Genomic DNA, 70532 nt, shown 5'->3' with positions numbered 1-70532 from the left:
CAGAGTTGAAAACTGTCTGGTGGGGAGATCAGGCGGCTGGGCGGGAAAAATAAACTGGGTCTGCTCTCATGGAGTTTGCCCGGTAGCAGGTTCAACGCGGGATTGGGGGCAGGTTAGGGTACTTAGATTCTCTGAGTGCCTGACTGGGTACAAAATCCCCCAAGCATGTTCTGTCCTCATGGCAGCGAGGGTGGCCGATCTACAGCAGTGGCGTAGGAGGTTAAGAGCTCGTATATCTAATCTGGAGGAACCGGGTTTGATTCCCCGCTCTGCCGCCTGAGCTGTGGAGGCTTCTCTGGGGAATTCAGATTAGCCTGGGCACTCCCACACACGCCAGCTGGGTGACCTTGGGCTAGTCACAGCTTCTCGGAGCTCTCTCAGCCCCGCCCACCTCACAGGGTGTTTGTTGTGAGGGGGGAAGGGCAAGGAGATTGTCAGCCCCTTTGAGTCTCCTGCAGGAGAGAAAGGGGGGATATAAATCCAAACTCCTCCTCCTCCTCCTCCTCCTCCCCTCCTCCTCCTCCTCCTCCTCCTCCTCCTCTTCCTCTTCTTCTTCTTCTTCTTCTTCTTCTTCTTCTTCTTCTTCTTCTTCTTCTTCTTCTTCTTCTTCTTCTTCTTCTTCTTCTTCTTCTTCTTCTTCTTCTTCTTCTACAGCAACACGGCCATGATTGCCTGGCCACTGCAGGGAGGTCCCTTTTCCTTTTTCCTTTGGTGTGTTGCACACACGCAGCTATGCAAGTGCAGCCGATTGGATTGCGGGACGATCGGCATGGCTGTGGGGGTTCGTTTCTGTATGCCTGAGCAATTATGCGTTTGTTGCAGATTTCTTTTTAAAAAAGAGGCGCCTCCGAGCAAAGGCGCAGAAGCAACCCAAATTGTTTCCATGAGCCCCAATTGCTGCCTGAACAGGTGAAGGGCACACATGCGGACAGGAAAAAGGAAAACAGTTTTGCAACCCATAATGCTTAGGCTGTGCAGAATACACCATTGATAGTCTTGCTCCAGTCTTACAAACTGACAATCGTGGCTTCCTTCATTGAGTCAATCCTTCTCATATTGGAGAAGAGGAGGAGGAGGAGTTTGGATTTATACCCCCCCTTTCTCTCCTGCAGGAGACTCAAAGGGGCTGACAATCTCCTTGCCCTTCCCCCCTCACAACAAACACCCTGTGAGGTAGGTGGGGCTGAGAGCTAGTGGCTAGCTTCCTTCTGCAGCAGTGAATTCCACAAGACAATTACATTGTGAGTGAAAAAGTCCTTCCTTCCTTCCTTCCTTCCTTCCTTCCTTCCTTCCTTCCTTCCTTCCTTCCTTCCTTCCTTCCTTCCTTCCTTCCTTCCTTCCTTCCTTCCTTCCTTCCTTCCTTCCTTCCTTCCTTCCTTCCCCCATGTGAGCCAATGCCAATTAAGCCTTTGACTTTTTCAGAAATACAGTAATGCCTTCCAACCACGTCTAATGGCTTTGCCTGCTCCTCCACATGCAGCCTGCTGGGTGACCTTGGGCCAGTCACAGTTCTCTGTGAACTTGGTCACACCAGCCTCACCAGGCGTCTGTTGTGGGGGGAGGAAGCAGAGGAGTTTGTTCATTACTTTGAGGCTCCTTACGTTTGAAAAAAGCAGGGTATAAACACCAACTCTTCTGCTGCTGCTGCTGTGCCTGTTTTTGGCTTTCTTGTGTCATAATTCTCTCTGTTCATATTGTTCAACATTATTTGTGTGTTAATTGTACATAATCGCACACAGCCCCAAAAATAGCATGTGGTTGTCCTAAAAATGTTGCAAAAGAAACCAAGAAACCAGAAACTCCAGTATAAAAACTAGGCCATGCTGAAAGGTTCCCAAACATGAGCCTTGAAAACTTCCGGAAGGTTCATCTCTGGCCGTTGCCTGTTTGAGCCACACAGCTCTCTCAGCCAGATGCCCGCGTGGTCCAGTGGTGAACAGCAGGTGGGCTCTAAATCTGGAGAAGAAGGTTTGAGTCCCCGCTCCTCCACATGAAGCCTGCTGGGTGACCTCGGGCTAGTCACAGTTCTCTCTGAACTCTCTCAGTCCCACCTACATCACAAGGTGTCTGTTATGGTGAGAGGAAGGGAAAGAAGTTTGTAAGCTGCCTTGAGACTCCTTATAGGAGAGAAAGACAGGGTATAAAGCCAGACTTCTCCTCCTCCTCCTCCTCCTCCTCCTCTTCTTCTTCTCCTTCTTCTTCTGCCTCCTCCTCCTCCTCCTCCTCTTCTCCTCCTCCTCCTCCTCCTCCTCCTCCTCCTCCTCCTCCTCCTCCTCCTCCTCCTCCTCCTCCTCTTCTTCTTCTTCTTCTTCTTCTTCTTCTTCTTCTTCTTCTTCTTCTTCTTCTTCTTCTTCTTCTTCTTCTTCTTCTTCTTCTTCTTCTTCTTCTTCTTCTTCTTCTTCTTCTTCTTCTTCTTCTTCTTCTTCTTCTTCTTCTCAGTAATGTGTGGCATTCAAGCCCATCCTGAATTCTGCTGGTGTAGCAAAAGCACGCCTTGGCTGGGGCTGGAAAGAAAGTCCATCTAGTCTGGTATTGGTATTTCTCGCAGCAGTCAACCAGATGTGCTCAGAAATACCATTTAGCTCAGTATCCTGTTTGCAACAGTGGGCAGCCAGATGTTTTCAGGAAGGCTTTCAAGGTGGACATACTATTCCCACACAGCAATTATGATTCACTGATAGACTGCCTCTGAACTTGCAGGTTCTATTTAGCTAAGAATCCCCTGTAAGGATCCCCTGGCAGTCAAGGGGTAAACAGGCATGTGGACAGGGGTGAACCGGTGGACATTGTCTACTTGGATTTCCAAAAGGCTTTTGACAAAGTTCCTCACCAGAGACTGTTGAGAAAACTCAGCAATGAAGGAATAAGAGGGGAAGTCCTCCTATGGATTAAAAACTGGTTGAGAAACAGGAAACAAAGAGTGGGTGTAAATGGGAAGTTCTCACAATGGAGAGATGTAGGGAGTGGTGTCCCCCAAGGATCCGTTTTGGGACCAGTGCTCTTTAACCTATTCATAAATGACCTGGAAGTAGGGGTGGGTAGCGTGGTGGCCAAGTTTGCAGATGATACCAAATTATGTAGGGTGGTGAGAACCACAAAGGATTGCGAAGAGCTCCAAGCGGACCTTGATAAATTAGGTGAGTGGGCTCAGAAATGGCAAATGCAGTTCAATGTAGCAAAATGTAAAGTAATGCACATAGGGGCAAAAAATCCAAACTTCACATACACGCTACAGGGGTCAGTGCTATCAGTCACAGACCAGGAAAGGGATTTAGGCGTCTTAGTTGATAGTTCCATGGGAATGTCAACTCAATGCCTGGCAGCTGTGAAAAAGGCAGACTCTATGCTGGGGATAATTAGGAAAGGAATTGAGAATAAAACTGCAAAGATTGTCATTGCCCTTATATAAAGCAGTTAAAGGTGCTAGACCGCACTTGCCAGATTACTATGTCCAGTTCTGGTCGCCCCGCATCTCTAAAAGGATATTGAGGGAGATAGAAAAGTGCAGAGAAAGGAGCAGCAACAAAAGGATGATTGAGGGACTGGAGCACCTTCCCTATGAGGAGGCTGCAGAAGCGTTTGGGACTCTTTAGTTTGGAGAGGAGGTGGCTGAGGGGGATATGATTGAAGTCTACAAAATTATGCATGGGGTAGAAAATGTTGACAGAGAAAAATTTTTCTCTCTTTCTCACAATACTAGAACCAGGGGGCATTCATTGAAAATGCTGGGGGGAAGAATTAGGACTAATAAAAGGAAACACTTCTTCACGCAACGTGTGATTGGTGTTTGGAAGATGCTGCCACAGGAGGTGGTGATGGCCACTCACCTGGATAGCTTTAAAAGGGGCTTGGACAGATTTATGGAGGAGAAGTCGATTTATGGCTACCAATCTTGATCCTCCTTGATCTGAGATTGCAAATGCCTTAACAGACCAGGTGCTCGGGAGCAACAGCCGCAGAAGGCCATTGCGTTCACATCCTACATGTGAGCTCCCCAAGGCACCTGGTGGGCCACTGCGAGTAGCAGAGAGCTGGACTAGATGGACTTTGGTCTGATCCAGCTGGCTTGTTCTTATGTTCTTATGTTCTTATGTTCTTAAGGGGCCTTTCCCCACTTACCTTAAGCCCCGTGCTACTTGAGGAGAGTAGCGCGGGGTCCCCCGGCACTCCCACAGCGGAAGTGCAGCTGTAAAAGTCTCTGCCAAGCCTTATGCTTGGCGAGGCATCCCTGGCGCTCTTGCAAAGGCCCAGCACGATGACCCTACCATCGCAGAGCAGCGGGATTGGAGTAGAGATCTCCGAGGGCATGCACATCCAGGATGCAGCAGCTGGGAATTGCTTGGCAGTGGTGGCGTGACGAGGGAAAAAAGGTAGGGGGGGGAAAGGCTCAAGGTTCTGCATACGACCTGGATTTATATCTCCCCTTTATCTCCTGCAGGAAACTCAAAGGGGCTGACAATCTCCTTGCTCTTCCCCCCTCACAACAAACACCCTATGAGGTGGGTGGGGCTGAGAGAGCTCCGAGAAGCTGTGACTAGCCCAAGGTCACCCAGCTGGTGCGTGTGGGAGCGCACAGGCTAATCTGAATACCCCAGATAAGCCTCCACAGCTCAGGCGGCAGAGCTGGGAATCAAACCCGGTTCCTCCAGATTAGATACGCGAGCTCTTAACCTCCTATGCCACTGCTGCTCCAAAGTGTTGGTTTTTCTGGTGATTTTGTTGGTAGGGTCCTGTTTCAGTTTTTGTATGTTGTGGGATTCAAAAGTTGTCTGATTTTTTTCTTTGTATTGTTCTGTTTTGTAAGGACAAAATGGAGGAAGGGACAATCACCCTCAGCTCCTGGGCAGAATGGCCAAATGTCGAAATGTAATGGAAATTCAATATACAGAACGAGGAAGAAACCAACATTGCCCCTTATCCGCTCTTGCTCGATACCAATTGGGCACTACCCCCTCATCATTGTGTGTGTGTGTGTGGTGTGTGTGTGTGTGCTCTGCTTTTTGAACACTAATCCCCCAAAGATGTCAGGCGAGCTGTAATTTCCAGCACATGTGAAATTTCGTGGTTCGCCCGTCATTAGCGAGTTTCCCTTTGGTGTCATTTCCATCTTGTTTGGAATGTCAGCAATCTGCTCCCACGGCCGAGGTTCCCCCAAGTCTGACCCAGTCTAGGATTCGGTTGGGTTTTTTTTGACAACTGCCAGTCCTTTCGGTCCAGGCTGTGTTCCCCAATGGTTTCTCCAGAGGAACAGAGGGCATTTGGGGCAATTGTGAAATTCAGTTTGCCAAAGAAAGCAAGACGAGGAAAAAATAAAAGCCAGGGGTTTTCTTCTGATGCGGGCTGGAGACGGGGATTGGTGAACAATTTGGCCTGCAAATGTTTTTGTGGAGATTCTTGCAGGGAAAACAGAACCATCTGGAAGCAGGGAGGACTCCTCTGGTTTTGCTTATAGCTTTGGTGGAGGTGCATCGGATGGGAGATGCAGCGGGAGCTGTTAATAACAATGAGAATTCACTGTACCCTTTGGATCTCACCAGAGCCTCTGTCCCTGTTGGGGTCCTGTCGTCATTGTAACATAAGGGAGTGGTTTCCAACCTTTTCAAGTATGAGGAGGCCTTTTTAACATGGGGGGGGGGAATCACAGAAGCCCCCCCCCCCCGTGACAGCAGTTCTACTAGTAATACACTACTAGAAAATACAGTGACAAAAAGCTTATATGAATTCAGTAACACTTTGCAATGGATTTGCATTTTTTTCCATTTTAAAAATTGCACAGATAGCGTGTGTGTGTGTGTGTGTGTGTGTGTGTGTGTGTGTGTAAAGTGCAATCAAGACACAGCTGATATGTGGCAACCTTCGCAAGGGACTTTCCAGGCAAGGGGAAAGCTGAGGTGGTTTGGCATTGGCTCGCTCTCCGTGGTGGTCTTCACCGATCCAGTTTAGCTTCCGAGATCTGATGCGATTGGGCTGTACCAGGGGTCTGCAACCTGCGGCTCTCCAGATGTTTATGGAGTACAATTCCCATGGCCAATTGGCCATGCTGTCAGGGGCTGATGGGATTTGTAGTCCATGAAGATCTGGAGAGCCGCAGGTTGCAGACCCCTGGGCTATACCATGTTGCCTCCCCTTCCCAGCAATACCTTACCAATATAGAAAATTAAGTGTTGCTGCACAAATATGGATTTGTATTTTATTAATCACAACAGCAGTTGTGTTCATTTGAAAAGATCATTAATATGAATTTGTGTAAGACATTTACTCAAGTTTACCGAATACGTATTTCCTTATTTATTACACTGATCTCATTAAATGGCCTTTGACCCTTCCCCACTTTTTTTTTTAATATGAGCGGCTCCTACAAAAGCTGAGGAACTGGAACACATTTTGTTGATATCTGTATGAAGATAGGACATGAGAGGGTAATATTCATTCACCACACATACACTGTTTTATTTCACTTTTATGGGGAAATGGTTAAATCAGACTGTTGGGGGGGGTTTCAGGTTTAAACTGGGCAGGGGGAAAGGCGACTGGAACGGGGAAAACTTTGCATGACTCTGGTAGATTCTGCACAGCAAAACTATAACATCTTTAGGATGTTTTAAGATGACCGGTTTTGGCATTTTGTGGCCCTTTCCCCACTCACTGTTTGCTGCGCAGAACGAGGAAGAAACCTTGCCGAGTAGGGCGGGGTCCAACTGCACTCCCCACTACAGGGGCGGCTACAACGCAGCCGCCCCGACTCTGCTGCTCTTGCGCCCCCTCAGCGCGGGTCATTCTGACGCTGCTCAAAAGCGCGGCGCCTTTTGATGACCCCGCGCAGGGCGCAGGGCAGTGGGGAAGCCTGGGAAACACGACCCTCGGGCTAAAAAGGTCCTGGACCAGACGAAATGGACGTCATTTTAAAAGTGGGGAAACGGCCTATGTTGTCCATTTCTTGTGCTGCTGCAGATTCTCCATGAAGATTCCTCACAGAGGTTTCCTCTGCTTGCAGCTTGTTCGTGTGCGATTTTGCTGGGAAAAGTAGACGAATCAAGTTTGTTTTGCCTAGGAATCCTGCACATGTGTCGTTTTTTTTTGTTGTTTTGAGGGGGGTGTCTGCAAAGCCACAGCAACACAGCAGCTTCTGTAATGGTTTCATCACAGTGTAGCGGACATCTGCGTCGAAACAAAACAAAAAGGAGGAACATGGAGGAAGTAGGTCCATAGGATCGGAGCACACAAAATGGCAGGTGTGAGCAGTGGTGTGAGCAGTGGAAATGAAATTAAGAGGTTTGGGCAGGAGAAAAATGTCAGGTAGCACCCCTGGCAGCAAAGGGCCCCTGACATCAAACAGGGCTCTGTGCAATGATCACATCCTTCCCGGACTTGCGGCTTCCTGCCGCCTTTGTGCTGTGTAACCTGTAGTGTGCAGATTCCGCCCAAGCGCCAGTTGGGCTGGGAACCCTCTCTGTTGGCTTGAGACCGAACGATTGTCACCTTCTTGCTTTGTAATGCTTTGCTTTGATGTTCCTGGGGACAGAAGGAAGGGGGGCACCTTTGGGGCATTAAAAGGGTGTTAGAAGAGCCAGTGTTTAGAACTGTCTTCTTGTGGGCTATGCTGCTGTCTGCCAATAAAGATTTCTGATTACAATAATTGAATCCGATATTGGTCCAGATCCAGGGATGGACAAAAATCAAGCATTTCCTGCCTGTTTTGTGTTCTCTAAGCAGGCAACAAGCATCTTCAACCCGAATTGAGGGGTAAAGATTGCTAGTTAAGCAATTTTTTAAAAACCTGGGTTGAGGGAAATAAAATGGGCTGAAGTTGTTTTGAGGAAGAGAGCTGTGAGAAGTCCTTTCCCCAAACGTCTCCTATAATGTCCTGAAGACATTATATTTATGTGATGCAGAATCCACCTATATAGTCGATAGTTTTTTACAACAATATTTATAATTGGGGAGAAATCACTTCACTGTATCTCCTAGATCAGTGGTGGCGAACCTTTGGCACTCTAGATGTTATGGACTACAATTCCCATCAGCCTCTGCCAGCATGACCAATTGGCCAATTGGCCATGCTGGCAGGGGCTGATGGGAATTGTAGTCCATAACATCTGGAGTGCCAAAGGAATTCTATCCTGATCCGGTCCTAGATAAACAGGCACAATCTTATTTGACAGAATTTCTAAAGTTTGTGGAGATAGGAACAGACACATTGGCCGTTTACACACAGGGCTTCTCTACGTGGCAAACCTACCTACTCTTTGGGGCAGATTTTCAGTTGGGCAACATACCCTGTTTCCCCGAATATAAGACATCCCCTAAAAATAAGACATAGTAGAGGTTTTGCTGAAGTGCGAAATATAAGGCATCCCCCGAAAATAAGACATAGCAAAGTTTTTGTTTGGAAGCATGCCCGACGAACAGAACACAGAAAAATAAGACATCCCCTGAAAATAAGACATAGCACATCTTTGGGAGCAAAAATTAATATAAGACACTGTCTTATATTCGGGGAAACACGGTATAAGCTACATTATCTGGGTATGATTTTCGTTTATGCAATGGTTCCAATGCCGTTGCACTTTTGATGGGCGAAAGAACAGAACAGAAAGCTACAATTTGCTGTGAATCTGAAACTGCACAAGTGCACTGTGCATGCCTTGAGTTCTTTCTACTCCTCCCTCCCCACTTCCCCCCTCCCATGCTCCTCCCTTCCCTCTGCCCACTCTCTGCAGGCAAGCACAATTTGCCGGCTATTATTCACCACCACCCAGAAAGGAGGGGGCATTACTCAGCTCTTGTTGCACCAATGTGAGAGGGTAGCTTCAGAGCCACACAGATACGTCCGTTCAACTGCATGCAAATTAAAAACAAAACAGGGACTAGGTAGAAACCTGGACCATCAAAAGCCAAATTCTCTGCAGAAGAGTAATTGCTGCCCCACAGCAGGTGTTGGGAAAAAGGCAAGGGGAAAGCAAGGAAACTGGGTAATTGATCTCTTGGTGCGCCGGAGGAAAAAACTTCAAAACAAAATAATACAAACCTGCAGCAATAGACTGGCAGCATTTATATATATATAAGCATATATATACTGGCCCTTTATGCACAGCACAAATAACATTTCATTGCCCTGCTGAAAGTTATGTACAAAGGGAGAAGCTTCAATATATATTATATTATATTATATTATATTATATTATATTATATTATATTATATTATATTATATTATATTATATTATATTATATTATATTATATTATATTATATTATATTATATTATTATATTATTATCTTTATTATATTATTATCTTTATTATATTAGCTTATATATATATATATATTTATCTATATATTATATTAGCTTATATATATATATATATAAGCTAATATAATATATAGATAAATATATATATATAAGCTAATATAATAAAGATAATAATATAATATAATATAATATAATATAATATAATATAATATAATATAATATAATATAATATAATATAATATAATATAATATAATATAATATAATATAATATAATATATATTGAAGCTTCTCCCTTTGTACATAACTTTCAGAACAAGTGTCAAGCTACTATTATATAGAAGCAAAATACCTCAAGCTGGTGCAACTGGGATCTTGAGGCTTTACAAGACATTCCCTCCTTTCGAGAGCATTTGGAAAACCATAGAAGCCTAATGATTTTTTTTTTAATTGTCTCTTCCTTCTACTTGGCCTTTTTCTCTGTGGCAAAAAATAGTGGCAAGAAGGAATCACTTCCAAGTGGCGCAGTCGGGAGGCATTACAGAAGTCTGGCCTTTGTTTTCTTTTACACGACATAGATCTGTGTGGGAAAAATAAAAGTAAGCCGTGAATCTTGAGGGCTAGTTACTGGCCCTTTATGCACAGCACAAATAAAACGTCTTGCAGATGTTTTCAAAAGAACTGTTTTGACTTTTTTTTTTGTCTGCATAGTGTGGACAAAAATAAAGTGTTGCCGGGGAAAACGGTTCCCGCCCCCCTCCCCCCGCCCTTCACTAGCTCTTACTTTCATTTTCAACACAGCTCACACCCGCCATTTTCTCCTGCTGCCTGCTATTTGGTGAAGGTTTCCCTCAGAGATTTCCTCAGTTTGCAGCTCTTCTGTCTGCCATTTCCATGTAAAAAGTACATGAATAAAGTTAGTTTTAACTGCTGACTTGGCACATGTCTCATTTGGGCCGCTTCCACACGGGCATTTTATGGCGCCCTGCAAAAATGCCGTCCCCACAGCCGATTACGCACAGAGGCGCGCCAGCTGCTGTGCAGCTTCTTGCCCGCCCTCGCGTCGCCCACGACCGGCCTTGAAGCCCGGCATTTCCCAGCCTGGCTTCGGGGAGGCCGAGGTTGTTGGGAAAATGTCCGCCCTTGGAAGCTTTCGCTGCACTTTGCAATGCGAATGGCTTGGCGGCTCCAAAGCGGCCTCCCACCTCCCACCTTCACTTACCTGGTCCCGGTGACCACTCCAGCAGCGTCGCCCGAGGCCTGGGGACACGCCTTCGCTGCTGAAGCGCTCCAGGCAGAGCGCGCGGGGCGGAAGAGGCATGTCTCATCATCTTCGCGGGCGGTCCCAGTGGCGTCGGGTCGGCGTGGAGTACGGCGTGGAGTGCGGAAGCGGCCTTGGTGTCTTTAAAGCTACGACTACCTGATATGACGGGGTGGTGAACCTATGGCACGGGTGCCAGAGGTGGCACTCAGAGCCCTTTCTGTGGGCACATGTCCACAGAGTTCATCATGTGGGGGGAGCGGAAAATCACACACACACACACCCCACACACATCTAGGCTGGCCTGGGCACAATCCTTTACCTGGTTGCTGGCAATGGGGCTTGCTTCTAAGTAAACCCTCCTAGGGTCGTTATTCACCCATTTGAAGCATTGCACGGTTGCTTCACCAAGCTTACTTCCGAGTAACGCGTGCCTCGGAGCCAACTGTTTTTTCTAAACTAAAACCTCAGTATTCAAGTTAAATTGCTGTGTTGGCACTTTGCGATAAATAAGTGGGTTTTGGGTTGCAATTTGGGCACTCAGTCTCGAAAAGGTTCACCATCACTGTGATATGAGAATCTGCAACATGCACATACTTTGAGAGTCATCGTAGCTTTGAAGATGCCTCCCTCAAAACAAACAGAAAAGGAAAAATTAGACGTGCGTTGAATTGGCAGTTAAAACTAACATTTTACATGGAAATGGCAGGTGTATGAGCTGTAAACAGAGGAAACCTCCAAGGGAAACCTTCACCAAATGGCAGGTGGCCTGGAGACTCACAAGCGGGAGAAAATGGCAGGGGCGAGTTGCAGCAAAAATGAAAGTAAGAGCTATAAGAAGTCAGGTGGAAAATAAAACATTTCCTTGTTCTGCACAGGCAAGGGAAAATGTCTTGACTTCTTGGTGGGGAAAAGCTTTTCCAGTTCCAATGGGTGTTTTCCCGTTCCAGTGTTTTCCAGTTCCAACGGGTTGAGCAGAAATAAAACGTTCTGAAGATGTCTTGTGGAAAAAGCTGTGTGGAGTTCCTCCTCAAAACAGTTCTTTTAATGTCCTCAATATATTTTATTTGTGCTGTGCAGAAAGCGTCACTGTTTACTTCCAAGCTGGGTTTTGTTTTGTTTTGTTTTTGATAGTGTGAAGGGCTTCAGGGGAAGTTAAAAAGGACTCTAATGTAGCTCACCCACTTGTGGAATGTTTCTATAAACCAACAGAGGCTGGATGACCATATGTTGGGAGTGCTTTGATTGTGTGTTCCTGCATTGCAGGGGATTGGACTGGATGACCCTTGTTGGTCTCTTCCAACTCTATGGCTCATTCCGCACATGCAGAATAATGCACTTTCAAACTGCTTTCAGTGCTCTTTGAAGCTGTGCGGAATAGCAAAATCCACTTGCAAACAGTTGTGAAAGTGGTTTGAAAACGCATTATTTTGCGTGTGCGGAAGGGGCCTATGATTCTATGTAAGCCAAAGAGCAAAGTCCTGGTAGATGCTTTGGGGGAATTTCTGGTCTTCGTGCTCGTAGGAGAAGGGAAGGGTTATATTATGGAAAAGGGAATAGGAAAGGATTGCAGCAGTGGCATAGGAGGTTAAGAGCTCGTGTATCTAATCTGGAGGAACCGGGTTTGATTCCCAGCTCTGCCGCCTGAGCTGTGGAGGCTTATCTGGGGAATTCAGATTAGCCTGTGCACTCCCACACACGCCAGCTGGGTGACCTTGGGCTAGTCACAGCTTCTCGGAGCTCTCTCAGCCCCACCCACCTCACAGGGTGTTTGTTGGGAGGGGGGAAGGGCAAGGAGATTGTCAGCCCCTTTGAGTCTCCTGCAGTAGAGAAAGGGGGGATATAAATCCAAACTCTTCTTCTTCTTCTTCTTCTTTCCAGCTGGGGCTGATGGAGAAATAAGGACGTCAGGTTTAAATTTCGTTAATTCTCATCCCCCCTCCCCAACTATGGCTGGAGGAGTCAGAACAGTCTCTGATGGGTTTATCTGGAGCCAGGAAAGTACCTGTTGTGTCATTGGCTGAGGTTGGAGTAATCTGGACTATCAATGGTGGAGTTTGATGGAATCTGGAAGGTCATGGGTGGGGTTCATTAGAAGCCATCAAGACAAGCATTTAATCCTAACAGAATCCAGGAGATCATGGGCAGAGACTATTGGATGCTTAGAGGTTATGGGTGGGGTCTGATGAAATCAGGGGTGGGACCTAATGAGAACCAATGGGTGGATATTACCAGAAAGGGGAAAAAATGGTCATTTTCAGTCCTAGGTATCCTTGTCAAGGCCCCTAGTCCTTGGCCTTTTTCACACAAGTTGTTTACCACAAAATTTGCACTAAATGCCACTTCCTCCCCTTTGAATTCTGTACATTTCGCCACCTCTGTTTGGTTCTGGAAATGGTTTTCCATTTTTCCTCCATAGTCCTTTGTCATATAGATCTAGCAATGTAATGTTGAGGTCGAGATAAAAAGCAGGGGTGATTAGGTCACCTTTGCCAATTTTACATAGTGCTTACAATATTAATGTTCAGACATAGATACAAAGGGAATTTGGATCAACTTTGCTAATTGCACATAGAGTTTACCATGGTGATGTTCATCCATAGATACAAAGAAGCAGGGGGGATTGGATCAGCTTTGTCAATTTCACATAGAGCTTACCATGTTAACATTCAGGCACAGATACAAAGAAGCAGGAAGGAATGGATCAACTTTGCCAATTTCACATAAAGCTTCAGGCACTGATAGAAAGAAGTCGGGGGGACTGAATCAGCTTTGTCAATTTCATAGTGATGTAACATTAAAGCAAAGGTACACCAGGTCTGCAACAGTAACAATTGTGCATTGCTGCAGCTCTAAGTTAGCTGAAAAATGTGGAGGGTTTTGGTGAAGGCGCTACATGTTTTTGTTCCTTCAGGTAACGGCACCTGCTCCAGTAGTGTTTTTTTTTGGCTTCCATTTTGTGTGGGTAGTTCTCAGTGGTAGAAATGTGCTCGGGAGCAGCAGCAGCAGCAGCAGGCCATTGCTTTCACATCCTGCACGTGAGCTCCCAAAGGCACCTGGTGGGCCACTGCGAGTAGCAGAGTGCTGGACTAGATGGACTCTGGTCTGATCCAGCAGGCTCGTTCTTATGTTCTTATGTTCTTAAATGGAAGCTGAGAAATTTTTGAATTGCTGCTTCAATGTAACAGTGTTGTAATGCTACAGCACCTGTACAAAAGGGAGAGGTTGTTCTTCTGTGTCACAGATGACATCCCGCTACCATTAGGAGCAATATGGGATCAATGCACCTGAAGAGACAAGTGGGAAAACGAAGGGGGGGCGGGAATGGAGGTGTGCTGAACGATTTCACAGAAAATGTTTCCGAGACACAAGGGCCTATTATGCACGGAACACTTACCTCGGGTCTTTTAGCTGCGTGGTGGGGCTGAAGTGTGGTCTCCTCACATATTTCTGTTTACATGTGAGGGGGCAGCCTCGTCCTCCCCATAGCCAGTTCAACAGGTGTCTGTTCCTGATTCTCTTAGAACTTCCCCTCTTAAAGGCACAGATTTCATAACACTCAGTAGTCCCAATACTATAGAGCTGATATTCTCTCCCCCCTTCCCCTCCAGACAGTCTCTCCCCACCCTCCAGCCTCTCTCTCGCTGCTGCCACAGGAGAGAGGCTTGTTTTTAAAAAGAGGCTTGTCTGAAAAAAAGTTTTTAAAAGCCCTCCCAACCATCAGAGAGGGCAGAAGCAGAATAGGGAAGGTGTTCTAGAGCCAGAAACAAATCCTGCTTGTTCTGTTGTATTGAGACACTGATCTATTGATATGAGTGTTTAGAGAAGAAGGAAGGAGCCAGCAACATGGGGGCGGGGGCGAGGGGGAAGGCACGGATGATAGTGCAAAGAGTGGGAAGGACAGAGCTAGGCAGGCTGGCCGTAGGCAGAGGGAAGAGGTCCAGAGGAAAGCTGCGCTCACTGGCAAATCTTCCCACTCTGGTGGCGAAGCAAAATTAAATTTGTGCTAGAAGTGCTTGCAGTGGGGAGACTGAAAAGTGAAAGTGGAGCTGGAGGAAACACGTCAGTACAAGAAAGCTTGCTGCGACAAACATTTGCCCCATTGTGCAGCAGATGCCTTGTGCATAATTGAAGAAGAAGAGGAAGAGTTTGGATTTATATCCCCTCTTTCTCTCCTGCAGGAGACTCAAAGGGGCTTACAATCTCCTTGCCCTTCCCCCCTCCCAACAAACACCCTGTGAGGTGGGTGGGGCTGAGAGAGCTCCAAGAAGCTGTGACTAGCCCAAGGTCACCCAGCTGGCGTGTGTGGGAGTGCACAGGCTAATCTGAATTCCCCAGATAAGCCTCCACAGCTCAGGCGGCAGAGCTGGGAATCAAACCCGGTTCCTCCAGATTAGATACATGAGCTCTTAACCTCCTACACCACTTGGCCAAGTTTTCATCCCTGGGAAAATCTGTGGCAAGCAGTACATGCGGAAAAGGCCTCTGGGGGATCCACCCTCCATGCAGTGGTCTAATCCTGGTTGACTGCACTGCATTGGGCCAATAGGTGCTCTGGTTTTCCCTTGAGGCACTTCTCCCTCGCAACTTTGATAATCTGGAAAGGGGAGCATAAGGATTAGCAGAGGCTCTCCGCAGCTGCTCACGGATTGCCAAGAAAACGTCCCCAGTGATCGGCCAACCAATTGAAGACGAATCTCTGCTTCCTGGTGGCTTTAATCCCCCCTGCTCTGCCAAGACAAAGATGGATGTGAAGATTTTGCTGCTTTCCCAACCGGTTTGCCTTCTGCTCGGGGTTTGCCCCCTTTACTGGGATGGACAGCTCCAAACCCTCAGACACATCTGAAACAACCAGGGCTTTCTTTCACCCCGACACGACTGGAAATGTGACTTATTTTAAAGACCTGGAAGCGATTCAGAACCGTGCCGGAAATAAATGCATCTCTGTATCGGGGGGAAAGGTATTTTGGAACCTTGTCAAAGGCGCGAGTGTCTTCCTCGGCTGTGTGCGTGCATGGACGGCGGGTCCGAGACTTTTTGGTGCCTGGGACAGAATGGGAGTTTGGCACACTCTAGCTGCTAAGAGCGGGTCTGCTGAGCAAGATGGGCCCCACTGGATCCAGCATCCTGTCTCCAACAGTGACCACACAAGGGACAGGACTGCACAAGTCTGCTCCTGTCCTTTGTCTTCCAGATCTGGTCTTCAATAGCTGCCTGCCTATGAACATAGAGGTTCAATTTTAGCAGCCTAATAGCTGTTCATGAACTGCTTCACCATGAGGATGCAAGATCTGAACCTTCCACCCTAATTGCTGCCTCCAGCAAGTGGCGTTCAGAAATAGACTGCCCCAGAACATAGAGATTCCATGTAACAGTTGTGGCTAGCAGGCACTGATAAACCAAAGTTGTTTACAATGCAATCCTATGTACAATATTCCAGTCTAAGCCCATTGCATTAAATGGGCTTAGAAGAAGAAGAAGAGTTTGGATTTATATCCCCCCTTTCTCTCCTGCAGGAGACTCAAAGGGGCTTACAATCTCCTTGCCCTTCCCCCCTCACAACAAACACCCTGTTAGGCGGGTGGGGCTGAGAGAGCTCAGAAGAGCTGTGACAAGCCCAAGGTCACCCAGCTGGCGTGTGTGGGAGTGCCCAGACTAATCTGAATTCCCCAGATAAGCCTCCACAGCTCAGGCGGCAAAGCTGGGAATCAAACCCGGTTCCTCCAGATTAGATACATGAGCTCTTAACCTCATACGCCACTGCTCCACAACTCTCTTTAAGACTGCATTGTTTATATATCTCTATCTCTATCTCTATCATCTATCTCTATCTACATACCAGGCATCTGCTGCACAATGGAGGCAAATGTGCATTGTGGCAAGATTTCTTGTATGGATGTATTTCCTCCAGCCCCGCTTTCAATTTCTATTCTCCATGCAGCAAGCAAGACCACTTCTAGCTCAACTTTAATTTTTTGCTTCGCAGTCACAGCAGACACATTTGCTAATGAGCACAGCTTTGTCTTAGACCTCTTCCCTCTGCCTGCAGCCCACCCACCTAATTTCACACACTCCAACTGCCTCACCCTGCTTTGACTTGTCTAACTGCCAAAGGCCAGGGGGAGGGGAGGAGGGGAATTGGAAGCAGGCACTCCACCCACAGACCCGCACATGCACACAGAACCAGACCAGAGCACCTGTTGTTTGTAGCAACGGCAGGCAGGTGAGAAAAAGTGCCAACTTAATGGGGGAGGAAGAACCTGGCTGCTGGGACTGTCTGGGAGTGGGAAGGAATACACTTGGAAGCAGCAGCCAAATACATCTTATATAATCGATTTTTGCAAAGGAACAGCACAAGCAAGGAAAGAAAGAAAGGAAACAAGCAGGGTCTGTTTCTGGCTCCACCCCACTTCCCCCACTCTGCTTCTGCCCTCCCTGATGAAAAACAAGCTTCTTTGTCTTGCAGCAGCAGCAGCAGCAGTGAGTGAAAGAGAGAGAGAGAGAGAGAGAGGAGGGGAAGGGAGGGGGATGAATATCAGCTCTTGTGATGAGATCTGCACCTTTAAAGCTGTTGATGGGTGGAGTTAAGAGATCCAGAAGAACCAAAGCCCCTTTGAGGGTAGGCACTGGGCTGCCTCCTTGCACTTAAACAGAGAAACATGAGGAGAGCCCTCTGCAAGCTTAGTGTCCAGAGAACAGCCTCGAGGTCAGTGTTCCATAAGTAATGGGCCAGAGTTAAAACTGCATCTGCCTTATAGCAACCCCTGGTGAGGTTTTCATGGTTAGAGGTGTTCAAGGGTAGTTTGCCATGGCCTGCCTTTGTGTTATGACCCTGATATTCCTGGGAGGTCTCCCATCCAAATACTAGCCAGGATCAGGGCTGAGAGGGCCAAAGTACTCACCAACCTTCCACGGCATGAAAGGAGATTGGAATCTGGGTCCCCCAGATCTTAATCTGACATCTTATTACCTGTACCTCACTGACTTCTTTTTTTAACCTTTAATGGCATACAACTGACTTCTCTTAATCTTCTTCTAAGGCCATCTGAACGAATGGTCTTGTGCCTTGGCATTTCATGTTTTCACCTGGTGGCCAGCATTCGGTCCTTAGGTCTGAACAGGTGGTAGCTATGCTGCTTCAGGTTGTCTTGAAAGATCTGAGAAATTTGGACCCATTTAAATCTGGGTCTGGGCCTGGGCCTGGGTTGGGATGGGAATAGCTGTGGTTGCTCAAATGGATGATCTTTGCTGGGATGGTGACATGGGGGTGGGGAGTCCACCAGCAGTTTTTAAAACCTTTGAGCGCCATGGTGTGATTCTGGAGAGGGTGACTGGGCTGGAAGTAGGGAGCACTGGGCTTTGGTGGATCTGTTGTTACCCGGTTGACTGATTCCAGAAAGGTGCTGGAATATCATTGCTCAGCCTGTGGCACTTACATTACGGGGGCCCTTGGGGATCAAGACCTCCCCCGCCACTCCTTGTGGCGAGAAAAAATGCAGAACTTGTACATAATGGATAGAATATCTTTTCAGATCAGGGGAAGACCTTCAGAAGAATATAAGCAAATATGGCTACCGTGGACAAATTATCAAGCAAAAGAGAAACAATATTTTACTAGCTCCAGTAGAATTTTAGTTGAGTATTCTCAAGACTTATTAAGCAAAAACTTTGTTTCTGTGATTATTATGTTTTATGTAAGAGAAATATAGATATAGGATATAAGATAATAGAAGGGATCTATAGAGATGAGGAATATGGGAAACGAAGACATAATCGTTGTTAAAGAGGTTAATAAGGATAAGATTAGAGGGGAAGTTCTAAGGGGTGGGTGGGGGAGAAGTAGTTATAGACATAGAAATAAGAGGATGTTTGGAAAATTTGATGTTTGCAAAAAGTTTATAATATGTCTGATTTATTATTTTAATTAATGAATAATTTGGATGTAAGAGTGAAGATAACTGTGTATAGATTATGTTTTATGAAACTTTAATAAAGTCTAACTTAAAAAAAAAAGACCTCCCCCGCCACTCCTTGCAGGGATCTTCAGCTGGCGCTTCCCTAAAAATACCAAAGCAATGAAAGAAACCTGCAGAATCGATTTAAGAAATATTGATATCATGCTGAAAGATCTTTAAAAGACACACAAAAATAATATCAACTTTGGCTTTTGACGGGGGAGCAACCCAGAAGGAGCGGAAACCCTGGAGCAAGAGGGAAACATTGGGGGTTCCCTCGCTCTCACTAACTGCAGGGCTTCCGGAATCTTCACTGTGGAACATGGATGACATCAGCACAGAAATCTCTGTCCCGGAGGAACCGTACCCTAGTGAAGGGAGGAGAAACTGCACCCAGGACATAAGAACATAAGAACAAGCCAGCTGGATCAGACCAGAGTCCATCTAGTCCAGTTCTCTGCGACTCACAGTGGCCCACCAGGTGTCTTTGGGAGCTCACATGTAGGATGTGAACGCAATGGACTTCTGCGGCTGTTGCTCCCGATCACCTGGTCTGTTAAGGCATTTGCAATCTCAGATCAAAGAGGATCAAGATTGGTAGCCATAGATCGACTTCTCCTCCATAAATCTGTCCAAGCCCCTTTTAAAGCTATCCAGGTGAGTGGCCATCACCACCTCCTGTGGCAGCATATTCCAAACACCCAGGACATGAACTGCCCCTGCATCCCCTCCTTCCCCCACCCCTGCTCCACCCCGACACACCTGCCCCGCCCCCGACATGCCCCTGCCCTCGACATGTGACTACAATGGCAGCGCCTGGGGTGAGCCGCCCAGATGTCCCCATTGTAGCTCCATCTCTGCTGTACCCTCACCACAGGGTGGAACGCCTGTGGGTAATCAGCCATTGTTTTTAAATGACATTTATGATAAATGTCATTTATGATAAATTTTAAAATGACATAAAAATGGCATTTTAAATGACATTTATGATAATTATGTTTTAATGATTTTATGTATACTGTTTTGTGTTGTTCACCGCCCAGAGCCCTCTGAGGATGGGGCGGTATATCAAATAAAAATAGATAGATAGATAGATAGATAGATAGATAGATAGATAGATAGATAGATAGATAGATAGATAGATAGATAGATAGATAGATAGATAGATAGATAGATAGATAGATAGATAGTCTGAGGATCTGGAGTGAGCTGCCACCAGCTCAGCCACAGCGTCTGGAGAAAGTAATGGGACGATCCACTGTGGATCTCCATTGGGGAGCAAGGTGGAATATAAAAAAAACACATGAATGAATTAAAAATGCAAACAAATGGAAGGACCTGAAACTGATTGCGCTTGGACTGGTTAAGGGATCAATTGTGGGAATTCTCCCAGTTTAACTGGAATTAAGTAATTGAGAAAGGCAACATTGAAGGAAATCTTGGATCAGGGATGGAATGAAACAGGGGAAATTTGATCATTGCTGATTATGAAGCCAGACCACCCTTGGAGAGGACAAATTGTACAATAAGGCCCCATTTCTAGCCCCCCCCCCATCATAAAGTAGAATTCCAGGTTTCAATAAGATGGGGGAGGGAGCAGGGGGGAAATTCCGAGAAGGTCTCCATTGCCTGCTTTTGCAAATATCCAAGATTAAGTTGCTGAGGGGCGGGGGCGGGGGGGAGGCATGTATTTTTAGAACAAATCTTAGGAGGAAGGCAGGTTTATATATGTTTGAAATAAAATAAACATTCAATGTGGCCCTTTTTATTAGCTCGTTATAACCAGTGGTTTAAGTGCTCTTGGGAAATATTTGCATGAGATTGAAACAAAGCGTTGGATGGGGGTGAGAATGGATCTCTTCTGAACTGCCAATGCGGCCCCAAGGATTCAGAGCAGGGTTACGGCTTGAGACCAAGATTTAGGTCCCAGACCAGGGCCAATTTCGATTGTCTTTTCTTTGCTGTTTTGACTTGGCTTCTCCTTTCTGCCAACTGAACCTGCTATTCTTAATTTTCATTGCGTTTTCTGTTTTCTTGCGCCAGATATCTTCTTGGGTAACGCACTCTTTCATCAGTGGTATTCGGGCTTCAGTGAATCAGGTGTAAGGAATTACAACACTTATCAATTGTGTCCCAAAGATGTACCTGCCTATTGGACTAGGATTTGAGAAACCCAGGTTCCAATCCAATTCTTTCTCGTTCCATCGAAGCTTGTCAGGTGACCTTGGGCCAATCGAAGGCCCCTTCCGCACATGCAGAATAATCCACTTTGAATCCACTTTCACAATTGTTTGCAAGTGGATTTAGCTATTCCGCACAGTAAAATCCAGCTGCTAAGTGCATTGAAACTGGATTGAAAGTGTGTTATTCTGCATGTGCGGAAGGGGTCATACACTTTCAACCTAACCTGCCCAATAGGTTTGTTATGGTAGGGATGAAATGGAAGAAGGCAGGGAAATCATGTCACCCACTTTGAGTCCAAATGCATACATGCATAACATTTCATCCCATAGTTCCTCTAAAGCAGGCGTCTGCAAACTGCGGCTCTCCAGATGTTCAAGAACCCAGAGCAGCACCTGTTGTTCTCCCTCCCAGTTTTATCCTCACAGCAATCTTGCGAGGCAGGCTGGATTGAGAAAGTGTTGGTTGTCCCTCCCCCCCCTCCCCGGGCTAGCAGACTTGAAAATTTGAACCCAGGACTCTGAGATGCGTACAGCATACGTATGGGTTGCAATGACTCTACGAAATGGGGAGCACAAGGCAGAGGAAAAGGGAGCTATTGTCGAAAAAGGAAAAGCATATTCACTGGCCACCACATCTCTTTCCAGAGCCAGACCAGATCCCTGTCACAGTAATCCATAATACAAATTTCTCATTTCCCCTGAGCATGTGCAAAGAGTTTTCCCACTGGTTGTGGTGGGTTTTCTGGGCTGTGTGGCTGTGGTCTGGTGGATCTTGTTCCTGACATTTCGCCTGCATCTGTGGCTGGCATCTTCAGAGGTGTATCACAGAGAAAAGTCTGTTACACACTGTTTCGTTAGGAACAAGACCTACCAGACCACGGCCACAACCAGTTGGATCCGGCCGTGAAAGCCTTTGACAATGCAGTTTTCCCACTCAGGACAGATAACAGCCCTGCCCCACTCCTCTTCAATAAAGGCCCGGTTTAGAGATGCTGCTGGCTCAAGCCAAATGCACTTTGCACCCACCGCACATCTTCTGGGAACAGGATTTTTACGCATGCGCAGAATGGGACTCTTTAGTTTGGGACTCTTTAGTTTGGAGAGGAGGCGGCTGAGGGGGGATATGATTGAAGTCTATAAAATTATGCATGGGGTAGAAAATGTTGACAGAGAGAAATTTTTCTCTCTTTCTCACAATACTAGAACCAGGGGGCATTCATTGAAAATGCTGGGGGGAAGAATTAGGACTAATAAAAGGAAACACTTCTTCACGCAACGTGTGATTGGTGTTTGGAATATGCTGCCACAGGAGGTGGTGATGGCCACTCACCTGGATAGCTTTAAAAGGGGCTTGGGCAGATTAATGGAGGAGAAGTCGATCTATGGCTACCAATCTTGATCCTCCTTGATCTGAGATTGCAAATGCCTCAGCAGACCAGGTGCTCAGGAGCAGCAGCAGCAGAAGGCCATTGCTTTCACCTCCTGCCTGTGAGCTCCCAAAGGCACCTGGTGGGCCACTGCAAGTAGCAGAGAGCTGGACTAGATGGACTCTGGTCTGATCCAGCTGGCTTGTTCTCATGTTCTTATGTTCTAATGTGTGGGACCCTTGGCCCCCTCCTGTGGGCATCAACCCAGTTTCTACCAGACATCATGCAAGTGACAAGCTGACGTTCGCTCTGTTCTCCAGGCGAGACCTTGAGAACTCCCAGAATTACAGCAGATCTCCAGGCAAGAGTTCAGGGCGGACTGTCTGGCATTATATCCGGCTGATGTCTCTCCTCTCTCCAAACTTTGCTCTCTTTGGCCCAAAGGGGTAAATTGAAAAGAAAAGTAGCAGGTATGTCCCTCTGCCCCCCACCTCCCCCAAAAATCTCCAGGAATTTCCCAACTCTGAGTTGGCATCCTAGACAAGCCCCCGCCAGGAGAGTGATGTCCTCACCAGCGTTGCATTTAAATCCCACCCCAAAAGCAGAGATCATTGCTCCAAAGGCGTTACTTCCAAGTAGTCATGCATTTCCAAGTGGAACTGGCTGGGTTTTGACAAATATAAAGCGTGTGTCTGCAAAAGGATAGTGTAGGAGCAACGCACACACACACACACACACACACACACACATCACCATGCCTGTCCCAGAGAATCTTCACAGGGCTTCTGTTGCTCCTAACAACTGGTTTCATTTACAGGCAGCCAAAAATATTAAAACAATGAGCCTGTTTTGCTTTTATTTTATTTTTTTTGCAAACCTTCCCCCCCCCCCTTTAAACCCTCTAATCCAGACCTTCCCTAAATATCTTGACAATGTCTCTTGAGCAGACAGAACACAGCGGCCGGAGGGATAAATGGGAAAAACAGATCCGTCTCTCTGCCCCCTTCTCTCTGCTGGCTTCCACAGTCAAGGTCGGGCTGCTGTTTGGCTGAAGTAGCACTCCTAAACATTTATGATCTTTAAAGAAAAGGGAGTAGGGGAGTGAATGGGGTCCTTCCTGGCCCACTTTGTCCTCCCCTGGTGGGGGGAGTGTGTGTTCTCGGCCCCTGCAATGGTATCTGGTCAACTGCACTGCTGGTTTGACGTGTGAAGCCGTGCGGAGCAAAGAATCTGGTTGGAATCAGCTAACGCGAGTCTTCCGTTCACAAAGCGGAGCCTCCACAAGGGCCAGTTCCAGGTCCTTTGTGTGTGTGTGTGTGGGGGGGGGGGGGAAGGCAAAGCATATCTGGTGCCGCCTTCTCTCCTTAGCCTGTCACTGTGCCCTGTGCCCCTCACCTGTGCCCCCTTCCAGCCCACCGCTCTACATGCCCCCTATGCATCCTTTTCCCTGCCTACCCACCCAGCACTGGTGTGCCCTTTCCAGCCAGGACTTTGAGTGGCAGGAGGAATCACAAGCAAGCAGGTAGGCAGTGAGAGAGCGCAGGTGGGGTGAGGGCGGCTGCCCTGGGCCCCACTAGAAGCCTGAACATCAGCGCTGACGCCATGCTGGGCTTCAATTCGGGATTCTTCCAAAATTCTCCCTATTTGATTTTCCCCCTGGATTTTGGAGCTCCAAATCAGTCAGTCTTGTTTCCAAAGGGAAAACATTGTACTAAGAAACCTTGTTTGTTTCTGTACTGAGCATGGCACATGTGCAACCGGGTATCTCTCTTAGCTCCTTCTGTTCTGTTATGGGGTTTCCCCCCACATGTGCATTATCAATGGCCTTATATAAAGCCGTGGTGCGACCGCACTTGGAGTACTGTGTCCAGTTCTGGTTGCCACATCTCAAAAAGGATATTGAAGAAATAGAAAAAGTGCAGAGAAGGGCAACGAGGATGATTGAGGGATTGGAGCACCTTACCTATGAGGAGAGGCTGCAGCGTTTGGGACTCTTTAGTTTGGAGAGGAGACGTCTGAGGGGGGATATGATCGAAGTCTATAAAATTATGCATGGGATAGAAAATGCTGACAGAGAGAAATTTTTCTCTCTTTCTCACAATACTAGAACCAGGGGGCATCCATTGAAAATGCTGGAGGGAAGAATTAGGACTAATAAAAGGAAACACTTCTTCACGCAACGTGTGATTGGTGTTTGGAATATGCTGCCCCAGGAGGTGGTGATGGCCACTCACCTGGATAGCTTTAAAAGGGGCTTGGACAGATTTATGGAGGAGAAGTCGATCTATGGCTACCAATCTTGATCCTCTTTGATCTGAGATTGCAAATGCCTTAGCAGACCAGGTGCTCGGGAGCAGCAGCAGCAGCAGAAGGCCCTTGCTTTCACATCCTGCAGGTGAGCTCCCAAAGGCACCTGGTGGGCCACTGCGAGTAGCAGAGAGCTGGACTAGATGGACTCTGGTCTGATCCAGCTGGCTTGTTCTTATGTTCTTATGTTCTTAATGGCTCTCGCACACTGATAAAACACTGCATCCAGAAGCCTTTATTGCCATAAAAACACATGGCGTGATGCATTGTGAAAATTTAAGATTTAATGTTTTAAAAAGTAAGAATGGACCATTTTTTTTCACAGAAATAAATTTAACAGTACCACAATTTATGTCCCATTCTTATCATGATACAACTTTACAGCTTCTTGCAGGAAGTTGGCTACCCTCTCGCTAAATTCAAAATTGATGTTATTCAAAAGAAATACTAATTGATCAGAATCAGGAAGGCCTGTTTGATGTACTAGAATAGGGCTTACATACGTCACTCAGAGTTAAAAAGGATAGTTTCAATGCAGGCTGCCCTACATGGGCAATGCCTCTCTGAGTACGATACTTTTTGGGATCTTCCATAAAGACATTGTCAGAATCCCAAAAACTGAGACAAACTCATGTGTAAAACAGCAGTTTATTCAGTGATGTGGATCTTCTCTGGACAAAGCTAGAACTGATTTTCCCCGTGCAAAATCCAGTAATTAAAACGGCTTGTACCCTCCATCCTGGGAAAGCGCGCCTAAAAGTAACTGTAAGAAAGATAACAGTGAAGATGCCCAGCCATTGACTTTGGGCAGCACCTGGCATGTAAAATCACACGCAAGAAACAGTTGAAAGGCAGACAGTAGTGTATTAACCCATTCCACCACCCCTCAATATACAGAAAGCAGCATAAGCAATCCCCAATACTAACAGGCCTCCTGACAGACATGCAGTTAGCACAACACTGAATCTGATAACACCCTGAAAAAGAGCAGTCTTGGTGCTGGTGTACATGGAATTGCATCAAGCTTCTTTTGTGCCTTGTGTTGGGCATGCCCACAACACCAATGCCTGGAAATTAAACTCGTTTTTCTAAAGCTATACGATCTCCAAAATTTATTCCAAATTTCACAGGCTCTTCTTATTACAGTCCTTAAACTATAGGCATCAGGATCGATCTATCTATCTATCTATCTATCTATCTATCTATCTATCTATCATCATCCTTGTTGTCCTTCTCTGAACTTTTTCTATCTCCTCAATATCCTTTTTGAGTTGCGGCGACCAGAACTGGACACAGTACTCCAAGTGCGGTCGCACCACGGCTTTATAGAAGGGCATGACAATCTTTGCAGTTTTATTCTCAATTCCTTTCCTAATTATCCCCAGCATAGAGTTTGCCTTTTTTACAGCTGCCAGGCATTGAGTTGACCTTTCCATGGAACTATCAACTAAGACGCCCAAATCCCTTTCCTGGTCTGTGACTGATAGCACTGACCCCTGTAGCGTGTATGTGAAGTTTAAATTTTTTGCCCCTATGTGCATCACTTTGCATTTTGCTACATTGAACTGCATTTGCCATTTCTGAGCCCACTCACCTAATTCAGTGATGTGGATCTTCTCTGGACAAAGCCAGAACTGATTTTGCCCGTGCAAAATCCAGTAATTAAAACGGCTTGCACCCCCCATCCTGGGAAAGCGCGCCTAAAAGTAACTGTAAGGAAGATAACAGTGAAGATGCCCAGCCATTGACTTTGGGCAGCACCTGGCATGTAAAATCACACACAAGAAACAGTTGAAAGGCAGACAGTAGTGTATTAACCCATTCCATCACCCCTCAATATACAGAAAGCAGCATAAGCAATACCCAATACTAACAGGCCTCCTGACAGACATGCAGTTAGCACAACACTGAATCTGATAACACCCTGAAAAAGAGCAGTCTTGGTGCTGGTGTACATGGAATTGCATCAAGCTTCTTTTGTGCCTTGTGTTGGGCATGCCCACAACACCAATGCCTGGAAATTAAACTCGTTTTTCTAAAGCTATACAATCTCCAAAATTTATTCCAAATTTCACAGGCTCTTCTTATTACAGTCCTTAAACTATAGGCATCAGGATCTATCTATCTATCTATCTATCTATCTATCTATCTATCTATCTATCTATCTATCTATCTATCTATCTATCTATCTATCTATCTATCTATCTATCTATCTATCTATCTATCTATCTATCTATCTATCTATCTATCTATCTATCTATCTATCTATCTATCTATCTATCTATCTATCTACCTACCTACCTACCTACCTACCTACCTACCTACCTACCTACCTACCTACCTACCTACCTACCTACCTACCTACCTACCTACCTACCCATCATCTACCTATCTACCTATCTACCTATCGGTTAAGATATTACTTACTTTGTGAGTTTAAATACACCTTAGTGTACCTTTTTTGGTCTGTACCTGTTGTACAGCTGCCTTGATTATTATGTTGGACTGCCTGAAGATTGGCAACCCTTACATGATTGCATATATTATGTGTTTTTTTTTAAAAAAATATGCATTGAGGAAATCCAAATTTCATGATTTACAAGAAATATCAATTGATGTGAGTTGTACCAGAAATAATCAATAATTGTCCAGTGTGCCATTTATTTTCATATTTGTGCCATTTCTACCCCACCAGAGGACCCAAACCAGTTCACATAGTCCTCCTCTCATCCATTTTCTCCTTGCAGCTACCTTTTGAGGTAGGATAGGCAGAGGGTGTGGCTGGTCCAAAGCCACTCAGCAAACTTCCATCATAGAGAGCAGATAGTGGGATCTGGGTTTACCAGATGCTAGTTTAGTGCTCTAACCACTGCACCACACTGGCTGGTGCAAGCATTTAAATCATACTTTTCGAATGCTTGATTGCAGCGCTGCTAGTGATGGAGCGAGGCAGGAATTGCTTTTCAGGGCCCTGAAGCTTCGGCAAGTTTTGGATGTTGCTGTCAAAATTGCTAGGAACTTGCTTCTTTTTTTAAAGCATACGCAGTAACTTTCAGCTGTCTGGATTATCTGTCCTCCTCCTTGCCCCAGCATCATTTCAGGCAAACTATTTTAAAGAGGCATAAAACCACCCAGTGCTTCTGACGAGGCTCGCATGGGCCTACTTGGCAGGCTGTTTTCGAGTCACTTCCGAACAGGAGGGCCTGGTCTGTCCAGAATCTCTGACTTGTGCTTTCCCAGATGCCACCTTGGTATGTTTACATTTTCTCCGCTTCAGGATCAGAGCGGCCTTTCATCCTGCCTTTACATCCAGTTGCTCTGGAAAAGGATCTGCCAGACTCCTCAGGCCTAGTCCTATACTGGAGACCTTAAACACACCTCACTGAGTCAAAAGACGGACCGATTTGCATTTTGCCACACCTGCGTGAATGCAGCTGAAGATCCTTTGAATTTCCCTGCAGGATTGCCTCCGTCCTGCTAAACCAGACATGCAAAACGGCTGAGGGGGGATAGGATTGAAGTCTACAAAATTATGCATGGGGTAGAAAATGTTGACAGAGAGAAATGTTTCTCTCTTTCTCACAATACTAGAACCAGGGGGCATCCATTGAAAATGCTGGGGGGAAGAATTAGGACTAATAAAAGGAAACACTTCTTCACGCAACGTGTGATTGGGGTTTGGAATATGCTGCCACAGGAGGTGGTGATGGCCACTCACCTGGATAGCTTTAAAAGGGGCTTGGACAGATTTATGGAGGAGAAGTCGATTTATGGCTACCAATCTTGATCCTCCTTGATCTGAGATTGCAAATGCCTTAACAGACCAGGTGATCGGGAGCAACAGCCGCAGAAGGCCATTGCGTTCACATCCTGCAGGTGAGCTCCCAAAGGCACCTGGTGGGCCACTGCGAGTAGCAGAGAGCTGGACTAGATGGACTTTGGTCTGATCCAGCTGGCTTGTTCTTATGTTCTTATGTTCTTAACTTCTCTGCTCGATGGTACACTGGCGCTCTGCCCTGCAGTTCCCGTGGCGCAGAGATTACTGTTCTGATGCCATTCAAGTTTCTGCACCAAAGATCCTGGATGCCCCGCACTTAGCAAAAGCAGGGAAACCCTGATATTTCCTCCTCGCTTTGGGGTTTCGCTGCTTCTGCCCCCCCGACCCCCTCCCCCCCCCCCCCCCCCCCTTCCCCACTCCCCCCCCCCCCCAACCAACCGCCCACCCCCCACCCCCTCCTACCACCCTACAAAACCCCCCCCCCCCCCACCCCCCCCTCCCCCCCCCCCCCCCCCCCCCCACCCCCCCCCCCCCCCACCCCCCCCCCCCCCCCCCCCCCCCACCCCCCCACCCCCCCCCCCCCCCACCCCCCCCCCCCCCCACCCCCCCCCCCCCCCACCCCCCCCCCCCCCCACCCCCCCCCCCCCCCACCCCCCCCCCCCCCCACCCCCCCCCCCCCCCACCCCCCCCCCCCCCCACCCCCCCCCCCCCCCACCCCCCCCCCCCCCCACCCCCCCCCCCCCCCACCCCCCCCCCCCCCCACCCCCCCCCCCCCCCACCCCCCCCCCCCCCCACCCCCCCCCCCCCCCACCCCCCCCCCCCCCCACCCCCCCCCCCCCCCACCCCCCCCCCCCCCCACCCCCCCCCCCCCCCACCCCCCCCCCCCCCCACCCCCCCCCCCCCCCACCCCCCCCCCCCCCCACCCCCCCCCCCCCCCACCCCCCCCCCCCCCCACCCCCCCCCCCCCCCACCCCCCCCCCCCCCCACCCCCCCCCCCCCCCACCCCCCCCCCCCCCCACCCCCCCCCCCCCCCACCCCCCCCCCCCCCCACCCCCCCCCCCCCCCACCCCCCCCCCCCCCCACCCCCCCCCCCCCCCACCCCCCCCCCCCCCCACCCCCCCCCCCCCCCACCCCCCCCCCCCCCCACCCCCCCCCCCCCCCACCCCCCCCCCCCCCCACCCCCCCCCCCCCCCACCCCCCCCCCCCCCCACCCCCCCCCCCCCCCACCCCCCCCCCCCCCCACCCCCCCCCCCCCCCACCCCCCCCCCCCCCCACCCCCCCCCCCCCCCACCCCCCCCCCCCCCCACCCCCCCCCCCCCCCACCCCCCCCCCCCCCCACCCCCCCCCCCCCCCACCCCCCCCCCCCCCCACCCCCCCCCCCCCCCACCCCCCCCCCCCCCCACCCCCCCCCCCCCCCACCCCCCCCCCCCCCCACCCCCCCCCCCCCCCACCCCCCCCCCCCCCCACCCCCCCCCCCCCCCACCCCCCCCCCCCCCCACCCCCCCCCCCCCCCACCCCCCCCCCCCCCCACCCCCCCCCCCCCCCACCCCCCCCCCCCCCCACCCCCCCCCCCCCCCACCCCCCCCCCCCCCCACCCCCCCCCCCCCCCACCCCCCCCCCCCCCCACCCCCCCCCCCCCCCACCCCCCCCCCCCCCCACCCCCCCCCCCCCCCACCCCCCCCCCCCCCCACCCCCCCCCCCCCCCACCCCCCCCCCCCCCCACCCCCCCCCCCCCCCACCCCCCCCCCCCCCCACCCCCCCCCCCCCCCACCCCCCCCCCCCCCCACCCCCCCCCCCCCCCACCCCCCCCCCCCCCCACCCCCCCCCCCCCCCACCCCCCCCCCCCCCCACCCCCCCCCCCCCCCACCCCCCCCCCCCCCCACCCCCCCCCCCCCCCACCCCCCCCCCCCCCCACCCCCCCCCCCCCCCACCCCCCCCCCCCCCCACCCCCCCCCCCCCCCACCCCCCCCCCCCCCCACCCCCCCCCCCCCCCACCCCCCCCCCCCCCCACCCCCCCCCCCCCCCACCCCCCCCCCCCCCCACCCCCCCCCCCCCCCACCCCCCCCCCCCCCCACCCCCCCCCCCCCCCACCCCCCCCCCCCCCCACCCCCCCCCCCCCCCACCCCCCCCCCCCCCCACCCCCCCCCCCCCCCACCCCCCCCCCCCCCCACCCCCCCCCCCCCCCACCCCCCCCCCCCCCCACCCCCCCCCCCCCCCACCCCCCCCCCCCCCCACCCCCCCCCCCCCCCACCCCCCCCCCCCCCCACCCCCCCCCCCCCCCACCCCCCCCCCCCCCCACCCCCCCCCCCCCCCACCCCCCCCCCCCCCCACCCCCCCCCCCCCCCACCCCCCCCCCCCCCCACCCCCCCCCCCCCCCACCCCCCCCCCCCCCCACCCCCCCCCCCCCCCACCCCCCCCCCCCCCCACCCCCCCCCCCCCCCACCCCCCCCCCCCCCCACCCCCCCCCCCCCCCACCCCCCCCCCCCCCCACCCCCCCCCCCCCCCACCCCCCCCCCCCCCCACCCCCCCCCCCCCCCACCCCCCCCCCCCCCCACCCCCCCCCCCCCCCACCCCCCCCCCCCCCCACCCCCCCCCCCCCCCACCCCCCCCCCCCCCCACCCCCCCCCCCCCCCACCCCCCCCCCCCCCCACCCCCCCCCCCCCCCACCCCCCCCCCCCCCCACCCCCCCCCCCCCCCACCCCCCCCCCCCCCCACCCCCCCCCCCCCCCACCCCCCCCCCCCCCCACCCCCCCCCCCCCCCACCCCCCCCCCCCCCCACCCCCCCCCCCCCCCACCCCCCCCCCCCCCCACCCCCCCCCCCCCCCACCCCCCCCCCCCCCCACCCCCCCCCCCCCCCACCCCCCCCCCCCCCCACCCCCCCCCCCCCCCACCCCCCCCCCCCCCCACCCCCCCCCCCCCCCACCCCCCCCCCCCCCCACCCCCCCCCCCCCCCACCCCCCCCCCCCCCCACCCCCCCCCCCCCCCACCCCCCCCCCCCCCCACCCCCCCCCCCCCCCACCCCCCCCCCCCCCCACCCCCCCCCCCCCCCACCCCCCCCCCCCCCCACCCCCCCCCCCCCCCACCCCCCCCCCCCCCCACCCCCCCCCCCCCCCACCCCCCCCCCCCCCCACCCCCCCCCCCCCCCACCCCCCCCCCCCCCCACCCCCCCCCCCCCCCACCCCCCCCCCCCCCCACCCCCCCCCCCCCCCACCCCCCCCCCCCCCCACCCCCCCCCCCCCCCACCCCCCCCCCCCCCCACCCCCCCCCCCCCCCACCCCCCCCCCCCCCCACCCCCCCCCCCCCCCACCCCCCCCCCCCCCCACCCCCCCCCCCCCCCACCCCCCCCCCCCCCCACCCCCCCCCCCCCCCACCCCCCCCCCCCCCCACCCCCCCCCCCCCCCACCCCCCCCCCCCCCCACCCCCCCCCCCCCCCACCCCCCCCCCCCCCCACCCCCCCCCCCCCCCACCCCCCCCCCCCCCCACCCCCCCCCCCCCCCACCCCCCCCCCCCCCCACCCCCCCCCCCCCCCACCCCCCCCCCCCCCCACCCCCCCCCCCCCCCACCCCCCCCCCCCCCCACCCCCCCCCCCCCCCACCCCCCCCCCCCCCCACCCCCCCCCCCCCCCACCCCCCCCCCCCCCCACCCCCCCCCCCCCCCACCCCCCCCCCCCCCCACCCCCCCCCCCCCCCACCCCCCCCCCCCCCCACCCCCCCCCCCCCCCACCCCCCCCCCCCCCCACCCCCCCCCCCCCCCACCCCCCCCCCCCCCCACCCCCCCCCCCCCCCACCCCCCCCCCCCCCCACCCCCCCCCCCCCCCACCCCCCCCCCCCCCCACCCCCCCCCCCCCCCACCCCCCCCCCCCCCCACCCCCCCCCCCCCCCACCCCCCCCCCCCCCCACCCCCCCCCCCCCCCACCCCCCCCCCCCCCCACCCCCCCCCCCCCCCACCCCCCCCCCCCCCCACCCCCCCCCCCCCCCACCCCCCCCCCCCCCCACCCCCCCCCCCCCCCACCCCCCCCCCCCCCCACCCCCCCCCCCCCCCACCCCCCCCCCCCCCCACCCCCCCCCCCCCCCACCCCCCCCCCCCCCCACCCCCCCCCCCCCCCACCCCCCCCCCCCCCCACCCCCCCCCCCCCCCACCCCCCCCCCCCCCCACCCCCCCCCCCCCCCACCCCCCCCCCCCCCCACCCCCCCCCCCCCCCACCCCCCCCCCCCCCCACCCCCCCCCCCCCCCACCCCCCCCCCCCCCCACCCCCCCCCCCCCCCACCCCCCCCCCCCCCCACCCCCCCCCCCCCCCACCCCCCCCCCCCCCCACCCCCCCCCCCCCCCACCCCCCCCCCCCCCCACCCCCCCCCCCCCCCACCCCCCCCCCCCCCCACCCCCCCCCCCCCCCACCCCCCCCCCCCCCCACCCCCCCCCCCCCCCACCCCCCCCCCCCCCCACCCCCCCCCCCCCCCACCCCCCCCCCCCCCCACCCCCCCCCCCCCCCACCCCCCCCCCCCCCCACCCCCCCCCCCCCCCACCCCCCCCCCCCCCCACCCCCCCCCCCCCCCACCCCCCCCCCCCCCCACCCCCCCCCCCCCCCACCCCCCCCCCCCCCCACCCCCCCCCCCCCCCACCCCCCCCCCCCCCCACCCCCCCCCCCCCCCACCCCCCCCCCCCCCCACCCCCCCCCCCCCCCACCCCCCCCCCCCCCCACCCCCCCCCCCCCCCACCCCCCCCCCCCCCCACCCCCCCCCCCCCCCACCCCCCCCCCCCCCCACCCCCCCCCCCCCCCACCCCCCCCCCCCCCCACCCCCCCCCCCCCCCACCCCCCCCCCCCCCCACCCCCCCCCCCCCCCACCCCCCCCCCCCCCCACCCCCCCCCCCCCCCACCCCCCCCCCCCCCCACCCCCCCCCCCCCCCACCCCCCCCCCCCCCCACCCCCCCCCCCCCCCACCCCCCCCCCCCCCCACCCCCCCCCCCCCCCACCCCCCCCCCCCCCCACCCCCCCCCCCCCCCACCCCCCCCCCCCCCCACCCCCCCCCCCCCCCACCCCCCCCCCCCCCCACCCCCCCCCCCCCCCACCCCCCCCCCCCCCCACCCCCCCCCCCCCCCACCCCCCCCCCCCCCCACCCCCCCCCCCCCCCACCCCCCCCCCCCCCCACCCCCCCCCCCCCCCACCCCCCCCCCCCCCCACCCCCCCCCCCCCCCACCCCCCCCCCCCCCCACCCCCCCCCCCCCCCACCCCCCCCCCCCCCCACCCCCCCCCCCCCCCACCCCCCCCCCCCCCCACCCCCCCCCCCCCCCACCCCCCCCCCCCCCCACCCCCCCCCCCCCCCACCCCCCCCCCCCCCCACCCCCCCCCCCCCCCACCCCCCCCCCCCCCCACCCCCCCCCCCCCCCACCCCCCCCCCCCCCCACCCCCCCCCCCCCCCACCCCCCCCCCCCCCCACCCCCCCCCCCCCCCACCCCCCCCCCCCCCCACCCCCCCCCCCCCCCACCCCCCCCCCCCCCCACCCCCCCCCCCCCCCACCCCCCCCCCCCCCCACCCCCCCCCCCCCCCACCCCCCCCCCCCCCCACCCCCCCCCCCCCCCACCCCCCCCCCCCCCCACCCCCCCCCCCCCCCACCCCCCCCCCCCCCCACCCCCCCCCCCCCCCACCCCCCCCCCCCCCCACCCCCCCCCCCCCCCACCCCCCCCCCCCCCCACCCCCCCCCCCCCCCACCCCCCCCCCCCCCCACCCCCCCCCCCCCCCACCCCCCCCCCCCCCCACCCCCCCCCCCCCCCACCCCCCCCCCCCCCCACCCCCCCCCCCCCCCACCCCCCCCCCCCCCCACCCCCCCCCCCCCCCACCCCCCCCCCCCCCCACCCCCCCCCCCCCCCACCCCCCCCCCCCCCCACCCCCCCCCCCCCCCACCCCCCCCCCCCCCCACCCCCCCCCCCCCCCACCCCCCCCCCCCCCCACCCCCCCCCCCCCCCACCCCCCCCCCCCCCCACCCCCCCCCCCCCCCACCCCCCCCCCCCCCCACCCCCCCCCCCCCCCACCCCCCCCCCCCCCCACCCCCCCCCCCCCCCACCCCCCCCCCCCCCCACCCCCCCCCCCCCCCACCCCCCCCCCCCCCCACCCCCCCCCCCCCCCACCCCCCCCCCCCCCCACCCCCCCCCCCCCCCACCCCCCCCCCCCCCCACCCCCCCCCCCCCCCACCCCCCCCCCCCCCCACCCCCCCCCCCCCCCACCCCCCCCCCCCCCCACCCCCCCCCCCCCCCACCCCCCCCCCCCCCCACCCCCCCCCCCCCCCACCCCCCCCCCCCCCCACCCCCCCCCCCCCCCACCCCCCCCCCCCCCCACCCCCCCCCCCCCCCACCCCCCCCCCCCCCCACCCCCCCCCCCCCCCACCCCCCCCCCCCCCCACCCCCCCCCCCCCCCACCCCCCCCCCCCCCCACCCCCCCCCCCCCCCACCCCCCCCCCCCCCCACCCCCCCCCCCCCCCACCCCCCCCCCCCCCCACCCCCCCCCCCCCCCACCCCCCCCCCCCCCCACCCCCCCCCCCCCCCACCCCCCCCCCCCCCCACCCCCCCCCCCCCCCACCCCCCCCCCCCCCCACCCCCCCCCCCCCCCACCCCCCCCCCCCCCCACCCCCCCCCCCCCCCACCCCCCCCCCCCCCCACCCCCCCCCCCCCCCACCCCCCCCCCCCCCCACCCCCCCCCCCCCCCACCCCCCCCCCCCCCCACCCCCCCCCCCCCCCACCCCCCCCCCCCCCCACCCCCCCCCCCCCCCACCCCCCCCCCCCCCCACCCCCCCCCCCCCCCACCCCCCCCCCCCCCCACCCCCCCCCCCCCCCACCCCCCCCCCCCCCCACCCCCCCCCCCCCCCACCCCCCCCCCCCCCCACCCCCCCCCCCCCCCACCCCCCCCCCCCCCCACCCCCCCCCCCCCCCACCCCCCCCCCCCCCCACCCCCCCCCCCCCCCACCCCCCCCCCCCCCCACCCCCCCCCCCCCCCACCCCCCCCCCCCCCCACCCCCCCCCCCCCCCACCCCCCCCCCCCCCCACCCCCCCCCCCCCCCACCCCCCCCCCCCCCCACCCCCCCCCCCCCCCACCCCCCCCCCCCCCCACCCCCCCCCCCCCCCACCCCCCCCCCCCCCCACCCCCCCCCCCCCCCACCCCCCCCCCCCCCCACCCCCCCCCCCCCCCACCCCCCCCCCCCCCCACCCCCCCCCCCCCCCACCCCCCCCCCCCCCCACCCCCCCCCCCCCCCACCCCCCCCCCCCCCCACCCCCCCCCCCCCCCACCCCCCCCCCCCCCCACCCCCCCCCCCCCCCACCCCCCCCCCCCCCCACCCCCCCCCCCCCCCACCCCCCCCCCCCCCCACCCCCCCCCCCCCCCACCCCCCCCCCCCCCCACCCCCCCCCCCCCCCACCCCCCCCCCCCCCCACCCCCCCCCCCCCCCACCCCCCCCCCCCCCCACCCCCCCCCCCCCCCACCCCCCCCCCCCCCCACCCCCCCCCCCCCCCACCCCCCCCCCCCCCCACCCCCCCCCCCCCCCACCCCCCCCCCCCCCCACCCCCCCCCCCCCCCACCCCCCCCCCCCCCCACCCCCCCCCCCCCCCACCCCCCCCCCCCCCCACCCCCCCCCCCCCCCACCCCCCCCCCCCCCCACCCCCCCCCCCCCCCACCCCCCCCCCCCCCCACCCCCCCCCCCCCCCACCCCCCCCCCCCCCCACCCCCCCCCCCCCCCACCCCCCCCCCCCCCCACCCCCCCCCCCCCCCACCCCCCCCCCCCCCCACCCCCCCCCCCCCCCACCCCCCCCCCCCCCCACCCCCCCCCCCCCCCACCCCCCCCCCCCCCCACCCCCCCCCCCCCCCACCCCCCCCCCCCCCCACCCCCCCCCCCCCCCACCCCCCCCCCCCCCCACCCCCCCCCCCCCCCACCCCCCCCCCCCCCCACCCCCCCCCCCCCCCACCCCCCCCCCCCCCCACCCCCCCCCCCCCCCACCCCCCCCCCCCCCCACCCCCCCCCCCCCCCACCCCCCCCCCCCCCCACCCCCCCCCCCCCCCACCCCCCCCCCCCCCCACCCCCCCCCCCCCCCACCCCCCCCCCCCCCCACCCCCCCCCCCCCCCACCCCCCCCCCCCCCCACCCCCCCCCCCCCCCACCCCCCCCCCCCCCCACCCCCCCCCCCCCCCACCCCCCCCCCCCCCCACCCCCCCCCCCCCCCACCCCCCCCCCCCCCCACCCCCCCCCCCCCCCACCCCCCCCCCCCCCCACCCCCCCCCCCCCCCACCCCCCCCCCCCCCCACCCCCCCCCCCCCCCACCCCCCCCCCCCCCCACCCCCCCCCCCCCCCACCCCCCCCCCCCCCCACCCCCCCCCCCCCCCACCCCCCCCCCCCCCCACCCCCCCCCCCCCCCACCCCCCCCCCCCCCCACCCCCCCCCCCCCCCACCCCCCCCCCCCCCCACCCCCCCCCCCCCCCACCCCCCCCCCCCCCCACCCCCCCCCCCCCCCACCCCCCCCCCCCCCCACCCCCCCCCCCCCCCACCCCCCCCCCCCCCCACCCCCCCCCCCCCCCACCCCCCCCCCCCCCCACCCCCCCCCCCCCCCACCCCCCCCCCCCCCCACCCCCCCCCCCCCCCACCCCCCCCCCCCCCCACCCCCCCCCCCCCCCACCCCCCCCCCCCCCCACCCCCCCCCCCCCCCACCCCCCCCCCCCCCCACCCCCCCCCCCCCCCACCCCCCCCCCCCCCCACCCCCCCCCCCCCCCACCCCCCCCCCCCCCCACCCCCCCCCCCCCCCACCCCCCCCCCCCCCCACCCCCCCCCCCCCCCACCCCCCCCCCCCCCCACCCCCCCCCCCCCCCACCCCCCCCCCCCCCCACCCCCCCCCCCCCCCACCCCCCCCCCCCCCCACCCCCCCCCCCCCCCACCCCCCCCCCCCCCCACCCCCCCCCCCCCCCACCCCCCCCCCCCCCCACCCCCCCCCCCCCCCACCCCCCCCCCCCCCCACCCCCCCCCCCCCCCACCCCCCCCCCCCCCCACCCCCCCCCCCCCCCACCCCCCCCCCCCCCCACCCCCCCCCCCCCCCACCCCCCCCCCCCCCCACCCCCCCCCCCCCCCACCCCCCCCCCCCCCCACCCCCCCCCCCCCCCACCCCCCCCCCCCCCCACCCCCCCCCCCCCCCACCCCCCCCCCCCCCCACCCCCCCCCCCCCCCACCCCCCCCCCCCCCCACCCCCCCCCCCCCCCACCCCCCCCCCCCCCCACCCCCCCCCCCCCCCACCCCCCCCCCCCCCCACCCCCCCCCCCCCCCACCCCCCCCCCCCCCCACCCCCCCCCCCCCCCACCCCCCCCCCCCCCCACCCCCCCCCCCCCCCACCCCCCCCCCCCCCCACCCCCCCCCCCCCCCACCCCCCCCCCCCCCCACCCCCCCCCCCCCCCACCCCCCCCCCCCCCCACCCCCCCCCCCCCCCACCCCCCCCCCCCCCCACCCCCCCCCCCCCCCACCCCCCCCCCCCCCCACCCCCCCCCCCCCCCACCCCCCCCCCCCCCCACCCCCCCCCCCCCCCACCCCCCCCCCCCCCCACCCCCCCCCCCCCCCACCCCCCCCCCCCCCCACCCCCCCCCCCCCCCACCCCCCCCCCCCCCCACCCCCCCCCCCCCCCACCCCCCCCCCCCCCCACCCCCCCCCCCCCCCACCCCCCCCCCCCCCCACCCCCCCCCCCCCCCACCCCCCCCCCCCCCCACCCCCCCCCCCCCCCACCCCCCCCCCCCCCCACCCCCCCCCCCCCCCACCCCCCCCCCCCCCCACCCCCCCCCCCCCCCACCCCCCCCCCCCCCCACCCCCCCCCCCCCCCACCCCCCCCCCCCCCCACCCCCCCCCCCCCCCACCCCCCCCCCCCCCCACCCCCCCCCCCCCCCACCCCCCCCCCCCCCCACCCCCCCCCCCCCCCACCCCCCCCCCCCCCCACCCCCCCCCCCCCCCACCCCCCCCCCCCCCCACCCCCCCCCCCCCCCACCCCCCCCCCCCCCCACCCCCCCCCCCCCCCACCCCCCCCCCCCCCCACCCCCCCCCCCCCCCACCCCCCCCCCCCCCCACCCCCCCCCCCCCCCACCCCCCCCCCCCCCCACCCCCCCCCCCCCCCACCCCCCCCCCCCCCCACCCCCCCCCCCCCCCACCCCCCCCCCCCCCCACCCCCCCCCCCCCCCACCCCCCCCCCCCCCCACCCCCCCCCCCCCCCACCCCCCCCCCCCCCCACCCCCCCCCCCCCCCACCCCCCCCCCCCCCCACCCCCCCCCCCCCCCACCCCCCCCCCCCCCCACCCCCCCCCCCCCCCACCCCCCCCCCCCCCCACCCCCCCCCCCCCCCACCCCCCCCCCCCCCCACCCCCCCCCCCCCCCACCCCCCCCCCCCCCCACCCCCCCCCCCCCCCACCCCCCCCCCCCCCCACCCCCCCCCCCCCCCACCCCCCCCCCCCCCCACCCCCCCCCCCCCCCACCCCCCCCCCCCCCCACCCCCCCCCCCCCCCACCCCCCCCCCCCCCCACCCCCCCCCCCCCCCACCCCCCCCCCCCCCCACCCCCCCCCCCCCCCACCCCCCCCCCCCCCCACCCCCCCCCCCCCCCACCCCCCCCCCCCCCCACCCCCCCCCCCCCCCACCCCCCCCCCCCCCCACCCCCCCCCCCCCCCACCCCCCCCCCCCCCCACCCCCCCCCCCCCCCACCCCCCCCCCCCCCCACCCCCCCCCCCCCCCACCCCCCCCCCCCCCCACCCCCCCCCCCCCCCACCCCCCCCCCCCCCCACCCCCCCCCCCCCCCACCCCCCCCCCCCCCCACCCCCCCCCCCCCCCACCCCCCCCCCCCCCCACCCCCCCCCCCCCCCACCCCCCCCCCCCCCCACCCCCCCCCCCCCCCACCCCCCCCCCCCCCCACCCCCCCCCCCCCCCACCCCCCCCCCCCCCCACCCCCCCCCCCCCCCACCCCCCCCCCCCCCCACCCCCCCCCCCCCCCACCCCCCCCCCCCCCCACCCCCCCCCCCCCCCACCCCCCCCCCCCCCCACCCCCCCCCCCCCCCACCCCCCCCCCCCCCCACCCCCCCCCCCCCCCACCCCCCCCCCCCCCCACCCCCCCCCCCCCCCACCCCCCCCCCCCCCCACCCCCCCCCCCCCCCACCCCCCCCCCCCCCCACCCCCCCCCCCCCCCACCCCCCCCCCCCCCCACCCCCCCCCCCCCCCACCCCCCCCCCCCCCCACCCCCCCCCCCCCCCACCCCCCCCCCCCCCCACCCCCCCCCCCCCCCACCCCCCCCCCCCCCCACCCCCCCCCCCCCCCACCCCCCCCCCCCCCCACCCCCCCCCCCCCCCACCCCCCCCCCCCCCCACCCCCCCCCCCCCCCACCCCCCCCCCCCCCCACCCCCCCCCCCCCCCACCCCCCCCCCCCCCCACCCCCCCCCCCCCCCACCCCCCCCCCCCCCCACCCCCCCCCCCCCCCACCCCCCCCCCCCCCCACCCCCCCCCCCCCCCACCCCCCCCCCCCCCCACCCCCCCCCCCCCCCACCCCCCCCCCCCCCCACCCCCCCCCCCCCCCACCCCCCCCCCCCCCCACCCCCCCCCCCCCCCACCCCCCCCCCCCCCCACCCCCCCCCCCCCCCACCCCCCCCCCCCCCCACCCCCCCCCCCCCCCACCCCCCCCCCCCCCCACCCCCCCCCCCCCCCACCCCCCCCCCCCCCCACCCCCCCCCCCCCCCACCCCCCCCCCCCCCCACCCCCCCCCCCCCCCACCCCCCCCCCCCCCCACCCCCCCCCCCCCCCACCCCCCCCCCCCCCCACCCCCCCCCCCCCCCACCCCCCCCCCCCCCCACCCCCCCCCCCCCCCACCCCCCCCCCCCCCCACCCCCCCCCCCCCCCACCCCCCCCCCCCCCCACCCCCCCCCCCCCCCACCCCCCCCCCCCCCCACCCCCCCCCCCCCCCACCCCCCCCCCCCCCCACCCCCCCCCCCCCCCACCCCCCCCCCCCCCCACCCCCCCCCCCCCCCACCCCCCCCCCCCCCCACCCCCCCCCCCCCCCACCCCCCCCCCCCCCCACCCCCCCCCCCCCCCACCCCCCCCCCCCCCCACCCCCCCCCCCCCCCACCCCCCCCCCCCCCCACCCCCCCCCCCCCCCACCCCCCCCCCCCCCCACCCCCCCCCCCCCCCACCCCCCCCCCCCCCCACCCCCCCCCCCCCCCACCCCCCCCCCCCCCCACCCCCCCCCCCCCCCACCCCCCCCCCCCCCCACCCCCCCCCCCCCCCACCCCCCCCCCCCCCCACCCCCCCCCCCCCCCACCCCCCCCCCCCCCCACCCCCCCCCCCCCCCACCCCCCCCCCCCCCCACCCCCCCCCCCCCCCACCCCCCCCCCCCCCCACCCCCCCCCCCCCCCACCCCCCCCCCCCCCCACCCCCCCCCCCCCCCACCCCCCCCCCCCCCCACCCCCCCCCCCCCCCACCCCCCCCCCCCCCCACCCCCCCCCCCCCCCACCCCCCCCCCCCCCCACCCCCCCCCCCCCCCACCCCCCCCCCCCCCCACCCCCCCCCCCCCCCACCCCCCCCCCCCCCCACCCCCCCCCCCCCCCACCCCCCCCCCCCCCCACCCCCCCCCCCCCCCACCCCCCCCCCCCCCCACCCCCCCCCCCCCCCACCCCCCCCCCCCCCCACCCCCCCCCCCCCCCACCCCCCCCCCCCCCCACCCCCCCCCCCCCCCACCCCCCCCCCCCCCCACCCCCCCCCCCCCCCACCCCCCCCCCCCCCCACCCCCCCCCCCCCCCACCCCCCCCCCCCCCCACCCCCCCCCCCCCCCACCCCCCCCCCCCCCCACCCCCCCCCCCCCCCACCCCCCCCCCCCCCCACCCCCCCCCCCCCCCACCCCCCCCCCCCCCCACCCCCCCCCCCCCCCACCCCCCCCCCCCCCCACCCCCCCCCCCCCCCACCCCCCCCCCCCCCCACCCCCCCCCCCCCCCACCCCCCCCCCCCCCCACCCCCCCCCCCCCCCACCCCCCCCCCCCCCCACCCCCCCCCCCCCCCACCCCCCCCCCCCCCCACCCCCCCCCCCCCCCACCCCCCCCCCCCCCCACCCCCCCCCCCCCCCACCCCCCCCCCCCCCCACCCCCCCCCCCCCCCACCCCCCCCCCCCCCCACCCCCCCCCCCCCCCACCCCCCCCCCCCCCCACCCCCCCCCCCCCCCACCCCCCCCCCCCCCCACCCCCCCCCCCCCCCACCCCCCCCCCCCCCCACCCCCCCCCCCCCCCACCCCCCCCCCCCCCCACCCCCCCCCCCCCCCACCCCCCCCCCCCCCCACCCCCCCCCCCCCCCACCCCCCCCCCCCCCCACCCCCCCCCCCCCCCACCCCCCCCCCCCCCCACCCCCCCCCCCCCCCACCCCCCCCCCCCCCCACCCCCCCCCCCCCCCACCCCCCCCCCCCCCCACCCCCCCCCCCCCCCACCCCCCCCCCCCCCCACCCCCCCCCCCCCCCACCCCCCCCCCCCCCCACCCCCCCCCCCCCCCACCCCCCCCCCCCCCCACCCCCCCCCCCCCCCACCCCCCCCCCCCCCCACCCCCCCCCCCCCCCACCCCCCCCCCCCCCCACCCCCCCCCCCCCCCACCCCCCCCCCCCCCCACCCCCCCCCCCCCCCACCCCCCCCCCCCCCCACCCCCCCCCCCCCCCACCCCCCCCCCCCCCCACCCCCCCCCCCCCCCACCCCCCCCCCCCCCCACCCCCCCCCCCCCCCACCCCCCCCCCCCCCCACCCCCCCCCCCCCCCACCCCCCCCCCCCCCCACCCCCCCCCCCCCCCACCCCCCCCCCCCCCCACCCCCCCCCCCCCCCACCCCCCCCCCCCCCCACCCCCCCCCCCCCCCACCCCCCCCCCCCCCCACCCCCCCCCCCCCCCACCCCCCCCCCCCCCCACCCCCCCCCCCCCCCACCCCCCCCCCCCCCCACCCCCCCCCCCCCCCACCCCCCCCCCCCCCCACCCCCCCCCCCCCCCACCCCCCCCCCCCCCCACCCCCCCCCCCCCCCACCCCCCCCCCCCCCCACCCCCCCCCCCCCCCACCCCCCCCCCCCCCCACCCCCCCCCCCCCCCACCCCCCCCCCCCCCCACCCCCCCCCCCCCCCACCCCCCCCCCCCCCCACCCCCCCCCCCCCCCACCCCCCCCCCCCCCCACCCCCCCCCCCCCCCACCCCCCCCCCCCCCCACCCCCCCCCCCCCCCACCCCCCCCCCCCCCCACCCCCCCCCCCCCCCACCCCCCCCCCCCCCCACCCCCCCCCCCCCCCACCCCCCCCCCCCCCCACCCCCCCCCCCCCCCACCCCCCCCCCCCCCCACCCCCCCCCCCCCCCACCCCCCCCCCCCCCCACCCCCCCCCCCCCCCACCCCCCCCCCCCCCCACCCCCCCCCCCCCCCACCCCCCCCCCCCCCCACCCCCCCCCCCCCCCACCCCCCCCCCCCCCCACCCCCCCCCCCCCCCACCCCCCCCCCCCCCCACCCCCCCCCCCCCCCACCCCCCCCCCCCCCCACCCCCCCCCCCCCCCACCCCCCCCCCCCCCCACCCCCCCCCCCCCCCACCCCCCCCCCCCCCCACCCCCCCCCCCCCCCACCCCCCCCCCCCCCCACCCCCCCCCCCCCCCACCCCCCCCCCCCCCCACCCCCCCCCCCCCCCACCCCCCCCCCCCCCCACCCCCCCCCCCCCCCACCCCCCCCCCCCCCCACCCCCCCCCCCCCCCACCCCCCCCCCCCCCCACCCCCCCCCCCCCCCACCCCCCCCCCCCCCCACCCCCCCCCCCCCCCACCCCCCCCCCCCCCCACCCCCCCCCCCCCCCACCCCCCCCCCCCCCCACCCCCCCCCCCCCCCACCCCCCCCCCCCCCCACCCCCCCCCCCCCCCACCCCCCCCCCCCCCCACCCCCCCCCCCCCCCACCCCCCCCCCCCCCCACCCCCCCCCCCCCCCACCCCCCCCCCCCCCCACCCCCCCCCCCCCCCACCCCCCCCCCCCCCCACCCCCCCCCCCCCCCACCCCCCCCCCCCCCCACCCCCCCCCCCCCCCACCCCCCCCCCCCCCCACCCCCCCCCCCCCCCACCCCCCCCCCCCCCCACCCCCCCCCCCCCCCACCCCCCCCCCCCCCCACCCCCCCCCCCCCCCACCCCCCCCCCCCCCCACCCCCCCCCCCCCCCACCCCCCCCCCCCCCCACCCCCCCCCCCCCCCACCCCCCCCCCCCCCCACCCCCCCCCCCCCCCACCCCCCCCCCCCCCCACCCCCCCCCCCCCCCACCCCCCCCCCCCCCCACCCCCCCCCCCCCCCACCCCCCCCCCCCCCCACCCCCCCCCCCCCCCACCCCCCCCCCCCCCCACCCCCCCCCCCCCCCACCCCCCCCCCCCCCCACCCCCCCCCCCCCCCACCCCCCCCCCCCCCCACCCCCCCCCCCCCCCACCCCCCCCCCCCCCCACCCCCCCCCCCCCCCACCCCCCCCCCCCCCCACCCCCCCCCCCCCCCACCCCCCCCCCCCCCCACCCCCCCCCCCCCCCACCCCCCCCCCCCCCCACCCCCCCCCCCCCCCACCCCCCCCCCCCCCCACCCCCCCCCCCCCCCACCCCCCCCCCCCCCCACCCCCCCCCCCCCCCACCCCCCCCCCCCCCCACCCCCCCCCCCCCCCACCCCCCCCCCCCCCCACCCCCCCCCCCCCCCACCCCCCCCCCCCCCCACCCCCCCCCCCCCCCACCCCCCCCCCCCCCCACCCCCCCCCCCCCCCACCCCCCCCCCCCCCCACCCCCCCCCCCCCCCACCCCCCCCCCCCCCCACCCCCCCCCCCCCCCACCCCCCCCCCCCCCCACCCCCCCCCCCCCCCACCCCCCCCCCCCCCCACCCCCCCCCCCCCCCACCCCCCCCCCCCCCCACCCCCCCCCCCCCCCACCCCCCCCCCCCCCCACCCCCCCCCCCCCCCACCCCCCCCCCCCCCCACCCCCCCCCCCCCCCACCCCCCCCCCCCCCCACCCCCCCCCCCCCCCACCCCCCCCCCCCCCCACCCCCCCCCCCCCCCACCCCCCCCCCCCCCCACCCCCCCCCCCCCCCACCCCCCCCCCCCCCCACCCCCCCCCCCCCCCACCCCCCCCCCCCCCCACCCCCCCCCCCCCCCACCCCCCCCCCCCCCCACCCCCCCCCCCCCCCACCCCCCCCCCCCCCCACCCCCCCCCCCCCCCACCCCCCCCCCCCCCCACCCCCCCCCCCCCCCACCCCCCCCCCCCCCCACCCCCCCCCCCCCCCACCCCCCCCCCCCCCCACCCCCCCCCCCCCCCACCCCCCCCCCCCCCCACCCCCCCCCCCCCCCACCCCCCCCCCCCCCCACCCCCCCCCCCCCCCACCCCCCCCCCCCCCCACCCCCCCCCCCCCCCACCCCCCCCCCCCCCCACCCCCCCCCCCCCCCACCCCCCCCCCCCCCCACCCCCCCCCCCCCCCACCCCCCCCCCCCCCCACCCCCCCCCCCCCCCACCCCCCCCCCCCCCCACCCCCCCCCCCCCCCACCCCCCCCCCCCCCCACCCCCCCCCCCCCCCACCCCCCCCCCCCCCCACCCCCCCCCCCCCCCACCCCCCCCCCCCCCCACCCCCCCCCCCCCCCACCCCCCCCCCCCCCCACCCCCCCCCCCCCCCACCCCCCCCCCCCCCCACCCCCCCCCCCCCCCACCCCCCCCCCCCCCCACCCCCCCCCCCCCCCACCCCCCCCCCCCCCCACCCCCCCCCCCCCCCACCCCCCCCCCCCCCCACCCCCCCCCCCCCCCACCCCCCCCCCCCCCCACCCCCCCCCCCCCCCACCCCCCCCCCCCCCCACCCCCCCCCCCCCCCACCCCCCCCCCCCCCCACCCCCCCCCCCCCCCACCCCCCCCCCCCCCCACCCCCCCCCCCCCCCACCCCCCCCCCCCCCCACCCCCCCCCCCCCCCACCCCCCCCCCCCCCCACCCCCCCCCCCCCCCACCCCCCCCCCCCCCCACCCCCCCCCCCCCCCACCCCCCCCCCCCCCCACCCCCCCCCCCCCCCACCCCCCCCCCCCCCCACCCCCCCCCCCCCCCACCCCCCCCCCCCCCCACCCCCCCCCCCCCCCACCCCCCCCCCCCCCCACCCCCCCCCCCCCCCACCCCCCCCCCCCCCCACCCCCCCCCCCCCCCACCCCCCCCCCCCCCCACCCCCCCCCCCCCCCACCCCCCCCCCCCCCCACCCCCCCCCCCCCCCACCCCCCCCCCCCCCCACCCCCCCCCCCCCCCACCCCCCCCCCCCCCCACCCCCCCCCCCCCCCACCCCCCCCCCCCCCCACCCCCCCCCCCCCCCACCCCCCCCCCCCCCCACCCCCCCCCCCCCCCACCCCCCCCCCCCCCCACCCCCCCCCCCCCCCACCCCCCCCCCCCCCCACCCCCCCCCCCCCCCACCCCCCCCCCCCCCCACCCCCCCCCCCCCCCACCCCCCCCCCCCCCCACCCCCCCCCCCCCCCACCCCCCCCCCCCCCCACCCCCCCCCCCCCCCACCCCCCCCCCCCCCCACCCCCCCCCCCCCCCACCCCCCCCCCCCCCCACCCCCCCCCCCCCCCACCCCCCCCCCCCCCCACCCCCCCCCCCCCCCACCCCCCCCCCCCCCCACCCCCCCCCCCCCCCACCCCCCCCCCCCCCCACCCCCCCCCCCCCCCACCCCCCCCCCCCCCCACCCCCCCCCCCCCCCACCCCCCCCCCCCCCCACCCCCCCCCCCCCCCACCCCCCCCCCCCCCCACCCCCCCCCCCCCCCACCCCCCCCCCCCCCCACCCCCCCCCCCCCCCACCCCCCCCCCCCCCCACCCCCCCCCCCCCCCACCCCCCCCCCCCCCCACCCCCCCCCCCCCCCACCCCCCCCCCCCCCCACCCCCCCCCCCCCCCACCCCCCCCCCCCCCCACCCCCCCCCCCCCCCACCCCCCCCCCCCCCCACCCCCCCCCCCCCCCACCCCCCCCCCCCCCCACCCCCCCCCCCCCCCACCCCCCCCCCCCCCCACCCCCCCCCCCCCCCACCCCCCCCCCCCCCCACCCCCCCCCCCCCCCACCCCCCCCCCCCCCCACCCCCCCCCCCCCCCACCCCCCCCCCCCCCCACCCCCCCCCCCCCCCACCCCCCCCCCCCCCCACCCCCCCCCCCCCCCACCCCCCCCCCCCCCCACCCCCCCCCCCCCCCACCCCCCCCCCCCCCCACCCCCCCCCCCCCCCACCCCCCCCCCCCCCCACCCCCCCCCCCCCCCACCCCCCCCCCCCCCCACCCCCCCCCCCCCCCACCCCCCCCCCCCCCCACCCCCCCCCCCCCCCACCCCCCCCCCCCCCCACCCCCCCCCCCCCCCACCCCCCCCCCCCCCCACCCCCCCCCCCCCCCACCCCCCCCCCCCCCCACCCCCCCCCCCCCCCACCCCCCCCCCCCCCCACCCCCCCCCCCCCCCACCCCCCCCCCCCCCCACCCCCCCCCCCCCCCACCCCCCCCCCCCCCCACCCCCCCCCCCCCCCACCCCCCCCCCCCCCCACCCCCCCCCCCCCCCACCCCCCCCCCCCCCCACCCCCCCCCCCCCCCACCCCCCCCCCCCCCCACCCCCCCCCCCCCCCACCCCCCCCCCCCCCCACCCCCCCCCCCCCCCACCCCCCCCCCCCCCCACCCCCCCCCCCCCCCACCCCCCCCCCCCCCCACCCCCCCCCCCCCCCACCCCCCCCCCCCCCCACCCCCCCCCCCCCCCACCCCCCCCCCCCCCCACCCCCCCCCCCCCCCACCCCCCCCCCCCCCCACCCCCCCCCCCCCCCACCCCCCCCCCCCCCCACCCCCCCCCCCCCCCACCCCCCCCCCCCCCCACCCCCCCCCCCCCCCACCCCCCCCCCCCCCCACCCCCCCCCCCCCCCACCCCCCCCCCCCCCCACCCCCCCCCCCCCCCACCCCCCCCCCCCCCCACCCCCCCCCCCCCCCACCCCCCCCCCCCCCCACCCCCCCCCCCCCCCACCCCCCCCCCCCCCCACCCCCCCCCCCCCCCACCCCCCCCCCCCCCCACCCCCCCCCCCCCCCACCCCCCCCCCCCCCCACCCCCCCCCCCCCCCACCCCCCCCCCCCCCCACCCCCCCCCCCCCCCACCCCCCCCCCCCCCCACCCCCCCCCCCCCCCACCCCCCCCCCCCCCCACCCCCCCCCCCCCCCACCCCCCCCCCCCCCCACCCCCCCCCCCCCCCACCCCCCCCCCCCCCCACCCCCCCCCCCCCCCACCCCCCCCCCCCCCCACCCCCCCCCCCCCCCACCCCCCCCCCCCCCCACCCCCCCCCCCCCCCACCCCCCCCCCCCCCCACCCCCCCCCCCCCCCACCCCCCCCCCCCCCCACCCCCCCCCCCCCCCACCCCCCCCCCCCCCCACCCCCCCCCCCCCCCACCCCCCCCCCCCCCCACCCCCCCCCCCCCCCACCCCCCCCCCCCCCCACCCCCCCCCCCCCCCACCCCCCCCCCCCCCCACCCCCCCCCCCCCCCACCCCCCCCCCCCCCCACCCCCCCCCCCCCCCACCCCCCCCCCCCCCCACCCCCCCCCCCCCCCACCCCCCCCCCCCCCCACCCCCCCCCCCCCCCACCCCCCCCCCCCCCCACCCCCCCCCCCCCCCACCCCCCCCCCCCCCCACCCCCCCCCCCCCCCACCCCCCCCCCCCCCCACCCCCCCCCCCCCCCACCCCCCCCCCCCCCCACCCCCCCCCCCCCCCACCCCCCCCCCCCCCCACCCCCCCCCCCCCCCACCCCCCCCCCCCCCCACCCCCCCCCCCCCCCACCCCCCCCCCCCCCCACCCCCCCCCCCCCCCACCCCCCCCCCCCCCCACCCCCCCCCCCCCCCACCCCCCCCCCCCCCCACCCCCCCCCCCCCCCACCCCCCCCCCCCCCCACCCCCCCCCCCCCCCACCCCCCCCCCCCCCCACCCCCCCCCCCCCCCACCCCCCCCCCCCCCCACCCCCCCCCCCCCCCACCCCCCCCCCCCCCCACCCCCCCCCCCCCCCACCCCCCCCCCCCCCCACCCCCCCCCCCCCCCACCCCCCCCCCCCCCCACCCCCCCCCCCCCCCACCCCCCCCCCCCCCCACCCCCCCCCCCCCCCACCCCCCCCCCCCCCCACCCCCCCCCCCCCCCACCCCCCCCCCCCCCCACCCCCCCCCCCCCCCACCCCCCCCCCCCCCCACCCCCCCCCCCCCCCACCCCCCCCCCCCCCCACCCCCCCCCCCCCCCACCCCCCCCCCCCCCCACCCCCCCCCCCCCCCACCCCCCCCCCCCCCCACCCCCCCCCCCCCCCACCCCCCCCCCCCCCCACCCCCCCCCCCCCCCACCCCCCCCCCCCCCCACCCCCCCCCCCCCCCACCCCCCCCCCCCCCCACCCCCCCCCCCCCCCACCCCCCCCCCCCCCCACCCCCCCCCCCCCCCACCCCCCCCCCCCCCCACCCCCCCCCCCCCCCACCCCCCCCCCCCCCCACCCCCCCCCCCCCCCACCCCCCCCCCCCCCCACCCCCCCCCCCCCCCACCCCCCCCCCCCCCCACCCCCCCCCCCCCCCACCCCCCCCCCCCCCCACCCCCCCCCCCCCCCACCCCCCCCCCCCCCCACCCCCCCCCCCCCCCACCCCCCCCCCCCCCCACCCCCCCCCCCCCCCACCCCCCCCCCCCCCCACCCCCCCCCCCCCCCACCCCCCCCCCCCCCCACCCCCCCCCCCCCCCACCCCCCCCCCCCCCCACCCCCCCCCCCCCCCACCCCCCCCCCCCCCCACCCCCCCCCCCCCCCACCCCCCCCCCCCCCCACCCCCCCCCCCCCCCACCCCCCCCCCCCCCCACCCCCCCCCCCCCCCACCCCCCCCCCCCCCCACCCCCCCCCCCCCCCACCCCCCCCCCCCCCCACCCCCCCCCCCCCCCACCCCCCCCCCCCCCCACCCCCCCCCCCCCCCACCCCCCCCCCCCCCCACCCCCCCCCCCCCCCACCCCCCCCCCCCCCCACCCCCCCCCCCCCCCACCCCCCCCCCCCCCCACCCCCCCCCCCCCCCACCCCCCCCCCCCCCCACCCCCCCCCCCCCCCACCCCCCCCCCCCCCCACCCCCCCCCCCCCCCACCCCCCCCCCCCCCCACCCCCCCCCCCCCCCACCCCCCCCCCCCCCCACCCCCCCCCCCCCCCACCCCCCCCCCCCCCCACCCCCCCCCCCCCCCACCCCCCCCCCCCCCCACCCCCCCCCCCCCCCACCCCCCCCCCCCCCCACCCCCCCCCCCCCCCACCCCCCCCCCCCCCCACCCCCCCCCCCCCCCACCCCCCCCCCCCCCCACCCCCCCCCCCCCCCACCCCCCCCCCCCCCCACCCCCCCCCCCCCCCACCCCCCCCCCCCCCCACCCCCCCCCCCCCCCACCCCCCCCCCCCCCCACCCCCCCCCCCCCCCACCCCCCCCCCCCCCCACCCCCCCCCCCCCCCACCCCCCCCCCCCCCCACCCCCCCCCCCCCCCACCCCCCCCCCCCCCCACCCCCCCCCCCCCCCACCCCCCCCCCCCCCCACCCCCCCCCCCCCCCACCCCCCCCCCCCCCCACCCCCCCCCCCCCCCACCCCCCCCCCCCCCCACCCCCCCCCCCCCCCACCCCCCCCCCCCCCCACCCCCCCCCCCCCCCACCCCCCCCCCCCCCCACCCCCCCCCCCCCCCACCCCCCCCCCCCCCCACCCCCCCCCCCCCCCACCCCCCCCCCCCCCCACCCCCCCCCCCCCCCACCCCCCCCCCCCCCCACCCCCCCCCCCCCCCACCCCCCCCCCCCCCCACCCCCCCCCCCCCCCACCCCCCCCCCCCCCCACCCCCCCCCCCCCCCACCCCCCCCCCCCCCCACCCCCCCCCCCCCCCACCCCCCCCCCCCCCCACCCCCCCCCCCCCCCACCCCCCCCCCCCCCCACCCCCCCCCCCCCCCACCCCCCCCCCCCCCCACCCCCCCCCCCCCCCACCCCCCCCCCCCCCCACCCCCCCCCCCCCCCACCCCCCCCCCCCCCCACCCCCCCCCCCCCCCACCCCCCCCCCCCCCCACCCCCCCCCCCCCCCACCCCCCCCCCCCCCCACCCCCCCCCCCCCCCACCCCCCCCCCCCCCCACCCCCCCCCCCCCCCACCCCCCCCCCCCCCCACCCCCCCCCCCCCCCACCCCCCCCCCCCCCCACCCCCCCCCCCCCCCACCCCCCCCCCCCCCCACCCCCCCCCCCCCCCACCCCCCCCCCCCCCCACCCCCCCCCCCCCCCACCCCCCCCCCCCCCCACCCCCCCCCCCCCCCACCCCCCCCCCCCCCCACCCCCCCCCCCCCCCACCCCCCCCCCCCCCCACCCCCCCCCCCCCCCACCCCCCCCCCCCCCCACCCCCCCCCCCCCCCACCCCCCCCCCCCCCCACCCCCCCCCCCCCCCACCCCCCCCCCCCCCCACCCCCCCCCCCCCCCACCCCCCCCCCCCCCCACCCCCCCCCCCCCCCACCCCCCCCCCCCCCCACCCCCCCCCCCCCCCACCCCCCCCCCCCCCCACCCCCCCCCCCCCCCACCCCCCCCCCCCCCCACCCCCCCCCCCCCCCACCCCCCCCCCCCCCCACCCCCCCCCCCCCCCACCCCCCCCCCCCCCCACCCCCCCCCCCCCCCACCCCCCCCCCCCCCCACCCCCCCCCCCCCCCACCCCCCCCCCCCCCCACCCCCCCCCCCCCCCACCCCCCCCCCCCCCCACCCCCCCCCCCCCCCACCCCCCCCCCCCCCCACCCCCCCCCCCCCCCACCCCCCCCCCCCCCCACCCCCCCCCCCCCCCACCCCCCCCCCCCCCCACCCCCCCCCCCCCCCACCCCCCCCCCCCCCCACCCCCCCCCCCCCCCACCCCCCCCCCCCCCCACCCCCCCCCCCCCCCACCCCCCCCCCCCCCCACCCCCCCCCCCCCCCACCCCCCCCCCCCCCCACCCCCCCCCCCCCCCACCCCCCCCCCCCCCCACCCCCCCCCCCCCCCACCCCCCCCCCCCCCCACCCCCCCCCCCCCCCACCCCCCCCCCCCCCCACCCCCCCCCCCCCCCACCCCCCCCCCCCCCCACCCCCCCCCCCCCCCACCCCCCCCCCCCCCCACCCCCCCCCCCCCCCACCCCCCCCCCCCCCCACCCCCCCCCCCCCCCACCCCCCCCCCCCCCCACCCCCCCCCCCCCCCACCCCCCCCCCCCCCCACCCCCCCCCCCCCCCACCCCCCCCCCCCCCCACCCCCCCCCCCCCCCACCCCCCCCCCCCCCCACCCCCCCCCCCCCCCACCCCCCCCCCCCCCCACCCCCCCCCCCCCCCACCCCCCCCCCCCCCCACCCCCCCCCCCCCCCACCCCCCCCCCCCCCCACCCCCCCCCCCCCCCACCCCCCCCCCCCCCCACCCCCCCCCCCCCCCACCCCCCCCCCCCCCCACCCCCCCCCCCCCCCACCCCCCCCCCCCCCCACCCCCCCCCCCCCCCACCCCCCCCCCCCCCCACCCCCCCCCCCCCCCACCCCCCCCCCCCCCCACCCCCCCCCCCCCCCACCCCCCCCCCCCCCCACCCCCCCCCCCCCCCACCCCCCCCCCCCCCCACCCCCCCCCCCCCCCACCCCCCCCCCCCCCCACCCCCCCCCCCCCCCACCCCCCCCCCCCCCCACCCCCCCCCCCCCCCACCCCCCCCCCCCCCCACCCCCCCCCCCCCCCACCCCCCCCCCCCCCCACCCCCCCCCCCCCCCACCCCCCCCCCCCCCCACCCCCCCCCCCCCCCACCCCCCCCCCCCCCCACCCCCCCCCCCCCCCACCCCCCCCCCCCCCCACCCCCCCCCCCCCCCACCCCCCCCCCCCCCCACCCCCCCCCCCCCCCACCCCCCCCCCCCCCCACCCCCCCCCCCCCCCACCCCCCCCCCCCCCCACCCCCCCCCCCCCCCACCCCCCCCCCCCCCCACCCCCCCCCCCCCCCACCCCCCCCCCCCCCCACCCCCCCCCCCCCCCACCCCCCCCCCCCCCCACCCCCCCCCCCCCCCACCCCCCCCCCCCCCCACCCCCCCCCCCCCCCACCCCCCCCCCCCCCCACCCCCCCCCCCCCCCACCCCCCCCCCCCCCCACCCCCCCCCCCCCCCACCCCCCCCCCCCCCCACCCCCCCCCCCCCCCACCCCCCCCCCCCCCCACCCCCCCCCCCCCCCACCCCCCCCCCCCCCCACCCCCCCCCCCCCCCACCCCCCCCCCCCCCCACCCCCCCCCCCCCCCACCCCCCCCCCCCCCCACCCCCCCCCCCCCCCACCCCCCCCCCCCCCCACCCCCCCCCCCCCCCACCCCCCCCCCCCCCCACCCCCCCCCCCCCCCACCCCCCCCCCCCCCCACCCCCCCCCCCCCCCACCCCCCCCCCCCCCCACCCCCCCCCCCCCCCACCCCCCCCCCCCCCCACCCCCCCCCCCCCCCACCCCCCCCCCCCCCCACCCCCCCCCCCCCCCACCCCCCCCCCCCCCCACCCCCCCCCCCCCCCACCCCCCCCCCCCCCCACCCCCCCCCCCCCCCACCCCCCCCCCCCCCCACCCCCCCCCCCCCCCACCCCCCCCCCCCCCCACCCCCCCCCCCCCCCACCCCCCCCCCCCCCCACCCCCCCCCCCCCCCACCCCCCCCCCCCCCCACCCCCCCCCCCCCCCACCCCCCCCCCCCCCCACCCCCCCCCCCCCCCACCCCCCCCCCCCCCCACCCCCCCCCCCCCCCACCCCCCCCCCCCCCCACCCCCCCCCCCCCCCACCCCCCCCCCCCCCCACCCCCCCCCCCCCCCACCCCCCCCCCCCCCCACCCCCCCCCCCCCCCACCCCCCCCCCCCCCCACCCCCCCCCCCCCCCACCCCCCCCCCCCCCCACCCCCCCCCCCCCCCACCCCCCCCCCCCCCCACCCCCCCCCCCCCCCACCCCCCCCCCCCCCCACCCCCCCCCCCCCCCACCCCCCCCCCCCCCCACCCCCCCCCCCCCCCACCCCCCCCCCCCCCCACCCCCCCCCCCCCCCACCCCCCCCCCCCCCCACCCCCCCCCCCCCCCACCCCCCCCCCCCCCCACCCCCCCCCCCCCCCACCCCCCCCCCCCCCCACCCCCCCCCCCCCCCACCCCCCCCCCCCCCCACCCCCCCCCCCCCCCACCCCCCCCCCCCCCCACCCCCCCGCCCCCACACCCCCCCCCCACCCAACCCCCCCCCCCCCCCCCCCCCCCCCCCACACCCCCCCCCCCCACCCCCCCCCCCCCCCCCCACCCCCCCACCCCTCAACCCCCCCCCCCCCCCCCCCCCCCCCCCCACCAGCCCCCCCCCCCCCCAGCCCCCTCCCCCCCCACCCCCCCTCCCCCCCAACCCCCCCCCCCCCCACCCCCCCCCCCCCCCCCCCCCCCCCCCCCCATCCTGACGTTTCGCCTGCATCTGTGGCTGGCATCTTCAGAGGATCATCTGAATATGATCCTCTGAAGATGCCAGCCACAGATGCAGGCGAAACGTCAGGAGAGAATGCTGCTAGAACACGGCCATACAGCCCGGAAACCACACAGCACCCAAATTGATCATGGTCACTTTCTTATTCTTGATCACTATGATATCTGGTGAGTTATATGCCAACACTTTGTCTGTTTGGATTCAAAAGTCCCACAAGATCTTAATCTCCCCATTTTCCATTACTTCCTCTGGGTGAAGTTCCCACCAGTTTATAATTCTTGCATAAATTCCAGTGGATCATGAGATCTGCACGAATACTGCGCTGATACATGACAATGTCCTCGGCCTCTGGGTGAGGCTTGAATTGTAAGAAATCTGAACAACCAGTAAAGATCTGGCAGCTGTGATATTATTATTAAATATGATTATTATTAAATATGATTATTATTAAATATGATTATTATTATTAAAGATCTGGCAGCTGTGAATTATTATTTATTTTTGTTTAAATAATAATTCAATTTGATATCCCACTGTCCCTGCCAGGTGGCTCACAACCTAGAACATAAGAACATAAGAACAAGCCAGCTGGATCAGACCAGAGTCCATCTAGTCCAGCTCTCTGCTACTCGTAGTGGCCCACCAGGTGCCTTTGGGAGCTCACCTGCAGGATGTGAAAGCAAGGGCCTTCTGATGCGGCTGTTGCTCCCAAGCACCTGGACTGTTAAGGCATTTGCAATCTCAGATCAAGGAGGATCAAGATTGGTAGCCATAAATCGACTTCTCCTCCATCAATCTGTCCAAGCCCCTTTTAAAGCTATCCAGGTTAGTGGCCATCACCACCTCCTGTGGCAGCATATTCCAAACACCAATCACACGTTGCTTGAAGAAGTGTTTCCTTTTATTAGTCCTAATTCTTCCCCCCAGCATTTTCAATGTATGCCCCCTGGTTCTAGTATTGTGAGAAAGAGAGAGAAATGTCTCTCTGTCAACATTTTCTACCCCATGCATACTTTTATAGACTTCAATCATATCCCCCCTCAGCCGTCTCCTCTCCAAACTAAAGAGTCCCAAACGCTGCAGCCTCTCCTCATAGGTGCTCCAGTCCCTCAATCATCCTCGTTGCCCTTCTCTGTACTTTTTCTATCTCTTCAATATCCTTTTTGAGATGTGGCGACCAGAACTGAACACAGTACTCCAAGTGCGGTCGCACCACTGCTTTATAGAAGGGCATGACAATCTTTGCAGTTTTATTCTCAATTCCTTTCCTAATGATCCCCAGCATAGAGTTTGCCTTTTTCACAGCTGCCAGGCATTGAGTTGACATTCCCGTGGAACTATCAACTAAAACGCCCAAATCCCTTTCCTGGTCTGTGACTGATAGCACTGACCCCTGTAGTGTGCATGTGAAGTTTGGTTTTTTTGCCCCTATGTGCATCACTTTACATTTTGCTACATTGAACTGTATTTGCCATTTCTTAGCCCACTCACCTAATTTATCAAGGTCCGCTTGGAGCTCTTCGCAATCCTTTGTGGTTCTCACCACCCTACATAATTTGGTATCATCTGCAAACTTGGCCACCACGCTACCCACCCCTACTTCCAGGTCATTTATGAATAGGTTAAAGAGTACTGGTCCCAAAACGGATCCTTTGGAGACACCACTCCTTACATCTCTTCATTGTGAGAATTTCCCATTTACACCCACCCTTTGCTTCCTGTTTCTCAACCAGTTTTTAATCCATAGGAGGACTTCCCCTCTTATTCCTTAATTGCTGAGTTTTCTCAATAGTCTCTGGTGAGGAACTTTGTCAAAAGCCTTTTGGAAATCCAAGTAGACAATGTCCACTGGTTCCCCCTTATCCACATGCCTGTTTACACCCTCAAAGAACTCTAGTAAGTTTGTAAGACAGGATTTGCCTCTGCAAAAGCCATGCTGACTCTTTCTCAGCAGGTCTTGCTTTTCTACATGTTTAATAATTTTATCTTTAATGATAGATTCTACTAATTTACCAGGAACAGATGTCAAACTGACTGGCCTGTAATTTCCCGGATCCCCCCTAGATCCTTTCTTAAAGATTGGTTTGACATTGGCCATCTTCCAGTCTTCAGGGATGGAGCCTGATTTCAGGGATAAGTTGCATATTAAAGTAAGAACATCAGCAATTTCATGCTTGAGCTCTTTAAGAACTCTTGGGTGAATGCAATCTGGGCCAGGGGATTTGGTAGCATTTAGTTTATCAATGGCTGCCAGAACTTCTTCCTTGTCTACCACTATCTTCGCTAGTTCCTCGGATTTGCCTTCTAAGAAGCTTGATTCAGGTGCAGGAATTTTCCTCACCTCCTCTTGGGTGAAGACAGATGCAAAGAATACATAAATTTCTCTGCAATTTCCCTACATAAATTTCCCTACATAAATTTCCCTACATAAACCTACATAAATACAATTATAAAACAATAAATACAGGGTATAAAAATTTAAAGAGACTACAGTTTTAAAAGTGCCCCCTGTCCCATTGGTGCTACACCACTGCTTCCTTGATACTTTCTTGATACTTGATACTGTGGTGTACAGTTGATGGATTTCTAACACCTTGGCCTTTATGGCAAACCCCCTTCCTAGTCTTCTGAAAGGACCCCCGCCATTCAAATGGACAACCCAGTAAACAAACAAGAAAAGAAAATCCTAACTCAACATTCCAGATTCTTTTCCAAATTGGCTGCAGCAAATTACAGGCAGGGGACGGTCATTGGAATCAGATGGAGTGCCTCTGTTCTTTCGTCCTGGGCTGGGAATGAAGGAACGCCTCCGGCCAGTGGCTTACTTAGAAGGCCTTGGAGGCTTTGTGCAAGTCATTAAAATCCTCCTTGCAAATGAAGTCCAGGCTTCCTATGAAGCACGGTGGATGCTCAATGCATGCAATTTAATAAGCAGGAGCGTAGTTTTTTTTTTTAAGGGGCCAAAGTCCATACTCTTCTGATGCATCACACTGAGGCCCCTTCCGCACACGCAAAATAATGCGTTTTCAAACCACTTTCACAACTGTTTGCAAGTGGATTTTGCCATTCCGCACAGCTTCAAAGAGCACTGAAAGCAGTTTGAAAGTGCATTATTCTGCTTGTGCGGAATGAGCCTGAGCTTGGTTAAAGCAGACTGCTGTGGTCAGAAGCCCATCTCAATGAGCAGGTCAGGAACCCAAAGAAAAGTGCCTCTGAAACTTTTTGAAGACAGGTGGGGCACTGATCCAGAACTGGCCATCGTTTGTTTATTATGGATTTATTTACAAAAATTATCTCCAATCTATCAGCCCTTATAAGGGTCACCAAGATGGCTAATAATTCAAAAGAATACATGATAAAATTATATTATAAAACAATTAAAATAACCCACCTCCCAAATGCATTTGGGGCACTAATTCCCCAATGTTTGGAGGTTTTAAAAAACTTCTGTATTTAGAAATATGTAAAGATTTCTTAATTTCATTTTTTTAAAAAAAATCAGTAATTACAAAAATAGAAACAATAAAACAATGACATAGAACAACAAAAATATAAGAGATCTCTCCTAACAAACGATTCTAAACACTAGAGAGCTAACATATTTATATTAACGTTCTTTTAAAAATGAGCAAATTCTATTAATCAAATATATTTATACCAAATAAACACTGACATATCGTTACTATCAGTGGTGGGATTCAGCAGGTTCGCACCACTTTGGCAGAACCGGTTATTAAAATGGTGCATCTAAACAACCAGTTGTTAGATTATTTGAATCCCACTACTGGTTACTATCATTAATTTCTGAACATAATTATTGCACTGTATATCTTAATATCAATTTTTCATCTTTTAAAACTTATTTTGATCAAATACAAAATATATATCTCTTTGTTTGAACAATACATAACATTGATTCAATGAGACACATTGGCTATAATTTTTTTAAAAAAATGATTGATGATTAGTTGAGAAAAGAACAGCATGAATAGCATTGGCCAGCTCACTAAATTGTTATAATATAAATGATATGAATTTATTAACATTCTTATTCCTGCTTTTCAATATTATTATAAGTAAACAATGATTTATAATGACAATTATTTTATAATTCCCCAGAATATAAATACCAGCACCACACAGAGATTGCTCTGAGTAGCTCATAGAAAACATAAGGAGAAATTTCCTCCATAGCTTTATCACTCATTATCACATTATGATCATAGCCCATACTGTCCCAGATGATATCTTCTGATATAGCTCAGTGGTCCTAAAATATAATATTGTTATGTATGTTTTAATCAGTTAGCCACCTTGTTGGCTATCGTAAAGGCAGAAAAGTAGAATGTAATGTTTGTAAAACAAAATTAAAATTCATGGAAATCGAGCCACCTAGACTTGTTAGATGTGTTTCCTATTAGGCATAAGTATCCCTATAGTTACAATGGTTTAGTTCCTTGTATAGTCTTCTAAGGGAGGGAATTTTAGTCAGACCCTGTCCCTTTAAGAAATCTCACTAGAGGCAGTCTTCCTGTTATTACTCAGTAATCCCCTGTTTAGTTCAGTCAGTCAGTCTAAGGTGCCTAGGGTAGTTGGAAGGCTACAATATCTGTTACGTCCAAGGTGGATAGAGATAGCATAAAGTTAAGGTGTACAGAAAGTAGAATCCAGATAAAGGACGCTCAAGGAACCCAGAAGAAGCACAGGCAAAGTGGACTTTCTTGGAAGCAGTCAAAGAAAGAACAAAAGTCTCAAGCTTCAAACTGTTCCAGTCAAGCAAGTACTTTATCTTAGTCAGACCCTGGGAGGAGTTAGGGTCTCAATTCTTCCAGGCAATAAACCTTGTTTTTGAACTGTTACACCTTGCTTGTGGGTCTCCCACTCTGTTCCACCCAAGAACGGGACACTTTTAGATTGTTTTACTTGGGGGACAGAACGAGATGCCTTCTTATGGTGGGCAGACTCCTGGCAATTTTGGTTGGTGCATGCTGACATTCAGCTTGCCAGTGGCTGAAAAAGGACAGCCAAATTGGAGGGTGGGTGGGGGGAAGAGATCACCCCCATGTGATACGGTATCACTTCTGGTATGACCCAGAAGTGCCAGCATCACACCAGAGTGATGCTCTAGCAGTTATCCAAAACTAGAGTTTTTGGACAAGTGCTAGAGCATCACCTCATCATGGTGCCAATTTTGGGGGGGGGGGGTCATGCCAGAATTGATGTCATTATTTAGTAGTTACTATTGTTACCACAGTAATTAGCCACCTACCCTTATATCCTACCAGCAGCCAAGCCATGTCTGTCATTCCTAAATCTACTACCACCCACTCCCGAGCCTTGGTTTGTCATGTTTTATTTGGCAACTGCTAACACCCGTTCTGGTTTTCATTTCAGACAGTACGTTGTTCGAGAGCTACACAGAGGGAGAAATCCGCCAGCTGATCTCCACGTTAATCGAACGGTACAGCCAATCAATGAATTCTGGAGGCCACGAGTTGCCACTCTTCACCAAAGCCAGCAACCGGATGAAGCGGGCGAAGGCCCGCCACAAGCCCTGCTCTCTCAAGGAACTGGAGGTCACGGTCAGTGAGCTGGGCCTGGGCTACACCTCGGACGAGACGGTGCTGTTCCGCTACTGCAGCGGCACCTGCGACTCCGCGGTGCGGAACTATGACTTGTCTTTGAGAAACGTGCGGAAGATGAAGAAGATCAAGAAAGAGAAAGTGCGGGCTCGGCCGTGCTGCCGCCCCCTGGCTTATGACGACGACATCTCCTTCTTGGACACGGGGAACCGCTACTACACGGTGAACGAGGTGTCCGCCAAAGAGTGCGGTTGCATATGAAGGAAGGCGTGGGAGGAAGGAAGGAAGCCAGAGAGCCGGGTTGCCCGCAAAGCAGCTCCTGGAGGCTGCTGACACAAGCGTGGTTGTCCAAAGGCGAACGAGAATGGTTGAGGAATGGAAAGAAATACCTTCACGTGGGGACAGCTTGTGGGTGATAAGTCTACCTCAGTCCTGCAGATGGAAGCACAGGGAAACAGAGAAACTCTGCACCATCCGCTGGGCCCTGGGGCCTGTTTATCTGCTTGGATATAAAACAAGCTTACGAGCATTTACAGCAGCACGGTTTCATGCCGGCAGGAGGAAACCCTCCGGGTCTCCATCCAAATGTCTCGCAGTTCTAGCCAAATGGTTGCCCTTGTTCGGGATGTCCGTCCCCAGTATGGTTGCAAAGGCCGGCTTGTTCTAAGCTTTAAAATACCAAAAGTGCCACAGGGAGAGGCGTGTGCTCTCTTGCCGAGGTTTTATTGGCCATCGATCGACGGGCTGGGGTCTGCGATGCAAAGAGATGCTTTGGAGAATCCGGAGACCTTTATTTGAATTATTCCCTTTTGGCAATTAGAATTGAGGCTGGCGTCGTGGGGGCTGAAACTTTGGACCCAGGAGAAAAACTGCCGACCGGTCAAGGACATGTTCACTCGTGCTGTATGACAGAGGCCATGCTATTGTTTTAATGTACATGCGCAGTATAGCCGTGCTGTGTTTAAAAATATACGAGGAATATAGACAGCTTTAAGATATCAATGAGTTATGTACAAAATGCTGCCATTCCTTTCCCGGCGTTGCATCAGCTCCTTCCCAGCTTGGTTCTTTATCTTTCACAAGGTTCCCCTTTTGTCCCTTAAATCAAAACGGGGGGGGGGGGGGGAACCTTTGCTCTCAGTGCCAAAGAAATTTACTGTTGAAATGTATACATGGATAAAAATAACGCAGCCACACAGGAACATAACATGCTGAACCTAGACTTGTGTCCTAATTATGTATATAAACCCTGTCAATTTGCAACCTTATGGTGACCTTAGCAAGGGGCTTTCCAGGCAAGCAAGAAGCAGAGGTGGTTTACCATTGCTTTTCCCTGCAGGCGTAGAGCAGCAGTGGCTGTAGGAGGTTAAGAGCTCGTGTATCTAATCTGGAGGAACCGTGGTCAAGAGTGGTGGACTCTAATCATAAAAAATCATAGAAACAGAGTTGGAAGAGACCCAAGGGCCATCTAGTCCAACCCTCTGCCATAAAGGAACACACAATCAAAGCACTCCCAACATATATTCATCCAGCAGCAGTGGCGTAGGAGGTTAAGAGCTCGTGTATGTAATCTGGAGGAACCGGGTTTGATTCCCAGCTCTGCCGCCTGAGCGGTGGAGGCTTCTCTGGGGAATTCAGATTAGCCTGTGCACTCCCACACACGCCAGTTGGGTGACCTTGGGCCAGTCACAGCTTCTCAGAGCTCTCTCAGCCCCACCCACCTCACAGGGTATTTGTTGTGAGGGGGGAAGGGCAAGGAGATTGTCAGCCCCTTTGAGTCTCCTGCAGGAGAGAAAGGGGGGATATAAATCCAAACTCTTCTTCTTCAGGCCCTTCGTCGGCAGTCCTCCCTTCCAAGCACCGCCCCTGCTTAGCTTTTGAGATTTGTTGAGATCAGGCTATGCCATGTTAACTTCCTTTCCACATACTCATTTGAAGGTCAGAACGTGGGTGCTTGTGTTCTTCTGGGCAAGGCAGTCACCTGTACGACCTTCCAGCAAAAAAATGAATGCCTTTCTCCCCTCCTGTTTCTATAATTTGGGTGCTGTGTGGTTTCCGGGATGTCTGGCCGTGTTCTAGCAGCATTCTCTCCTGACGTTTCGCCTGCATCTGTGGCTGCCATCTTCAGAGGATCTGATGTTGGGAAAGCCAGTGGAGTATATATACCTGTTGGAGTGTCCAGGGTGGGTGAAGAAACATTGTCTGTGAGCAACAAAGAAGACAATCAGGTCAATAGTTGAGGGCATCTGAATAGAAGTATGAGTGACAATGAAGTCTATAGCATGGGAGTAACAATAAAGATAGCAAGGTCAATAGGTGGGAGAATCTGAATAGAAGTATCCTGGCCTTTGTTTCCTTTGTCTATAGCCATCCTATGTTTGTGTGGAGCTGGTTAGACACTGTTTTGACTCTAGTATTTTTCAACACTGGCAGCCAAGTTCTGTTCATTTTCATAGTTTCTTCCTTTCTGTTAAAATTGTCCATGTGCTTATGGATTTCAATGGCTTCTCTGTGTAGTCTGACGTTGTGGTTTTCAGAGTGGTCCAGAATTTCTGTTTTTTCAAATAATGTTCTATGTCCAGGTTGGTTTATCATGTGTTCTGCTATTGCTGATTTTTCTGGCTGAAATAGTCTGCAGTGCCTTTCGTGTTCTTTGATACGTGTCTGCGCGCTGCGTTTGGTGGTTCCTATGTAGACTTGTCCACAGCTGCATGGTATGCGGTAGACTCCTGCAGTAGCTAGAGGATCCCTCTTATCCTTTGCTGAACGTAGCATCTGTTGAATTTTCTTAGTGGGTCTGTAGAGAGAATGCTGCTAGAACACGGCCATACAGCCCGGAAACCACACAGCACCCAAGTGATTCCGGCCGTGAAAGCCTTCGACAATACTTTGTTTCTATAATGTTCTCATATTTTGCTCTGTATTACATTGCATTCCTTCTGAATTCTTGTTCTGGACAGTTTCTAAAATGAATTCCAGAACTGGAGTATGCGCAGGGCGCCCAAATGCTCCATCCCTTTTGCTCATTTGCATCTTTCCCTTCTTGCCCTTGGTGTTACTGATGGGCATCGATGAAAAACTGCAGAAAACAGGAATGTGAGCATCAAAATTTTATCTTTGATTTCTTTGACCCGTGTTTATCAGTATGTGTTTGGGAAAGGTTGCAGACCGGCACTATGGATGATCTAATTCATGTTGTAGCAAACTCCTGCTCATGTGCCGCTCTAGCAATGCTCAAGAGAGCATGGAAGCATGGAAAAAGCATTTCACCAAAAATAATCTCAACACTACCATCTGAACCTTTTAGAAGTATTTATGCTTATCCATGTACATGGCACATTGTTAATACGAGAAGGGAGTAGGCATGAAGGAAAGGAAAGCTCCATCAAATTGCACATGGAGGGTTCCAAATCCAAATCCAAAACCTTTATTAGGCATAAAACTAGTGCCAAGAATTTCAAATACAATAAAAAGATCATTATTGCTCAACTTGCAGTACACAGAGCACATGGAGGGTTCATAGCGTCTCCGTTCCACCTTGGAAACAAGACTGGGCCTAAAAGCTAGGAAGCAATTTGGTCAAGACGAAGTTTGGAAACATCCAGTGGTGGGATTCAGCCGGTTCGCACCACTTCGGCAGAACTGGTTGTTCAAATGGTGCTTGTAAACAACCAGTTGTTAAATTATTTGAATCCCACCACTAGAAACATCCCAAGTTACAATTTTTGATTTTAAGCAGGGCTGCCTTTTCCGCTCTGGGTGTGGAAAGAGGTGTCCAGGTCTGTGGCAAGAAGGGGAACTTTGGAATTAGCAAATATAGCATTTACATGAACGTCGCCGTTGTTTACTCTGGGCAGAAATAAATGATCTCTGGGACTCCGAGCCAGTGGCATTTGTCTCCTGGAAGAAGGCTGTTTTCTCTCTCTTTCTTGCTTGGCTTCGTTCCCAGGTAAAGGGAACACTAACCAGGAGTTGCTCATCCCCAGTTCCTCTGCTGCTTGTGGCCATGAATGAAAACAGTGGGATGGGAGGAAGCGCGAGGCCTGTCTTATAATCACGAAAACTATACACACGACTGGACTCGGGCCAGAAGTAAAACCCTGGCCCGTGTAAGAAAGCACAAAAGGTCCTCTTGGACTCACATACATCTGCCCTAAAGTTCTCAAACTGGAGGGATAAGTTTCAGGAGCAAATAAGGAGACTATTGACAACAAACAAGTGGCAATGGTATTTGCAGGGGAAACATGGGAGTTGGGTCGAGGGGAATTATCCTCCCCCCAGCTGCTTCTCTTCTGCAGCCCCCCCTTCCCCCCTGCACCCCTGCCTTTGTGATGCTTTCTGAGAAATCTGGGCTCATTCCACGCATGGAGAATAATGCACTTTCAAACTGCTTTCAGTGCTCTTTGAAGCTGTGCGGAATAGCAAAATCCACTTGCAAACAGTTGTGAAAGTGGTTTGAAAATGCATTATTTTGCGTGTGTGGAAGGGGCTCTGGTCTCACAATCAAATGGGGTAGTAACCCATTTGGTAGAGGGGGTGACTAATGGGTGATTTTGCCACGTGATTTTTGCCTTAGTTATGCCCCTCCTCTCAGCAGTAGCACGCAGAACTTGAAGCCGTCTAGCAGGAGGTGCACCGGCGTGCATGTCAGCCTGCGCCTGCATGCATTCGTTTCCCACCCAAGGACCGGCGTAGCGGCTTGCCACAGCCCTGCCCAGCAATGCCCTGCCCCCAAAATGCCTGGCCACGCCCCCATCATGCCCCAGCCAGCCCCATTGGCGCTACGCCACAGTTTGAATCCCACCACCATGGGAACCTGTTACTAAATTTTTTGGATCCCACCACTGGATAAAACCCACTTAAAAATAAAAGTTAAAAACATAAAACCCCAAAGTTAAAATCGCAACTCGAGGTAGTAGCCAGGGGGAAGGAAGGAACTGCGAGGGAAACCGGGGGGAGGGGGGGGGAGCTGTGGATTGCTACCCTCAGAAAGGATGTTGCAAGCCACTTTGAATCCTTATTGGGGATAAAAGTAAGTTTGCCAGCAGGAGGACTTATAGGCAGTGGTGGGCACTGCAGTGATATCACTTCCGGCATGTACCGGACGTGATGTCATCACTTTGCTGACTCTGCCGGGATGCTCTGGTATTTGGCAAAAGCTGTTTTTACCATAGAGTTTTTGCCCAAATGCTAGAGCATCTAGCACCGTGGTGGCAAACCTTTGGCACTCCAGATGTTATGGACTGCAATTCCCATCAACCCCTGCCATCATGGCCAATTGGCCATGCTGGCAGGGGCTGATGGGAATTGTAGTCCATAACATCTGAAGTGCCAAAGGTTCGCCACCACTGATCTAGCACCTGCCAATGATGCCACAGGGATGCCAGCAGTGTTGCTGCAATGCTGGCTCAGGCCTGCCCTGTCCCCCGTTGGCGAGCTGACTGGCAGTAGAGGCAGAGGATCCCCACTCTGGTTGAGGCCTGACAACATTAGGTAGAAATGAAAACATAAACAAATAAGAATCTTTGAATGCTTGGTCCTGCTTTGGGGAAAGGCCGGCCTCCCTTTGAAAGGCAGATTTAAGCCTAATTCAAACCCAAAATGGGCAGGAAAATACACAGCCTTCCTCTCCCTAAAGAGTTCAGGTGGGGCTCCCTCTATAAGAGAATCTGTGAGCATGCACAGAGGACTTTTGCCTTTAGAAGCAGGAGCAGCAGTGGCGTAGGAGGTTAAGAGCTCGTGTATCTAATCTGGAGGAACCGGGTTTGATTCCCAGCTCTGCCGCCTGAGCGGTGGAGGCTTCTCTGGGGAATTCAGATTAGCCTGTGCACTCCCACACACGCCAGCTGGGTGACCTTGGGCTAGTCACAGCTTCTCGGAGCTCTCTCAGCCCCACCCACCTCACAGGTTGTTTGTTGTGAGGGGAGAAGGGAGCAGCAGTGGCGTAGTGGCTAAGAGCAGTGGCTAAAAGCAGGTGCACTCTGATCTGGAGGAACCAGGTTTGATTCCCAGCTCTGCCGCCTGAGCTGTGGAGGCTTCTCTGGGGAATTCAGATTAGCCTGTGCACTCCCACACACGCCAGCTGGGTGACCTTGGGCTAGTCACAGCTTCTCGGAGCTCTCTCAGCCCCACCTACCTCACAGGGTGTTTGTTGTGAGGGGGGAAGGGCAAGGAGATTGTCAGCCCCTTTGAGTCTCCTGCAGGAGAGAAAGGGGGGATAGAAATCCAAACTCTTCTTCTCTTCTTCTAGAATCAGTAAACTCCACCCACCCGCTAGCAGACATGAAGGGGAAGTCCTTCCCTCTTCAAAGAGCTCCCCCCCCCCAACAATGGGATGTACCTAGCCCAGTGGCAGAGCACCTGTTCGTGGGCTGAAAATACCTGACTCAGTCCCAGTGAAAGGATCTGAGGTAGCCAGTCCTGGGAGCTGAGAGTGGTGCAGCCGGTCTAAGACGATGGAGCTGGACCAATTGTCTTACTAGACATAAGGCCAAAATTTATAGTGAGGCTTGGTGCTATTGCTCAGCGGTATGGGCACCTGGTGGACATGCAGAATTTCCCCAGTGCAGATTCATGTTAACAGAAAAGACTTTTCGCTATCGGAGGGGCTGTTACCAGTCAGAAGAGACATTACTGGGCAGGAAGGAAGTCTGATTCTGTATATTCATGAGCTAAAGCTTGTGCCTGAATTAGACAGTGCAACTTGTGATGTGCACAGCTGGGATTCCCCGCCCCCGTCTTTGATATCAACATTCAGATGTCAGGAATAGAAAAAACTAATTTCCCAAGTGTGCTGGGATCTGATTCAGATTGGGACTGCCAGATAGGGGGAGAAGGGATGTTAGCCTTCCCCTCTCGCTATTTTCTTGACCCCAAATGCCTTGTAGGGGGGCTCCAGTATCCCTTTGAAGGGCTGTAGTCCCCCAACTGGTAAGTAAAGCCCCTTGGGGCCATTTCAGATCACAAAAACACAAGGAGGGCTGCAGGCTTCCCGTGCCGCAATCTTGATCTGAATCGGCCTCCTCCAAACTTGGGGAAATTAATTCCCCTGCTCCTGACATCTGATTGCTCGCATCAAAGTCAGGATTCCGGGCCCTACAAGTTACGAATCGTAATATAGAATTTGAGCCACATTAATGAAGCGCATACTCAGCAGCCAAAGGTCCTGGGTTTAGATCTCAGGTTACCTGACTGGGAAGAGTCTATGCAAAGAAGGCAGCTAAGTGGGCCAAAACTTTGACTCAGAACCAGGCAGGTTCCTGTTTTTAGCATTTTGCTCTTAAGAAATTGGTTTCTGCTCCAGCCCCCTCAAATACTGCTTTCTCCTTTGCCCCCTTTATTCTGGAGGGGGGGCCCTTTGCTCCCCCTGGATCCATCCATCCAGCCTACCGGGACATTTCTCAATCGCTGCTGCACTGTTTTCAAGTGCCCCAGCTCTGCCCAATGGCAGCCTGCCTCTGCCTGCATTTCAGCTAATATTTTTGTCTGCAATCCATTTTCCAAAGAGTCCAGAGAGAAACAGAGAGACAGAGACAAATAGGGAGGAAAGATACATAAACAAAACTGTTTCATCTTGGACTCTTTTCTTGTTGTCCCATTAAGTGTTCTTAAGAAATTTCCCTGGAATAGAAAGACCACCAAACCCTGATCTGTCACACGCATTGAGAGGCTTTCCAGATAATTTCCAGATAAGTTCACAGGGTGAACTGCCCCAGATCTTTCCAAATGATGTCACCTTACCTTCCAGTTGTTGGGAAATATCCTTCTCTGCCAGCAAAGACCAAACCACACACCATGTGACATTGCTCTGGTGGCCATTTCTGCAGGCAAATGGGCCTTATGATAGGTGGACTTATAGTGTGGGAGGGGCAGTTCACCTTTCACCACCCTTTCCCCCAAGCAAATCCCATTAGGACGGGGAGCAAAATTCTGAATTTCTGCTGTTTCGATCAGAAAATTCGCCTTTGCTTTTCCTGTGTGCTGAGTCACTGTGCCTGAGTTCCCTGCAGTTTTCTAATCCTCACACCAACTTCTCTCTGTAAAATATTATGCCTTTTCTATCCTTACTGGTGTGGGTCAAAACAGCAAGATATGTATGGAGCACCTTCCCTATGAGGAGAGGCTGCAGCATTTGGGACTCTAGTTTAGAGAGGAGACGTCTGACGGGGAATATGATTAAAGTCTATAAAATTATGCATGCATAAAATGTTGACAGAGAGATTTTTTTCCCTCACAATACTAGAACCAGGGGGCATGCATTAAAAATGTTGGGGGGAAGAATTAGGACTAATAAGAGGAAACATTTATTCATGCAACATGTGATTGGTGTTCGGAATATGCTGCCACAGGAGGTGGTGATGGCCACTAACCTGGATAGCTTTAAAAGGGACTTGGACAGAGAAGTCAATCTATGGCTACCAATCTCCTTGATCTGAGATTGCAAATGCCTTAGCAGACCAGGTGTTCAGGAGCAGCAGCAGCAGCAGCAGCAGCAGAAGGCCATTGCTTTCACCTCCTGCACATGAGCTCCCAAAGGCACCTGGTGGGCCACTGCGAGTAGCAGAGTGCTGGACTAGATGGACTCTGGTCTGATCCAGCAGGCTCTTTCTGATGTTCTTATGTTATTCTGCTATGGGTCTAAAGGATGTACATAGAAATATGATGTAGATTGCATATCAAAACCCTATTGGATGTTGTAAAAACTGGATGTTGTTAAAAAAAACAGAATAAGGAACAGTTGGCCAGGCCTGTTCCACTTGCCTAGAACCTGTGGGGGGTGGGGGGTGGGGTGGGGGCAGAAGATGAACTGCAGGATGAAATGGTAGGCAGGAGAAAAATTAACACCCCCCATTACTTCTCCTCTGCATGTTAGCCCTTCCAGGAGATGTTGGAGAGAACTGTGTTACATGTGGCTGTCAGCAAATTTCAGTGTGAATGACACTTGCCCATAGAACCAAGAGTTGGAAGAGACCACAAGGGCCAACCACCCAACCCCCTGCCATGCAGGAACACACAATCAAAGCACTCCAAAGCACTCTGTTGAGAAACCTCCAAAGAAGGGACTCCACCACTCTCTGAGGCAGTGAATTCCACTGTCGAACAGCCCTGACAGTCAGGAAGTTCTTCCTAATGTTTAGGTGGAATCTCTTTTCCTGCACCTTGAATCCATTACTCCTGGCCCTAGTCTCTGGAGCAGCAGGAAACAAGCTTGTTCCCTTACCAACATGACATCCCTTCAAATATTTAAACATAGCTGTCATGTCCCCCCTTAACCTTTGCTTCTCTAGACTAAACATCTTCAGCTCCCTAAGCCTCTCTTCGTAGGGCATGGACTCCAGACCTTCTACCATTTTGGTTGCCCTCCTCTGGACACATTCCAGTTTGTCAATATCCTCCTTAAATTGCGGTGCCCAGAACTGACCACAGAACTCTAGGTGAGGTCTGACCAATGCAGAGTAGGGCGGTACAATTGCTTCCCTTGATCTAGACACTATACTGTTATTGATGCATCCCAAAATTTCATTGGCTTTCTTGGCTGCCATATTATACTGCTGACTCATGTTCAGTTTGTGGTCTACTAAGACTCCCAGATCCCTTTGGCACGTAGTGTTGTCAAACCAGGTGTCACCCACCCTAAATCTGTGCTTTTCATTTTTTCTGCCTACGTGTAGAATCTTACATTTATCTCTGTTGAAATTCATTTTGCTAGTTTTGGTTCAGCCCTCTAATCTAATCTGTCCAGATTATTTTGAATCCTGCCCCTGTCCTCCAGGGCATTAGCAACCCCTCCGAATTTGGTATCATCTGCACATTTGATTAACATGCCCTCTATTTTTCATTATCCAAGTCATTGATAAAAAAATATTGAATAGCACTGGGCCCAGGACAGAACTCTGTGGCACTCCACTACTCTCTTCTCTGCAGGATGAAAATGAGCCACTGATGAGAACTCTTTGTGTTCGGCCAGTCAACCAATTCCAAATCCATCTAACAGTTGCATTGTCTAGTCCACATCTTTCCAGCTTACTTGCAAGAATGTCATGGGGCAATTTGTCAAAGGCTTTACTAAAATCAAGGTATGCTACGTCCACAGCATTCCCTTCATCTACCAAGTCTGTCACTGTATCAAAAAAAGAGATAAGGTTAGTCTGGCATGACTTCTTATTGAGAAATCCATGTTGATTTTCAGTGATCACATTATTCCCTTCCAAGTGCTTATAGACTGTCTCCTTAATTATCAGCTCTAGAATCTTTCCTGGTATTGATGTCAGGCTGACTGGGCGGTAGTTGTTTGGGTCCTCTTTTTTCCCCTTTAGAATTTCACCATCTTCTCCACCATGTATCACAGGCACCTCTTGGCCCATGTTTCTTCTGTTTCCTGGTTTACAGATAATTCAAAAAGTATAAAGTGTATATTAAACTGGCTGTTGTGGGTTTTCCAGGCTGTGTGGCCATGGTCTGGTAGTTTTTACTCCTAATGTTTTGCCCGCATCTATGGCTGGCATCGTCGGAGGCGTGTCATGGTGAGAACTACCAGATCATGGCCACACAACCCAGAAAAGCTACCGCACCCAGGCGATTCCAGCTGTGGAAGCTTTCAGCAATGCATTGTATACTAAACATTCCAAGTGTGTCACATAATATAGTTCTTACCTCAGGCCGGTTTCATATTGAAGGAAGCTGAGAAATTCAGGTCAGTGTTCTGTTTCTCCTGGAGGAACTCAAGCCCTGCCATTTTTCTTGTCCCTTGCAAAAATCCATATGGGGGGGGGGGAAGGGGTACAACAGCCAGTTGAGACAGTATGTAGACCAAGACAAAACCACTGCAGGTCACCAAGGTCAGTAGAATGAGTCTTTACTTCTTGAAGAGTCTCACTGAGGCCCTTTCCGCATGGGCAGAATAGAGTACCCCAGGGATGGCAAAAATGGGGAAGCGTTCACATAGGAGGCAGCAGCGCCATCTTGGCCGCCCCAGAGCGGCGTGAAGCCGGCGCTTTAAACCTCACTCATTGAGCAAGGTTTTTGAAAAGCGCCGTCTTCCCGCCGGCACGGTGTGAATCGCACTGCTGGGAAGATGCTGTTTTCCCCGTCCCCTCCTCTCACCGTCCCATCCAGCGTCACTCTGGAGGGCTGGGGAACATGCCCACGCTGCCCTCCGACCTCCAGGGGAGAAAGTCAGGGCAGCTCACACGCTGCTGTGCGAGCAGTCCTTGAGCCTCCACCCGCACAATTCATGCCGGTGGAGGGGCATGTGTGTGTGGAAACAGCCTGAGTCTTTACTTCTCGAAGAGTCTTGAAGAGTCTCACTGAAAACAAGAGGGAGAAATGTAGGGAAAATGGGAAGTATCAAAGTCTCATCCGACATTGTGAGCCCTGATAGATGTTTCAAGGCAAGAGGTGTTCAGAATTGGTTTGCCGTTTCCTGCCTCGGTATCATAC

At 63.0% G+C, this 70532-nt stretch overlaps 1 protein-coding gene across 1 annotated transcript; it reads left to right on the top strand.

Moving 5' to 3' along the window:
* Positions 1–19242: 19242 nt before the first annotated feature.
* On the top strand, positions 19243–60467 carry LOC125432707 (glial cell line-derived neurotrophic factor-like). The gene is made up of 5 exons (XM_048496564.1): positions 19243–19285; positions 20508–20519; positions 22283–22375; positions 23426–23536; positions 58906–60467. Exons 1-5 carry the CDS (start codon positions 19243–19245, stop codon positions 59352–59354), a joined length of 708 nt encoding a protein of 235 aa, XP_048352521.1. The 3' UTR covers positions 59355–60467.
* The last annotated feature ends 10065 nt before the right edge of the window (positions 60468–70532 follow it).

The sequence above is a fragment of the Sphaerodactylus townsendi genome, linkage group LG05 (assembly GCF_021028975.2).
Source record: "Sphaerodactylus townsendi isolate TG3544 linkage group LG05, MPM_Stown_v2.3, whole genome shotgun sequence".
Taxonomy (NCBI): Eukaryota; Metazoa; Chordata; class Lepidosauria; order Squamata; family Sphaerodactylidae; genus Sphaerodactylus; species Sphaerodactylus townsendi.
This window is presented reverse-complemented; position numbering and strand designations above follow the sequence as displayed.

Excerpts from the sequence above, each read along its gene's own strand:
- LOC125432707 (XM_048496564.1), top strand. The coding sequence starts at position 19,243 with ATGCCCCTGCCCTCGACATGTGACTACAATGGCAGCGCCTGGG. Across the intron at positions 22,376-23,425 it reads GAATTACAGCAGATCTCCAG|CCCACCGCTCTACATGCCCC; the intron begins GCAAGAGTTCAG and ends GCCCCCTTCCAG. Across the intron at positions 23,537-58,905 it reads GAGGAATCACAAGCAAGCAG|ACAGTACGTTGTTCGAGAGC; the intron begins GTAGGCAGTGAG and ends TTTTCATTTCAG.